The sequence below is a fragment of the Siphateles boraxobius genome, unplaced genomic scaffold (genome assembly GCF_051911475.1).
Source record: "Siphateles boraxobius isolate OS27281-9 unplaced genomic scaffold, OSU_SipBor_1 3, whole genome shotgun sequence".
NCBI classification, from domain to species: Eukaryota; Metazoa; Chordata; class Actinopteri; order Cypriniformes; family Leuciscidae; genus Siphateles; species Siphateles boraxobius.
In genome coordinates this window covers 3,912,432-3,984,520 of record NW_027508919.1, presented here as the reverse complement: position 1 = coordinate 3,984,520, position 72,089 = coordinate 3,912,432, and the positions used below count along the sequence as shown (strand labels likewise).

Genomic DNA, 72,089 nt, shown 5'->3' with positions numbered 1-72,089 from the left:
CCACAGAGCTCGCCCAATCTTCGCTGTCCGACGCCAGGATAGAACAAGCCTCGGCTGTTTCGTCGATCTCAATGGCGGAAGCGGTGGCAGACGGCGGCCGCTGTCCATCGGTGAGTGACTCGAGCGATGCCGGCGAAGCTAGCGGGCGAACCGGCGAGCTTAGACGGGCAGGAGAGGGCTCGGGAACGCGCTGAGCGCGGCGCTTTTTACGGCGCGGCGTCACAGCGGGTTGAAGTGCAGGCTCTGAGAAGGATGCCAGGCGAGTCCTCAGAGTCACCATAGGCATTAGCTCGCAATGAGGGCATCCGCCTTCGACGAGAGCGAGAGCCGCATGATCCTCACCCAGGCAGGAAGCGCAGATGACATGACGGTCCCCGTCGCTGAGTGTGGCTCGGCACGAGCCGCAGGATCTTTGCATCTTTAAAAAGACGCTTGCTCTTTTAGAACAGATAGAAAACAGAGATAGAGTGTGAGTCGCAGCGGCGAACACACACTCAGCAGTGAAAAGGATATGAACGCCGGAAAGCGTAGCAGGTACGGCGGCTGAAGGCGGCGAGGTGCAGGCCAGCGACTTCAGGCTCGAAGGCTCGTCCCGCAGAAGGCTTACAATCAGACGGCGCGGCTTCTCACTCCGGATCCAGCGATGCAGTAGTGCTTCGCTGAAGAGTTGAAAATCAGTTTGTATCAGCCTGTCGAGCGTATTTATAGGCCAAGGCCACGCCTATTCTGGCGGGACGCGACGAAATGGGCGCGAAGTACCCCCATTGGACGTCACGTCACGCAGGGCCTCTCTCGATAGGCTTGCTGCTGTGGCCGCAGGGCAGCCAATAGGCGCGCGAGCCGTCTTGCCTATGTCTGCACGCTGCCGCACAGCGTTTTACATTAATCAAAATTAAAGGATAATTTTTGGCTTCAATATCTCGTGGAAAAGAGGTTTTCCCCATAGCGTAAGATATTACGCAGTACGAGAGATACTCTCGTAAGAGAACGACACTTGCATTAACACTTGCTTGGTTAATTGACATCCTATTAGTAGGCCTATGGAAGCTTGTTTCCGCCACTGAATAAAAATAAATAATTGCAACTTTTATCGAGATATGAAGTCAGAATTGTGAGAAATAAAGTCACAATTGCGAGATATAGGAAGTCGCAATTGTGAGATAAAAAGTCGCAATTACCTTTTTATTTTTCATTCTGTGGCGGAAACAAGCTTCCATAGCCTAAATAGACTACTTAAAGCAAGGAAATGTTGCTCCTATTGAAGTAATGTAATAGTTGAATGACGGTGGATTATGAACTCGCCAAAACGGAAAAGAAAGCCCAACTGGACGCAGGATCAGTTACTGCTGGCCCAGTTGGTGCTAAAAAAAAAAAACATATTAAAAGGGGAATTCGACACTGGGATATCAAGCAAAACTACGCGTGAGACATGGGAGAGGATTTGTTTGCAGATCAATGCAGCAATCCCGCTTGTGTCGCGAACCCCGGACGACTGCGAGATTTTAAGATCCTTTGTGAATAGGTCTTAGTGAGTTAGGAGTCCTCTCGACTTCTTTTAAGCTGTCCCAGACTTAGGTGCTACTTTTAGGGCTAAAATGCTTCGTGAATTACTCTTAGTGAAAAAAATTAGGAGTCCTAAAGTTATGAGTGGCACGCCCATTATTTTTAGGAGTTGCTCCTAAATTCGCCAGTTAGGAGCTACTTTTAGCCTTAAAATTCTTTGTGAATACGGCTCCAGATATCTAAATCAGAGAATATCATATGTTTGGGCAGTTGGATTATTTATTTTTAACAGCGGATTCGGGGCACTCAAAGTGCACCAGATTAGTGAATTTATCTTTAAAATGTAACAAAAATTCTTTCAGGGGGGCATGCCCCCGGACCCCCCTAGAGGTACAGAGATCCACCTACAAAAATACTGTGGTAACACAGTAGACTATATGATGGTCTATGAAAAATACACATTTTATTATCTTATTAAAATACATGATCAGGATTTTACCACCTTCGCCTCATTTTAAGTCAGGAAAAACCCTGCATGTGCAATATAAAGTACTGGACAACTTTCTTTCTTTTTTTCAGCTTTATTGCTTTAAAATAAATAGCATATTAAGCCAATTAAGCAAAAATCTGTCAACAAAAGTCTGAAGAAAAATAAAACTGGTATTACACTTGACATTCCGTCCCCCTCACTTTTGAAATTATGGCTACGCCCCTGCTGTCATTCACAAAGCTGCATGGGAGCAAATGGCCACTGCTGAGCTCATTTGGCACTGTAACAATGACATCTCTGATTGGTTGGTCTACCTATAAGAATATAGGTATGTAGGATGTATTCTTATTTATGTGGGTTTTTTTTTTTTTTTTTTAAATGTATGATGTTCAAATTACACTGATGTGGCTTCTACAGAGATGTATTAATAACTTCGGAGCTCATGGTAGGTCTGTCTGGAAAGGTTTATGAGTTATCACAAAAATCAATTTCTCTTTGAAGATGAAATGGGATTTTTACTTCCGGTTCGCTGCTGCTGCTGTTTGCCCCTGTCTACACCAATCGCTCAATAACATTATCATTCCCTCATCATCTCCACAAAAACTATAACCTAAAGAGTGTGTGTGTGTGTGTGTATATGTGTTCGTGTATACAAGTGAGGATTTAACTGTTATTGCTGTGAGGGTTGTGACAATGTTTTTGTGTAAATTTTTGTGTTAGATAGTAAAAGTCAATGTGTGTGTGGTCCTCAGGGGGAATGTTGAGTCTCTTTTTATCACTCACCGAGCATCATTACTCCTCCTTTCTTGATGCTCTCCCTGAGGACAGACATCTTCATATCATATCTCTGTAGGACAAAATATTTAGACAGACCATATTCAGATTGAACTTGAACCAAAAGAGATGTGTGTGTGAAATGATGGGAGAGGGTATTTCATTACACTGGGGGAGAGATTGATACCACTCTTCGACTGGATGGAATGAGCGAGAGAGGGAAGGATGAAGCACTTTATTTATTCAACACATCAATCTGAAATAACAATTCTACTAAGAGCATCTCTCTATCAGCGCATCTCCTCCCTCAATGTGTTACGCATCTCTTCTCTCTCTTTCTCTCGTCAGCAGTGATCGTGTGTAAAGGTGTGTGTAACATGATGCTTTCATCCACCTATTACACACCTGTCTGAGCACAAAACACCTCCCTTCTGCACACACACACACGCACGCAAATAAAAACATCCTCCAACCTCTCACTCACACACACACACACACCTCCCTATCATAAAAAAAATACACAGGCAAACACACATTTGCTTGGATTCCTTTATTTTTATATAAACCCTACCTCAAGTGTCACATGATCCTTCAGAAATCATTGTAATATGTAGATTTGCTGCTGAAAAAACATTTCTAAATACTATCACTGTTATTGTCAATGTTGAATTTTTAAGGAAACTGTCATATTTTTTATGTTTTTTTGATGAATAGAAAGTTCGAAAGAACAGCATTTATTTGAAATAGAAATGTCTGTAACATTATAAATGGGGTCAATTGCCCTATTGTGGGACATTTTTTGCAACTTCAGACTTCTGTGACATATTGCGATGTGTAACCCAATACCTTTTTAAAAACCCCAGTATGTGTCCTAATCAAATCAAAAGAGAAAATTCAGATAACCCATTCATAAGAGAAATTATAGACATGTTAGTGCAGTTGTCTGAGAAAATCTGCAGCTTCCTAATGTGGGACAGTTGTGTTCCCAATATGGGAAACGGAAAAATCTATGATAAAAGACCAAAAATCACATTGATACATGTAGAATAGTATAATCTTATTTTATAAGATTCTTTTTTAAATCTTAGTGAGTAATTTTCTTGGTTATGAATGGATGAAACATGTAAAATAACAATATTTTTAGTTATATTATCCATTTCCAGTAAACCAGTATCACAATCCATAAACAAGACCATTATATCAGTTATAGTGATGAATTTCTAAAACATCTAACAACTAAACAGAGAAACTTTGGACCAAAATAATTTGGTATAATTACTACTAAAAAATAAATGTACAATTGTTTCTGTTTCCTCTTAAAAAAACAGCATAATGGAGAACCCCCTTCTTTAAACTTACTGATAAAATCATTACATGGATAATATCTATTTATTATTTTAAAGTGAGTTTCTTTGACTTATTTATAAGGAATTACATATTTATTCATAACTGACCACAGAATCTGAAAAAAGGTAATGAAAATCCTGTTTCCATTTCATCAATACCTTAGGTGAAACATTTTTTTCTTTAGTCAAGATTTGTCTAATATAAACATTATTAATATTTTTATTAAAAAAATATAAATAAATAAATAAACCATGCCCCACCACACATTTTTGACTCGTTGAAGTATTGTCCCACATTAGGCTGATCATGCTGTCCCGGATTTAGAAACCACATTTCCTAATGTGGGACACTAGGAAATTTGATAAAAATATAAAATATATAGTTTATACTCATAAAGTTACACTATTTTTTGATACATTTCATAAGCATATAGGCTAAAAAATACCAGGATTGCTTTGTTTAAAATCTATTTAACTCCTTAACATCAAATTTGTTAAAACTCTGTCATTAACCTTCATATGGTTTTCACACAAGGTGACTCCTGTTTGATGATTGCTCCACCCTCAGATATGATTGGACATTTGATAGGTCATGTGATTTTGATCAGGGGTAGGCAAGTTCAGTCCTAGAGCTAGAGAGCCGCTGTCCTGCAGAGTTTGACTCCAACACTGAAACAAACCTCACCTACCTATAGCCTTAGTAATCCTGAAGACATTGATTAGCTTGTTCAGGTGTGTTTGATTAGGGTTGGAACTAAATTCTGAAAGGACAGCGGCTCTCTAGGACCGAACTTGCCTACCCTTGCACTAGACCTTAGGTGTCCCACATTAGGCAGTGTCCCACATTAGGGCAATTCACTCTGCCTTTACTTTTACTTTTGATCAATTTAATGCTTCCTTTCTGAATAAAAGTGCTAATTTCTTTACAAAGAAAAAAATCTCATGTGCACCGACCCAAACATTTGAACGGTATAGGGCTACATAAATGTAACTTATAAAATGTATTTGCTTTATTTAATATTCAACAATATTATTGATCTGACAGCATTGTTGTATGAGAACTGAGCAAGACAAATGATTTGTTTTTTGCTTTATAGATGAAATGAACTAATTTAATAATTGAGGATCTTTATAACAGAACAGAATCAACACAGAACTGACTTCAACTGAACAACAGCTGAAATACATTATTTTCCTGTTATCACTGTAAAGCTGCTTTGAAACAATCTGTATTGTATAAAGCACTATATAAATAAAGGTAACTTGACTCTTATTAATTGTTTTTCAAAATTAGGATGTCCCCAAGACTTTTTAATAATTTTCACTAATCATTAATATTAATATCAATATCATGTTTTTTTTTTCAGTTTCGTTTTTACTTATTATTATTTTTATGGATCCTAATTTGAAAACCCCTGGTCTAAGAGACACATTTTCATTTACAGCTCAATATATGAGTAGCACATGAAATGTGCAGTTACTGTCTTTGTAGGGAGGTACAGCACAACACAAAGCACTTCTCAAACCTCCCTACCTCAAACACACACAAGCAAACACACTAAACTAACACACTCTACCTCACAAAAACAAAATAACGCACACATACAAACAATGCATTCACAAATAGAAAAAAACGTCCCTATCACGCACAAAAACATGAAATCACAGATATCTCATAGATATACACACACAATCACAAAACGCATCTACCCCACACACACATCTCCCAGTGGGAGTAACATGACCGAATGCTGACATCGCTGATGACATCACCAGAGGTACACAAATGCAAATGAAAGCTAGTGTGTTGGTGTAGATGCAACATTTTCACTGTTTCACCCTCTGAAATCCCTTCAATGGCTTCTCTGCTGTCATCCAGCAGAGAAGAGCTGTTGCATTCTGGGTACGTCTGGAGAATAAAAGACGGAGACTAAGAGAGAGAGAGAGCGAAAGAGAGAGAGAGAGAGATGCTGTGTGGTCGATGAGGATGAATAGAGATTAAAAAGAAAGTAGAGTTTGTGCATTTGTGTTTTGTTCTGCAAAGACATTTTGACCAACTGTGAAAGAGTTTGTGTGTGTGTGTGTGTGTGTGTGTGTGTGTGTGTGTGTGTGTGTGTGTGTGTGTGTGTGTGTGTGTGTGTGTGTGTGTGTGTGTGTGTGTGTGTGTTAGATAAGGTGTGGGGTCTCTAGAGGACTACTGAGGAGGACCTGAGGTCTCACAGGTCATAAAACAATAGCTGCTTTTGTTCCTACTGAGACCACACACACACACACACACACTGGTGGTACCTTGGTACAGTAAACCCATTTCAATATTCATGTACCATGATATTTATATGGTACTCCAAGATACAGTATATTACCGTTCAAACGTATAGGATTTTAAAAAAAAGATCTATTTCAGTCATGAAACTCTAGAGAGCGCAGGCTGATAGGTCCTGTAAAGGTAGTCTAAGCGATCAGGGGTGCGTTTCCCAAAAGCATTGTTAGACAACTATGGTTGCAAGTTAAGCCGTTATCAACATAGTTCAACGAGTCTATGTTTCCAGCGAAACCATATTTCCAGCGAATATTTGCTAACAGCATCACAGTGTTGTGTGGTTGGAACAACAGCTCTCCACCTGTGGTAAGAAGCAGAGTTTCTTGTTTGCATGACATGTGGACTCAATTAATCCTTATTTTGAGCCAAATAAGCAAGCTGACATTCAGTACAATCTATATATTTTATTTCGAATATATACAAATCTCATTTACGTCTTTTAGTTTGTCAAGAGATTTACAGTGCCGTTTTTTGAAGAGTGCACATGTGCGTATGTGCTCTAGTAGCCTACGTAAGAACGAGCATATAATTGAATCAGAAAATAAGGCAAAATAACAGAGAAGAATGAAAATCATTCCTCAGATGCCATGTCCGTAATTTATAGCAAACAATTTGGCAATTATTTGATCTCAGACAGATTCATTAAAATAAGTTATTACTCCACCACCTGATTTGGTGTTTAAGAAACATTTCTTATTATTATCAATGTTGAAAACAGATGTGCTGCTCAATATTTTTGTGGAAACTGTCATACATCTTTTTCAGGACTTTGTGATGAAAAGAAAGCTAAAAATAACAGCATTTATTTGAAATAGAAATCTTTTATAACATTATAAATGTCTTTACTGTCACTTTTGATCAATTTAATGCAACCTTGCTGAATAAGAGTATTAATCTCTTTCAGATAAAACGTACTAAGCCGGGTAACAATTGTACTATATCCAAAAAATATGCATTATTACTGGTATCAGAGGTATTACCATAGTACACTGAAATACACCATGGTATATTTTTAATACTTTTTCTACATACATCATGAAAATACCATAGAATAACGATGGAACATTTCTAAAAACCTGGTATTACTATGGCAACATATCCAAAAAAATAAACATGGTAATACTAGGTGCATGTCCAAAACAACAGCAAATTACAATGACACATGTTCAGAAAAAACATGGTATTACCATGGTACCATACCTAAAAAAAACTATAGCATTATGTTGATTCTGCAAATCATGGCATTGTCATGGTACTCTCTCTGAAAACCTGTAGTAATACTATGGTACTGATTAAACACAGACCCACATTGACACATTTATTTTCACACTCACACATTCTCACACCAACACACTAACTTGTCTCAAGACATACACACACAGTGTCATTCCCATCTGTTTGGCTTTTACTGTACAATTAATAACACCATTTTAATAAGTGTCATTGTATCATTTTATTGTCCAACAACAACAACAAAAGATCTGACAACAAGAGTATACGCAAATCCTCACTCAAAAATCTCTCAACACACTCACACACAGTTCCATTTTGGACTCCCCCGTTGGCTGCTCTCTGCTCCCTGATCAATATTTTAATAAGCAGAAAGGATGAGGGTTTAATCTTAATCAATAAGGGCCATATGCAGCACGGAGGGATGAGAAGAGAGCAAATCATCTTCCCTGACACTTCATACATTATCCGTCTGACGTTTTCAAATGCGCTCTTCACAATGCAGAACACTGCGTTAACAGCCATTACCTTAACACACATTACCAGACGCTACACCTCACAACATTTACCAAAGCGAGTCAGAAATTATTTTCAACCGACATTGCCATTAAGGATGGGATCTTGAGGAATTTAACGATTCTGACTCTGAATCCACTGAGCTATTACGGTTCCTTAATGATTCTATTAATGATTCTTTTAGTACTTGAAGGATAATTGGTCCTAACTATATATTTAAATACACTAAACAAGAGCAATACTTCTTTCCATTCAATTGATGCACTGATTATATATATATAAGGCTGTATGTAAGCACAGTATGATAAAAATTGATTTTATTGGCTTTTCTTACTAAACTACTTAACGTTAAGACAAAAAAAATTGTTTCTGCTATGATTTTAATTTAGAACGTACCATGTAGTACTTAGTACTTACCTTATCACATTGTATTGCAATGACACTTAAATGTCAGGGCAAATATACTGTGTAATTAAAACGTTTTTTTTTCTTAATAAGAATACCTTTCTCTGTAATTACTGTGCAAATAGTGTTGTTTTGTATTGTTACATAGTAAGTAGTGTTTGTTAGCCGTTTCAACTGTGTATTTACAGGGTAAGTGTAACTCCTGCGTGCTGTAAATTAAAGTGGCGCTTGTTACCCCCTTGTTCTGTGTAGTTACAGGGTAAGTGCAGTAAATATACAATAAAGGATCCCATTTAATTTCTGACTTTTATTTTACCAAAAAAATTGAAAACGCTTTTTCATCTTAATAAAACATTGTCTTTTCTACAGTATACTCAAACAACAAAGTAACACATTATACCCCCCCCCCCCCCCTTTTTATTTGCCTGTCTTGCTTTTCTTCTTCTTTCTTTTCTTGATCTTCTTTTAGGAATTTTTGCCTGGAATATATTAACAGAATATGTACCTGTTAGTTTTAAGATAATTACAATATAAATAATTTGCTTGTACATCTGGTTGTACCCCTTTATTACCCAAAACTTAACATATTGTTCCCTTATACCTACACGGAGGTACACTATAATTACAGAAACGTACACCGTAATTTCGGTTTACTTACGAAGTTCTTTGCAGGTTGTATATCTGCTAGTTACCCCTTTATTACCCAAAACTTAACATATTGTTCCCTTATACCTACACAGAAGTAAACTATAATTACAGAAACTTACACCCTAATTTCGGTTTACTTACGCAGTTGTTTGAGGGTCGTAATATAAAGTGTTACCCAGAAGTCTGTAAAGTGTGTTATAGTAAAAAATAATCCCAGTGAACCCAGTGGACTTTTGGGGACTGGGTTCAAATAATGACCTTATTATACATAATACTAATAATAGTATATATTTTTCTGTCATGACAGCTCTCAGAGTGATTGGCATGGTAATGGGTATGACACTGTTTTATGTTTGGTCTTGGTGGGATAGATTTGCTAAGCTGTTGCTGCAGCAGAGGAAGTACGGGACTTGCTACTGCCAATTCATACATGACACAGTTGAAGCAATGGGGAAGGTGGAGGGTTTCTGAAAGCGTGCTACACTGCTAAGGCAAATGCTACCTAAGTATTTGAAGGTTGAGCAGCAAGCTCATTCGCTACTGATACGGCAGGAACCAATCCGCTGTGCCCTATAGATAACGTTGTGATTATGAATAGGTGAGTAAAGGACCTATTAGGCTGCACCATCTAGAGTTTCATGCCAACACTTTGTATAAGATTTATGATTTAAAGATTTAAGATTTAAAAGATTTATGCCCATTAATGTCAAAAAGTTGTATGTATTTATTTTGTGTAGCGTGTGTTTAATGTCATTAACTAAACCCTTCAAACTAGATGACCATGGGTAGAAAGATTTTAGGGTTAGGGTCAGACTTATGGACTTTAGTAATATTCTTGCTTAAATAATCTCCTGTCCAGATTTTAGGGATAATGGTTAAGATGATCAAAAGATTTATGGTCATTTATGCCAAAATGTTTCGTGTATTTATTTTGGTATTTATTTTATTTATACACACACACACACACACACACACACACACACACACACACACACACACACACACACACACACACACACACACACACACACACACACACACACACACACACACACACACACACACACACACACACACACACATATATATATATATAAAAAATGTATGATCAAGCGCTTTATTGGTTTTATGCCAAAAGGTTATTATAAAGGTTATTTTTCCAAAATGTTTTATGTATTAATTTTGGCATGTTTAATGCGTTTGCATATATCCCTCATCACTCCTCATGTGAGATACAAGCACATGGGAAACAAGCCAAAATAAATACATAAAACTTTTTGACATAAATGGGCATAAATGTTTTGATCATCATAACCATTACGCCTAAAATCTGGACGGGAGATTATTTAAACAAGAATATTGCTAAAGTCCCTAAGTCTGACCCTAACCCTAAAATCTTTTTACCCATGGTCATCTAGTTTGAAGTGTTTAGTTAACTTTGTCGCTGATATTAACCCTAACCTGAGGTGTAGCAGCCTGCAGGTCAAATGCACACTGTTACTAATCAACGTCTTGCGGCATGACAATATTCCTGACATTCGCATGACAGATGGTACTAATATATTTTCCCGTTAATTAGGCCCTCGTTAGCTAATCGACAATTAAAACACTCCCAGCAACTGACGGCGTCAACATCCTCAAACTGCGCTATCGGTGTACAGATAATTAATGCTATTGTTTCTGTCATGTTTGTAACAGCGGACAACGGCAGTAATTGGTGATGCGGGCAGGCGTGTGTGTGCACACGCGATGCAGAACAACTGCGCACATTGAAAATTCCCTACCGGAATGCTGCATTGGCAAGATGGGCTGAAGCGGTGCCAAAGCCATAATGAGATCTGTCACAGCCATACAAATGAACAGGTGACAGAAAGAGACATGAATATGAGATATGGCAGTCGTATAAGGCTCGGGAATCTCTCTCTCTCTCTCTCTCTCTTTCTCTTTCTCTCTATGCACACACATTCACACACTCCCAATCTGTGAGTGCCCCCTTCGACAGATGTGACCACAGAATGCTGACATATGGCTGGCGCTGTACAGCGGACATTAACACACATAGGCAGCATATCATAGCTCTATCTCTGTTTGTATGCACCGTAAAACATTTTCTTAAAGGGCCCCTATGATGGATTTTTGAAAATGACCTTTCATGTAGCGCTAAGTGAATGAAAACATCCTGGAAAGTTTTAAATCTGAAAGTGCACCGTATATAAAGTTATTGTCTTTCAGATGTAAGAGTCGACTCTGAGTCAATTAAATTAATCGTTTTTCAAACGAGTCATAAGCAGTTTGAAACATTAACATATTGCCCGCCCAGATTAAGCATGGAGCAAGATTTGTGTTTTACCAACGATTATGTTACATTAGTCATTCACGCTAGAGCTTGGCTAATGTATATTCATGTGTTCGCAATATATTCGAAAAATACTCGGTAAATAATACTCGGACATACACTTGTTAATGTGAGGAATTACAGTTGCAACATCTTATAACGTGCCTCAAACTAAGTAGCGTATCACTGAGAAACGTCCTGCTCGAGTTACGATTGAGGTTTGGGTTGAATGACTAGTTCTTCCAATGTTTCATCAATGGACTCGCGCTTGGATTTATATGGTAAAATCGACGTCATTGTTCATTACTGTGTTTAGTTTACGCTGTAGGAAGCCTCGGGACAGCTGACGTTGTTATGGGAATGGGCGTTTTTGTTTTCGAAGCGCGCTGAACGCGGTAAACCAATCCCAACAGACTGAGCCATCTGGCCAATCAGAGGAGAGTAGCTCGCGGAAAGGAAGGATTTAGAGAGATTAATTTATCTGACGAGTCGTTTGAGAATCATTGAAAATGTGGTGATGTGCAAATGTATATTATGAGGAAATTAAATTTTTTTTTTTATTTTTTTTTTGACCTTTTATGCATGTAAACCTGTTATTGGAGACTCCAAAACAACATTAGGAAACTTTTAAATAGCACAATAGGGACATTTTAATCAGTATTTTGTCTGGTTAGTAAAACGTCAAAACACCCCTAAAACAAGACATATTTACTTGAGAAGCAAAACTGTGTCAGATAAGACATATTTGTGAAGTCTCATTTTTCTGTTTTCTTGTTCAATGGAAAAAAAAGCACACTGCTTTATCTGCTCCCATAAAACTAATATATTGCAATGTTTTGTAAGAACAAAGTCTTCATCAAGCAATAAGAACAACAAATATCAAGGGATTTTATAGTCAGAGTAAACACACCTGATAAAAGACATGGGCAATCAGCATACCAACCAATTAAAAATATAATACACAAATGGTTTCAGATCAAAATACAAATTAAGCCCTTTAGGAGACAGTACTCATGTCTCCAGACTCACCAGCCCATCTAGGTATCTTTAACTGTTCAATTCCTGAATAATGAAGACAACTTGTGTTTCAATCGATTGAAGTAAACAGCAATAGGGTTTTTCTGCAATGGTCATTTACCATATAATACTTCTGTGTTCTGCAATCTCTGTTTTTAAACTTCTTTTTTCTTGTTGTAAGCAGACATCTACAGAGAGTGTCAGGTTGCTGGTGTCACGAACACCTTAGTTGGGCCTTTAATTCGCGTTTGCATAGGATCTCGACGCGATTTTATTGTTTGAAATGTGTAGTGCAAATGTAAATGTAATGTAAATATCTCTTTTATATTGTTATAAAAGTAGCCTATATTACTAAAACTACAGATATTTTCTCGTTCTTTGTTTTTTTTTACCCACCTAGCCCACTAGCTTAGCATACAAATTATTGTAAATTTAATGGGAAAAGACTGTAAAAAGGCTATAATTAAAACCTTTTAATTGGTTTATGGTAAGTTCCCTTGCTGCTGTGCCAAACTGTAACAGAGCTAACAGGATATTTATTGTAATTTTACAGTAAAATAGTAAAACAGTTTTTGGAAGTGAAAATAAATTGCTTACAATTTATAGTGAAAAACCATAAAGTGACTTTCCCAGAATTGAATCTTCACATTTTGGATTTTTATTTTATTTACATAACTGTTTCTTCTTAGTTTTTTTCTTATTACAGTATGTAGGGTTTTATGTACATCTTCTGTTGGTAAATTAATGTATATTGCATTATTTTAGACAAATTACACACATTATGCCTTGTGTGCTACTATTATGGTTTTTGTTATTTGTGTGTATGACACAGTGCACTGTGCAACAGCTGTCAGTTTTTACTGTAAATTTTAAGGACTTTTTTATTTTACGGTGTATTTTTATTTGTCTTAGATACTTGACCATTTTAAGCACAACAAAAATCTCTAGGACTGCTTGTACGCGTTGAGGTTTGTCCACACATGAAAGTTTCAGTTTCTTTTCTGTAAATGTTACCTTAGGACACATTTTGTTAGATTGAAATAAGCTATTGGTAGGTGGGTTTCTCTGAAATCTATCTCTATCTTTCTCGACTTCTTTTACTGACTACTGAATGGTAATGTAAACTTTTAACTAGTGTAAATATTTTAACTAGAAAAGACAGAACTACTGATCCAGAATTTTGGCTGCAAGTGATCTGATATCTCCTGTATCTCATCCTCTAATTAGAGTCTTGTTGCACAAAAACCCACATCAAGCAGAACTGCTGTTCCCTGTTGTGCTTTTGATTGATAGCGGTGTCCTCTGGAGTCAACATCCATCATGCCGTGAGCTTTTACCACAGGGCCGTGAGATTGTCACCCGTCCTGATCTATACATTTACGACTCACGCATGCAGGACAGCCACACGGACCGTCACATGATGTATTAGCTCCGCTGAGTCCAGGGAGGTGACAGAACTCAGGCTGTACAGGACGCACAGGGAGTGGGAAGGGGGGCAGGGAGTCTAATTGGTTAATGTAGGTGTCAGTCAACTGTGGCCTGTCAAAGCTATGTGATCATATTGAGTTGATGGATAAAGCCATCTGTGCAGCTGTACCTGTTGTTTGCATGTGCATGAGAGAAAGACAAGAGCTAAAGTGCGCAAACAAACCCACTCACAAATGAGATCTCTTTCATATCTCAATTGTTTATCCTAGACCAAAATCAAATTAAGTGCAAAAGTAGACTTTTGCTTTGATTGTTCTCCTCTAGTTTCAGAAGAGATCACAAGACAGTCTCAAATGGAATTGCTGGATCTCAATATGAACTCAAACATTCCTCATCAAATTCTTCCGAGACCAAATAATTTGAGCTACACATCCCACATTCATTTTGTACATTGCAAAAAAAAAGATTCTTATGTTTCCTGTTGTCCAGTATAATATCTTAAAGGGGTCATATAATGCCATTTTTGTACAAGTTAATATGAATCTTTAGGGTCTAAATGAAAACTTTGTAATATACTTTTATTAAAAATTCTCATTAGTATTGTAAGAAAATCACTCATTCTACCTGGTCAAAAACAGCTCTGTTTTCAGCACGCCGTTTCAGTGCATATGCCTTTAAATGATAATGAGCTTTGCTCAGTCCGCCCCTCTGTTCTATGGGGCGCTTTGACACAACGCACGTGGAGTGTTGCCTTGACAACAGTAGAGGGTATATTTTGGAACAAGAATGTCAACAGGATCTCTGAGGACACATCTGTGCAACCATACCAAATTGAACCGGAGTCGGACCAGGAACAAGATGACGGCCCCGAAGAAGTTCCACAATTAAGGCTCGAACAGGACGTTTCTTAATGGTTGGTTAACGCGTTGTTCATTATAAATGTGGGATTATGAATTATACTGAGAACGTCGTAATGTTACATAGAAAACATGCCGTAATATACCCTGAGTGTAAACATTAGCCGCATTAATCGAGAAGCGTGCAAGCGATTTGCAAAGATTAAAATTTAAAGGTTAATAAAACGTTACTGTTGTATATGAAAAAGGATTCTGGACAAGAGGTTAATGCATACAACTCACTTTACTTTTAGAAAAACCCGGAACTCCATTTCAGACCAAAACAGCTGCATACTCGACATGCATCAAGGCGTTACCAAACGAACACAGATTAACTTGTCCTGAACGGACATAACATTTTCCCCTCTCTGGGGGGTTCAAATATGAAAGGTTGAAACATAGTCCTTCAGGCAATCAGGGCGTGCCCTCGTGCGCACTGGCCGTGGAGGACAAACAGCTGAAGGTGAGGCGAACAGTGGTGTGGAGGCTGAAGACAGGGGCAGTGGCGAAGGTGATGGGGTACTGTGTATGACAACGAGGGAGTATCTTCAGGCTGTGCGGCTGATTGAGGTAAGGAGTCCTCCTGCTCCACTCTGGGTGGCATTATGTCCCCACTGTTCTGAGTTGAGGTTGCAGGAGGTGCTGGCACCTTCTGAAGGCAGCTGGCGTGCCAGCGCGTGCCATCATCTAGGAGGTATGTGGCTGGTCCCAGTCGGCGGGACACTTGCTGTGGATTGGACCAATATGATGCCATCTTGTTCTCCCTGTGCGGTCGGTGAGCTCTCACCCAGTCTGCCACAGTGACATCTGGTATCCTAACCCTCTTTTTCCTGTCAAACCACTGTTTCATCCGCTTCTGACGGCGGGTGACTGAGGCTTTGACTGGTGTGAGTTTGTTCTGGACTGCAGTGGGGCGGAGCCTGTCAAGTGGTAGGTGTAACTCCCTACCCAGCATGAGTGAGGCTGGGGAAACCTCTGTGGTTGAATGCTGGGTAGCACGGTAGTGTAGCAGTGTTAGACGTATGGCTTGTTTAAAGGAACAGCCCTGAGCCTGATGTGCTCTGATGCCATTTTTTAGGGATTGATGGAAGCGCTCCACCCCGCCGTTTGCCTGTGGGTGATACAGGGCTGTGCGGATGTGTCGAATCCCCCTGTTCTCCAGGTATGAAGTTAACTCCAAAGATACAAACTGTGGACCATTTTCGGTGGTAATGGTCTGTGGTAGGCCCCAGCGGGGAAAAAGGGACTCCAGAAAGTCCACAATGACCTGGGAAGTGACAGAGCCGGTAGTGGTCAGCTCAGGCCATTTGGAGTGTAAGTCATAAACTACGACCAAGAACCGCTGATAGGGGGGGGCACCGTGGATCTCGCCGCATATGTCTAATTGCAGATGCTCCCATGGCTTTGAGGGCCAGGCCAGAGGTTGCAGGGGTGGTGGGGGTCGGCGGCCGGTTTTTCCACTCACGAGGCATGCTGGGCATTCTTTTACAAGGGCCTCAATGTCTTTGTCTATGCCTGGCCACCACACCAGGTCGCGGCATCTCTGTTTAAGCTTTACTATGCCCAGGTGGCCCTCGTGTGCCATGGCCAGCACGTGGGCGCGAAGAGCCCGTGGAATCACAGTGCAAAGCCCACGTGCCACACATGTCTCATTCCAACAAGAGAGCTCCTGCTTGACCCTAGAAAAGGGCCAACAGCTCCTCTGATAGTTCCCTTGGCCATCCCTGACGAATGTAGGTGCAGAGCTGGGAGATGACTGGATCCTGTTCTGAGGCTGCCTTCAGTTCCTCTAGAGTGACCGTGGACTCGAGCGGAGTGTGTAGCATGTAAATAATCTCACTTTCGATGTGGTTGACGCTGGTGGGCGGGGCCTGGGCAGGAACTGACCGAGAGAGAAGGTCTGCAACGACATTATCCCGGCCTGGGGTAAACTGAAGAGTGTAGTTGTATTGGCGGAGGCGGTCATACCAACGATGCAGTCTCAGCGGCTTGTGACCGGTGCCTGTAGAGGAGAGCAGAGCTGTCAATCTGCTGATCCCCAACTGAGTACCTTTGTTCGGTTTGGTTCAGAGCCCGGGAGGCGAATGCCACAGGCCTCTCCACGCCATTCTGTACTTGTGATAGTACGGCACCTATCGCCATGGCCGAGGCGTCACAGGTGACCAGGGTGTGACTAGATATGTCAAAATGCGCCAACACCGGAGGTGAGGTAAGTTGAGCTTTAAGAGTTTGCACTGCCTTGGTGCATTCTAGAGACCAGACCCACGGCTCATCTCTCCGAAGCAGCTGGCGCAGTGGGGCTGTTATGGCTGAATACTGGGGCATGAACTTCATGTAGTAGCCCGTCATGCCCAGAAATGAAGCGAGCTGGGCAGCCGAGGTCGGTTCGGGAACGGAGAGGATGGCCTCCACATTAGACTGAAGGGGAGAGATGCCCTCAGTGGAAAGTCGGAAGCCTACATATTCAATGGCCGGGACCGCAAAAACACATTTGCTGCCATTGAGAGTTAAATTGTGCTTGGCTAGGGCTTTGAACACACTTTGCAGACAACTGTCATGGATAGCAGTAGTAGCACCATGTACCACCACATCATCAAGGTAAATAACCACACGTGGTATACCTGCCAGCACTGAGGTCATGACCTTTTGAAAGCAGGAGGGGGCGGAGCTAAGGCCAAACGGCATCCTCGTATAGCGGAAAACACCGAGGTGTGTAACGAAGGCCGTGAGGTTTCTGCTTTCAGGTGGAGGGGCACCTGGAGATAGCCCTCTCTGAGATCCAGTTTTGAAAAGACAGTGGAGCCAATTGTGCCGTGAGCTCCTCAGACTTGGGCAACAGGTATCTGTCTGGGATGACTGCTTTGTTTACTGTGCGGAGGTCCACACAGATGCGCAGAGCACCTGTTTTCTTTCTGACCACAACCAAATTCGAAATCCATTGTGAAGCATCAACCGGCTCGATGATACCGGCATCCAGCAGCCGCTGCAGCTCAACGGACACTCCATCCCTCAGGGCCAGTGGAATACGGCGCAGTGGCTGGACGACTGGAGTCACAGAGGAGTCAATGAGGGGTTGATGAGCAAAGGCAAGCAGACAGCCCATCCCTTCAAACAGTGATGACCACTTCTGATGCGGTCCGGCAGCGACAGTCATGATGGCAGCCCCTCCTGTGTCAATGAGTGAAAATCCCAATGCCATGAACAGATCCAGCCCCATTAAATTCGCCCCTCGTCGGGCCACATTGAAAACAAAGGATGGTAAGGCCCTAGTGCCATAGCGAACAGTCACTGTGATGGACCCCAACAGGTCAATTTTTGAGTCACCATACCCATGTAGGACAGCAGTGGGCGTAGACAGTGGACAGAAATGGAAGAACTTATGGTATGTACTGGCATTTAGGAGGGAGACACTTGCGCCTGTGTCTAACAGCAGGGGAATACACACTGTGTTTATATTCACTGTACATGACTTGAACTGCATGGGCCCCGATGTTACATGGCGAATTATGGTTGGTGAACCACGGGGAGTGTGTCCATCCGACCTGGAGGGGGCAGAGCAGCACATTTTTGCAAAGTGATTTTTTTTTCCACAGTTACGACATGTTTGGTTATTAGCTGGACAGTTCTGGGCTCTAGTGGCATGTGTGTTTGATCCACAGTTACCACAGGAAAGCTGCCTTTGACGCTGACGCGGCCGTTGTTGTCTTGTGAGATGCATGACTGAGTCTGGGGCTGTGTCTGGTACATCCAACCCAGCGCTAGATGGCTGCTGCTGTTGCTGCTCATGTGACTGTGCACTTATACGAACTGCTTGGCTTAATGATAATTCTGTCCGTGTTAATTTAGCTGCACATTCAGCTGCACTTTCAATTTGGAATGCAATGGCAACAGCCCTAGCTAGTGTCAAATCATCTGATTCGAGTAGTAACGTCTCCCTGATTTTAGACTGTGTAGTGTGGTCAATAAGCTGATCTCGTACCATCTCGTCCGTCAACGCGCCAAATTTGCAAAGGCTGGCTAAACCTTTCAGGTTAGAGACGTACTGATGGACAGACTCACCCGGGAGTTGATGTCGTTGTCTAAACATAAACCGTCTCAATGAAGCACTCTGTGGAGCAGCAAACTGGTCGTTTAAAAGTTTAACTGTCTCTACATAGTTTGGATCTGTCCCGTTGCCGGTTAACATCTCCAGTACGCGTTGTCCCTCGACTCCTAAACAGTGCCTCAGCAAAGCTGTTTTCCGAACTGCACTCACGTCGGCTAGTCCCGTAGCTTGAAGGTACGTTTCAAAAGACTTATGCCAGCGATTCCACGGTATTGTGGGCTCACCGGGAAGTGCGAGGAAAGGAGGTGGAGGAGGAAGAGAAAATTCAGTCATCCTTGTCGCCAAATGTTGTATATGAAAAAGGACGCTGGACAAGAGTTTAATGCATACAACTTTTAGAAAAACCCGGAACTGTCATGATTCTGCCCTCATGTCCTTGATTTTCTCTATTCTTGAGGCAGGATCATGACAGAATCATGTTTTGTGTGCAAGCACATGGTCTTGTGTTTTGGCCATGTGCTTGTGTTGTCTCGTTCCCTTGCCCCGCCCCCCTTGTTATCCTCGTTCTGTCCTTATCACCTCATCTGTATCACCTGTTGATCATTAGTGTTCCCTTTATAATCTCCTTGTGTTTGCTGTCCTGTGCCGGTTCATTGCCTTACGTGCCATGTCAATACCCAGTGAGTACCTTGTCGAGTGTTTTGTCTAAAAGTTGCGATCTTGTAAAAGCCTGTCTTGTTCCTGTATAGTTTAATGTCAAAGTCTTAGTCTAGTGTGGTTAGTCGTTTACTTTATCTTGTACTGTTTTGCCCCCTCGTGGGTTTTGTTTTCCCCTGTTTTTTCTGTCATAATAAACGTTGTGTGTTTGCATACCGTCTGCGCTTGGGTTCATCTGCTATCCACATAACAGGAACTCCATTTCAGACCAAAACAGCTGCATACTCGACATGCATCAAGGCGTTACCAAACGAACACAGATTAACTTGTCCTGAACGGACATAACAGTTACACGAACTTCTTCTGGAGGTGCAGCAGGAACACGAATAGTTGGTACAGATTATTTTTTTTAGGACCATGCAGCTTCTTAGCAAAACCAGATTTACACTGACCCGTTTATAAAGTATAAAATTTGCGCAAACATAAAAGCATTTACGTAGATCATTGGGAATATTTCCTTCAAAAATAAAACTCAGCCACTGCGTCTTCAGCGGTTCGAATTTAGGAACATTAAAATGACTGCTGTGTTCCTTATTACAGCCAAGAACAAAACACCACAATCGCTTAGCCATTCTGCTCCAGTGTATCAACAATGGCGGACTACGATGACAGCTCGCTCAGGGCGGGTCTGTGTTGAAACACTGCTGTCAATTATCAATCGTGGGAGGGGCGTCCGACCTAGTGACGTCACAAGATCGAACGGCTCAATTTGAGGCAGGGAAAAACATATAAGGAGATTAAAAAAATAAACACTGGGTGGATTTTTATCATTATATGATGGTTGTTTCAGTACAATCAACTTCAGATTTCAGTACAGTCAACTTGTAAAAGTGCATGTACCCATATATGACCCCATTAAATTCTTTAAGTGCCCCTATTATGCCATTTCAAAAGGTTCCTAATTTTGTTTTGGAGTCGTTTACTTGCATTCAAGGTAAAAAAAAAAAAAAAAACTTAAATTTTCTCAAACATTGTAGCATCACCTCTTTTCTCACAGTGTCTGGAACGGCTTGATAAAGGATTTGGTCTCTAACCTCTCCTTTCTGAGAAGAACTTACATTCAGCTATGATTGATCAGATGGCCCAGTTTGATGTGATTGATCTACTCTGCTCTGATTGGTCAGATGACCCAGTTTGTTGTGATTAATACTCTGCACTGATTGGTCAAATGACCCAGTTTGCTGTGATTAATACTCTGCACTGATTGGTCAGATGGCCCAGTTTGTTGTGATTGATCTACCGCTTACAGCATATGTTGGAAATGAAACAGCCATTACCACATCTAAATTTACCATAGATGTATGCACAGTGATAAGAACAGTAACGATTTTGCAGAGCAGAAAAACGCCAGTTCTCGACATGTCGACAACATGAACCAAACTCTTCCAGGCCTCAGCTTCGATTACAGTGTTTAAAGGTCAAAGTAGACGTTGTTTGAGGGCAGCCAATGAAGACCATAGCCTGGCATTATTTGTAAAAAACCTACGTAGGTTTGAGCAGGAAGTAAGACTGGAATGACGGACAACTCATTTCAGGCAGTTCAGAATTGGTTCTTTGTTTTTGGAGACAAGAAAATCACTGCATTTATCATGCACTTTGACATGTTAAACTTTGGAGACCTTTTACATTCACAAACAGCTATATTACACACTACATGAAAGGTAATATCCTAAAAATCATAAAATGATCAAATTCAATATCTTAAAGCATTAGATTTTATATCTTAAATAATTTATCAAGTAATGTATCTTGTTTTAAGAATATTTAGATACTTTTTTGCAGTCTACTCACCCTGTAGTCAACTGTATAACACATTTTCTATAATTTTCCTAAGGATAAACATCTGAGACTAAGTTGATATTGCAATTAAACACAACTTGTGTCTCCTGAGTCATTAAAGAGCAACTTCTGAGCATCCAGTGGGCTCACAATAAGACAAACTTACAAGAAAGCATTTATGAAGGTACGTTTGTGGTGAGTAAGTTGTGAGTCAGCCGGCGAGTGGGAATGAGGCGTAGTAAATTACGTCTGCAGGCATCAGCAAATACACTCCTGCAGAGATGGAGGGATTCTATGACAGAATGATAGAGCACAGATGAAAACAGATCAAGTGTGTGTATGTGTGCGTGAGAGAGTGTATTAGCTGTGCCAAGACAGCATGTTTTCAATTGTTTATGCCATCATTTTTTTTCTTAAGTGCGCATGTAGTGGCATGTGAAAGGGTATCCCAAGTTAAAAGCCTTTACCGGTCAGTTCAGTAGATTGGGTTCAGTTTTTCCCCAGGGAAACTGTGGTTTGCAGTACAACAGAAATGGATGAGGCTGAAAAATCTTACAAAAATGGTTAAAGTCGGCATGAAACAGAAATTGCGAGCACCTTTTGTTCTCTATTGTGACGTAAACTACCAGCCAAAAGTTTGTTTTTGAAAGAAGTCTATTATGCTCACTAAGGTTTTATTTATTTGATCAAAAAGATTAAAATAAATTTTTAAAAAAATCTACCTATGTCACGGTGCATCAATCCGGGTGTTTGTTCTGAGTTTCTGTTGGTGTATTTTGTAGACGTGGGTTTGTGGGTGTGTTCACCTGTTTGTTGTTAGCTCCAGCTTATCAGCCTTCAGCTGCAGCTTATCATTAGACTTGTTAGCTGTCTTTATATCGCTGGAGTTGTCTGTGCTTAGTGTCGGTTCGTCACTCTTGTTTGTGTCTCTCACACAGTTCCTTGTCCTAGTCTCCGTGCGGAGTTTTTGGCGGTGTTGCCTACACATCAGCCGTTTGGGAGATCGCCTGTATCTATTCACCTGCCTTTGAGCTAGCCTTCTCTGGAGATTCCCCGTCGGACTCCTTCCAGGTCGCCCGCCTGTTAATCGTGGCGTTTTGAGTATCTCCTGTCGAGTGTGGACATCCTCGTCTGACGTCTTCCAGTCGGAGTGTTGTCTTCCAGGTCTCCCGCCTGCTAAACGTGGTGTTTTGAGTATCTCCTGTGCTGTGTCTACAATAAACTGTTTTACTTGCATTTGGATCTAAGACTCCTCATTGTGACTATCTATCTATCTATCAACATGCAGAAACATGAAAGTAGGCTTATGTGCTGCTAACACATGCTACTAACATGCTAAATCATGCTAGCAACATTTTAAAATGTGTTAACGTGCTAAATCATGTTAGCAACTTGCTAGAAACGTACTACATCATATGCGTTCATAAATGCTGGAAATATGCCAGCGATGTGTTAAATCATGCTAGCAACCTCCTAAAACATGCTAGTTGTGTTAAATCAAATGTTGCAACATGTTATAACATGTTAAGTAATGCGAGACACATGATAGCAAAGTGTTAAATCATTAGGAACATGTTAAATCATGCTAGCAATGTGCAGTGTAAAACAAGTTAAGAACTTGATAACATGTGTTAAAATATGCTAGCAATTTGCTAAAACATGTTAGCAATGTGTTAAAACATGTTAAAACAGATTTATTGACTGAGTAAATTCTGCAAACTTCAAGCTTTTTAAAGGTATTTCAAACTTTTGGACAAGGCTTTGTCAAGCCAACATCAAAGTTTGTCATCAAACTTTATTCATTTATTTTGTAATTTTATTCTTTCAATTTCTGTGTGAAATATGACGAACACATTTCTTTGTGAGATTCACCCATGGATTCACCTGAAAAGTCTGTAGAGGTAAACGCTGAGGAACTTTTCAAACTGTCTGGAGCTGCTCCCAGAATGAGAAAACGTGAATATGAGGTAAGAAAACGTGAAAATGAGGTCAGAAAACCTGAGAAGACTGTGAAAGAGAGGCAGACAGAGTGAGGCAGGCATGGGACATCCTCTTAAAACAGAGAAAACAGGAAGACAAGAGCAAACGAGGAAGAAATTGGGTGAAAGATTAGAGGAGAGGAGCATGAAATGAAAGTATTGAGTGGGGAAGATAGGAGTGGATAATCGAAGAAAGTAATAAAGTGGAAAAAATAGAGGGAGGGGAGAGAGGAGAGAATTAGAGAAGAGGAGGCAGGTGGAGAGGAGGATTACAAATTGAAGAGAGAGAGAGAGAGAGAGAGAGAGAGAGAGAGAGAGAGAGAGAGAGAGAGAGAGAGAGAGAGAGAGAGAGAGAGAGAGAGAGAAAATGAGCAGGAAGATCTCACGAAAACAAGTCCAGGTCACATTTAAGCACAAAAGCAAAAGAAACAAATATTGAAATACAACTTCTTGCATTAAAGAAATTAAGCCTATTTTAAGGACCATTTAGATTTTTGTATTCTGACATTATTTTCACAACAATTAAGCCTTTTCCCACTAAAAACAAAGCTTCAGGGAGCCCCTCCTCATTTCTAAGCCAATCAGAATAAAGCTCTCTCCCTTTTATTTTTCTGGTAGAGCTGCATAATTTGAGAGGAAAAAAACTAATTGCAATTTTTCAGACAGACATTGTGATTGCGATTAAAAAAGGTTTGCTGTGCTTGTTTATTGGGCTGCATGTTTTGGCCCAATTTTTTTATGCAAAAATGACTAAAATATAATAATCAATAATTAGCCTAATAATAATAATAATAATAATAAAAAAGGAAGCCAAATAAGAAATATTACTATTGTAATATTTCACTGTACAATCACTGTAGAATTTTGGTTAATATATAATAATAATTATTATTTTTATTAAATAAAAATAAAAACTAAATAAGAAATAAATATTACTATTGTAATATTTCACTATAAAATAAAAAAAATCAAGTATTTGGGAAAATACAATCATATATTTTTTCTTATTTTATGATGATTATTTATTTTTTTTAAAATTCAAAATAAGAAATATAACTACTGTAATATACACTGTAAAATAAAAAAAATGTATGTAAAATTAATATGCAATTTTTTGGGGGGCTGTTTTAATTCCTTCATTCTCAAGCGTTAAACCTATTCTTTTGTTAACAACCAATAGTTTCCAGAATAAGGTTTTATTTTGATTAAATCATGCAGCCCTAGTTTCTTTGGCTGGCTGGTGTTTTGGAGGCTGTATGGTTGCAATGTAGTGGCCAAGTCTAGCAGAAGTTAGCAAAGAAGCATTAATCGCTTTGGGTTTTGGGGTGAAATATGACTCAGGACAAATTTTTGACAGGTTTTGTGAGATTCTCTTAGATATTGCAGATGGAATAAAGGATAGATGAGCAGAGAAGGAGAAAATGAGGTGGTGAATGTATGAACAACCAAGAGAGAAAGATAATCAGGAAGAAAGAGTAAAAGATGAGCCAAAGGAGAGAAATGAAAGATGGAGGGTGAATAATGAAGGCCAGAGGACCAGGACAGGATGCTGAGCAAGAGAACCAGACATGAATGAGGGATGAGGAAGGATATAGGTGAAGGAAATAAGGAGAATGTTGCCAAACTGAACCATGCTGCAAATTAGGAATGAGGGGAACGCGAGGGAGAGAGACGGAGATGGAGAGAGAGGAGAAGAAAGCCCTCAGCGATGAGACCATTACATTGGGGATAATGAAGAGGTTCCACTCTGTCACACTGAGCATTAGGCCTCTGTCAAACTGACCCCAAAATGTCAACAAGTTAATAGCCTGGGTATCAGCTGTATTATGACATGCCACCATATACGCTGACACACTCATCACTTACACACGCCGACATCCACATGCAAGACTCATTCAAACACAAACAAACAGTGTCTGGCACACTCACCAGAACACGCTGGGAAAAGTAAACACCAACGAAGGAGGAAAGACAAGTGAACGCAGGTCTCGCAGTGAAAGAGTCCGTGCATGAGATGAAGAATATTAGCGTTAGATGCTCTGAAGGCGTACATTATTTAAAAGGTCTTGTTGCTCTTTTGCACATTGTTAGTGTATTGTCTTTGCGATCCGCAGATCGCGCCGGAGCTTTGTTGAATAAATAAACGCCGAATCTACTGGGGAATGCCAACTACAGAAAGGCTCATGGCATTGAGTGAACATTATTTAATTTTTTTAGGCTGGAACAAATAAAGCTTTAAAGAAAATGTCTTCTGAAAAGACTCACTCTCACTCTCTCTCACCTCGCTCTCTCTCTGTGTGCCTCTTCTTTACAGCACAGAGTTCATACTGCAGACTGGCTTCAGCTAATGCTCGAGTTCAGAGTCAACACTAGTGTTATTTACAGTGTTAGTGTACAGTAGAAGTCCAAAAAGTAGAATAATTTTGTATGCAATAAATTTAGGCCTTCTAAGATCACTGTAACCAAGTGCAAAGACAACATCACATGCATCTTTCACAGATAAGGCATTCCCAGAATGCAATGTGATGAGCTCAGTAAAAAAAAAAAAAAAAAGCTTATTTACTTACTGACTTATGTATTTATTTACTTATTCATTCATCCATATTTGTTGATTTTTTTGTTTATTTATCAATTTATTAATTATTATATAATTCATACATTTTCTGTGTTCCCCGTGAAACTTTGCGTTCGCTAGCAAAGAATATAAAAGTTTTGCAAGAAAGAAAAAAAATTATTGGGGGAACGCAAAGCATTGACATATAATATTTTTCACTTTAGGGGCTCCGTAGGTATCTTCACTGTATGATTATAGTATTTTCTAAAAAAGATACAACAATTGTTGCCTATTACCATTAAAAGTATGACAGTTTATTAGATCATTAAATAAATTATTTTCTGGAATTTCTAGTGTGTTATTCATTTGCCAACTGAACCTTTTTACCATGTCTGGGCTCCATATTTTTATAATATTGCTGTTTTTTAAAGTAATGTTTTGAGGTAAATGGTTTATCATAATGCTTCTGCTCGGCAACATACCAACACCAAACTCTACTGGAATCAATGATTCAAATCTTCTGTGTTGGAAAGGTTTCTTTACGGCCTATGGAGTTGCACACAACAAAATCAAGTCACTTATTCCATTTCAGTTAGAAAGCTGTCTTTGTAGGCAGCAGACAGCAAGGCAGCTCACTAGTTTATGAGTTCAGAGAACTCCCAGCACAATCATAATCACAATCAATTTCTCTTAAAAAGCTCCTTATTTGCACCAGGGGACCATAAGTGTACTGCGCGTCCAGTTGTCCCCGTCTAATATTTCTCTGGGCTTTTTTTTAGGCTTGGTTGTCTTGTGTAGCCCACTGCATTTAATGTACTGCATTGTTTTTCAGTTACTGGTCATTAAAAATTTAGAAACGACATATCAAAACTCTTAATCGAATCTAAAACCCCTCCCTCAGCGGCGACGGGCTCCTATCTGGACCAATTAGAGGCAGGCGAGGCTGACAGTAATGGGTGCTATCTGCAGGTCCCCCGGGGGTGGATGGAGGGAGATAGATAGCAGGAGGGCAGGTACCGTGTACAGTACCCCCCCGCAGCAGTACCTCCCTCCTTCCACCCCATCCCAGGAGAGCTAATGCTCCCTAATGCACAAGACGGATGGAGATAATACCTCACGATTACAAACGCATCCCTCTCTAATCCAATCAACTGTCAGCGCACACACAAACACACACATACACGCGTCCTTCTCCGCTGTCCCTTATACCTGACTCAGAATAGAGAAGGACTGAGAAAGAGAGAAACGGTGAGTGGCAGAAAAAGGAATAGCCGGGAAAAGAGAGGTACAGTGACAGGAATGAGGAAAAATCATTAACACCTGGGATGAATAGTAGCATTCTAAAAAAAATCGTCTTTTGTGACGATTATGACATCGTTTTGAGCGTTATGATGTCATTAAAGAATTATGAGGGAAAACAACTTAAGCGCTTCAATGGCTCAGTCTGGAAAACAGTTTCCACTCTTATTTCAGAACAAAACCCCATTCATTTCTGTCTGTTCCCTCCCTGCGCCACTTAGCCACAAAAACCCCTGCACTCTCGCTCCCTACAATGATCCAATCAGCAAAGAGATCAATGTGGCAGAGGGCACAGAGGTCAAAGGTAATGCCACTCACCCTGTGGCATTCTGAGGTCACATCTCAATGCCTCGTTTTATGCAGTGGGCCGGCCCAGAGAAATCGTCGCTGATGGAATTTGGAACGCTGACTATTCCCAGAGTTCCCCTTGAGGGTTTGTTTATTAAATATTTGGAATAATTTGATAATGCTTTCAGTTGCCAATAAGATTGTACTAGACTCCCTGCTCTGTTTAAAGAGATTCACTGTAACTCCACTATAGCTCTTAAATGCATATTCAAATTTGGTACATCATGATGAATTACAAGATCAATGACAAAACTAATTATGTGTGGCATCATGGATATGATAAATGCACCATATTTGAATATACACTACCGTTCAAAAGATCCAAAAAATTAATTAAATGTTTTAATAATTAATGTTTAAAAATAAATTCATGTTTTTATTCAGCAAGCATGCATTAAACCGATCAAAAGCGACAATAAAGACATTTATAATACAAAATACCTATATTTCAAATAAACTGTTCTTTTGAACTTTCTATTCATCAAAGAATCCTGAAAAGAAATGATCAGTTACCGTGAATATATTAAGAAGCACAACTGTTTTCAGCATTGATAAATATTTCTTGATCATCAAATCAGTATATTAGAATGATTTCTGAAGGATCATGTGACACTGAAGACTGGAGTAATGATGCTGAAAATTCAGCTTTGATCACAGGAATAAATGACATTTAATATAGATTAAAATCAGAAGAAAGTCATTTTAAATTCTAATAATATTTCAAAATACATTTATACATTTTTGAACGGTAGTGTATGCAAATGTGAATGATCTTTGAAAGCAGTGACAGAGGAATAACAAACTTAATTAATAACCTTTTGCCATTTTTAGAGATTAACAGCCCATGGTACTTTGATCTTGTTGTGATGTTTCTTTTCCTTGAGCACTTTGCCTATCCACTTACACCGTACAGAACCCTATATTTATCTCTGGGATTTTTTTTCAAATACAGCGCTCCTGCAGAGCAGTGCCATGGGTATTTTCAGGAAACCCTGGCTGTAGAAAAGAATTCGATCTGGCTCAGTTTAAAAAAAAAAAAGCTTTCAATTATGACATTCACAAGATTGCACACCTGTCCTTGGAAAGAGCTGATGGAATGTCTCTCTAGCTCTTTCTGTTTTTCCCCTCACCATCTTTCTACCTTCGGTCTCTTTCACAAAAAGGTGATGGACTGCCCAGTGACATCGCTCCTTTTTTCTAGCTCTACTCTCTCTCTCTCTGGTGTGATGGAGTGTGGAAGAGTAGTATGATTTATCACCAGCTGAAGGCTAAGGATGGCGTCACTCTAAGTGTGTGTGTTAGTGTGTGTGTGTGTGTGTGTGTGTGTGTGTGTGTGTGTGTGTGTGTGTGTGTGTGTGTGTGTGTGTGTGTGTGTGTGTGTGTGTGTGTGTGTGTGTGTGTGTGTGTATCACTCCGTCAGGTACAGATGGAACAGTGAGTTAGCATACGGACAGTTTCAGTGTGTGTTTGTGCGAGCGCACGTGTAAAACCAGGCGCGAAAAACAGCTTATCATCTGAGAACAATTCTCCGATGGCGCAGCCCCTGCTGACTGAGGTTAAATCCATTTTACCCCCCACACACATATGTGCTAACATTAGTCAGACTCACACACACAAGCTGCTAGTGCACCCATGTTCCATATATCAGAATTTTACACGCACTAGATAAAGCCAACACATCCAAACCCACACAACTCCCCCTTTTTTATGTCCACACACACACATTGGTGATTTGTAGCTGTTACGAGCACGTGTGGGCCCATTGCCTCAGCGAGATGTCACGCTGTGGTGTCACACCGCACTGATAATGGCGAGGTCAAAGGTCGAGTGTGAGCGAGAGGGTGTTGGGGGGAGGGGGGATACTCAGGCACTTTGGCAAATTGGCTAATGTCCCGAGGGAGAAGGGCGGGGCAGAGGAGGGTGACACGGAGACATGACATCATAGAATCCCCCTGAGAGGAGGCGAGAGGAGAAGGTGAGGAAAGAGACATGCCACCTGGAATGACCAGCGTACTGCTTACTGTGCACTATACACTACCTAGTATTTTTGTGATGTATGCTAAGGTGAGCATCACTATTGCTCATATGTAGGGTTAAAAAATGTAAGTTCAATCGGTTAGAAAAGAATAGTGTCCGTCCACCTTTTCAGCGTCCTTTTGGCTCTGGATTTATTTTTCACATAGTGATTTTTAAAAGTCTTTGTTTAAGAGTTATAAGCCATGAACCAAAACAACCAGCAGTGAGTTAAATCACAACATTACAATCTTTGATTTGAAGCATTAAAGCATTTGAAAATTGGAAAAAAAGACAAAGGTACAATAATGTGTATTTAACGGCTTTAATGAGGGAATGAACTAGGGTGACCACCCGTCCCGCTTTTCACCCCTTGTCCCGCACGTCGCATATTGAGAAAATGTCCCACATTTTCATCTGTCTGTTGGTTTTTAATTATCATATTAAGAAAATGTGCCTGCGTTCTTTTGCCTTTTTAAGAAAGCATTTTATTTATTCTTTTTGGGGCATAGTTTTTCACCTATATCTAACAGCGCTTCGTCAGAAGTACAAATACAACAGCCGTTTTTAAAATCCTATCCAATGGTTGAAAGCAAAGGAGTAAACACGGTCACTAGTGGGTTGTGATGGCTGTCAATCAAAATGTGGAGCGGTGATTCGTTCCATGTGTTTCTGTCAGAAAACAAATGGATTATTCTGTAAATTAAATTTTAAATTTAACAGAATTTATCAACTTGTTGCCTGCTGAGGTTGTTTTAATTGTTAATTGTAAACGTTTTTGGTATAATATATTATATTCATATTTAATATATTAAAATCATGTTGGTTTATATTCTATTTGTTCATTATTTAATTAGTTGGATTTTAGTTGGACTTGGTCAGAAATTTTTCAAAAATAGTGATCTGCATGATGCCTGCTGCCTTTTGGCTCAGTGATGTTGAATTTAAACGTAATGTAAAATAAAGACATGCTATGTTACATTGTGATGTAACAGTGTTTTCTGGAAGGGACTTAAGAACAAAGATTTTTTTATCAGCTGAAATGCAGAATACAAATGTTTTTATTAAGTTAGATAAACATATAACAGTTTCAGGTTATGTTTTAGTGTTGGTAACATGTCCCACATAAACTTATAATTGTCCCACATTTGGTTTGTTTGATTGTGGTCAGCCTAGAATTAACTGCAATTCCATGGAGCATTGCGACAAACAATTTGCTAGAACTGCCCGGTCCTGCAGATTTACCTTATAAAACATTAGGAGGACCCGGCCCTTCCTATCAGAGCATGCTACACAACTCCTTGTCCAAGCACTTGTTCTATCCAGACTGGACTATTGTAATGTTCTCCTGAATTCCAGCTTGCACTGTCAAACCTCTGCAACTGATCCAAAATGCTGCAGCAAGAGTGGTCTTTAACGAGAAGAAGAGAGCTCACGTTACTCCTCTCCTCACAAAATTGCACTGGTTGCCAGTTGCTGTTCGCATCAAATTCAAATCACTGACTTTTGCCTACAGAACAACCACTGGCTCTGCTCCCTATTACCTAAACTCATTACTTCAGACTTACGTGCCATCCAGAAACTTGCGCTCTGCAAGTGAACGCCGTCTTGTGGTGCCATCTCAGAGAGGAACAAAATCTCTTTCTCTGACCTTTTCCTGGTCTGTTCCCTGCTGGTGGAATGTCCTACCCAACTCAACCAGAACTGCTGAGTCTGTGACCATTTTCAAGAAACGGCAAAAGACGCATCTTTTTCGGCAACACTTGATCCATTAATTCTATCTTCTATTCTATATCTATTATCTTTATAAAAAATTTAAAAAAGTACATGTACCGTGTTAGATTTAAACGGGAAGGGTCATAGCACTTGCATATTGTTGTCCTATTGTTAGTTTAACTGCTTCAATTGTTCTCATTTGTAAGTCGCTTTGGATAAAAGCATCTGCTAAATTAATAATTGTAAACAATTTAAAAAACAATAGAGAAATACTGAACTTTGGGTTTAAAGACGCTGATTATTTTATCTTATCTAATATGTGACCCTGGATCACAAAACCAGTCACAGTAGCACGGGTATATTTGTGGCAATAGCCAACAATACATTGTATGGGTCAAAATTGTCGATTTTTCTTTTATGCCAAAAATCATTAAGATATTAAGTAAAGATAATGTTCCATGAAGATATTTGCTAAACTTCTTATGGTAAATATATAAAACGTTTATTTTTGTGAGTGAATGCTGCACAATCGTGAGCATAAATGTACAAATTTAAAGGCAATTTTCTCAATGTTTCGATTTTTTATATTTATTTCGATTTCTAATATTTAAGTAGTAGGGAAACAAATTTGCAGTGCTTCATGTGAGTGGATGAGCGCTAAAGTGTTCTTTTGGTGCAGTTTTGGTTGGTTTGCAGTTTAATTCTCTGATTGGTAGACATTTCTCTGCATAATCATGGGACATGTAGTTTTTTACCACGAACTCTGCTGTTGAACATGATTATTTAACAAACAAGTTTAAATAATGCAAGCTGATGGCTTCAACAAAAGCATATACCACCGATTAGCAACCTCGTAGCTCATAGTAAGCCTGTCTTTAAAGGTTTATAAGTTAACGTTCAAATCAATTCTCCTATGGAGAAAATTAATGGGATAATTCTGTAACGGGGCTGTTGCATTCTATAAAACGACTCTGCTCAACAATCCACATGATTTGAGGTAAAGTTCAAGTCTGCAGCACAAACTGCAGTGGTAGGGGTCGTATCGAACTCCATGTATAGTAGTAATAGTTATAAGTGCCTTAGCAAGTGCCACCAATAAATAAATCTTGCTTTAGATAACTCTGTTTGTGTGAGTAATTCTGGGGCTCAGGTGGGTTCTGCCCTAATGAGCCAATTGAGGCCATCATGATGCATGCCCTGATTTCAGCCAAGAATACCAACACAATTTGGCCCAGAGGACAGATGAAGGAAGAACACACACACACACACACACACACACACACACACACACACACACACACACACACACACACACACACACACACACACACACACACACACACACACACACACACACACACACACACGTGAGGTTTTTTAACCTCAGCTAACACAAAAAGGGGTCGAGTTTATGAAAGCGAAGACAGAAAATGTAGAAAGAAAGAGGAGGACAGATAAAAAGAGAAAGAGGTTGATGGAGTGGAGAGGGCCAGAGGCTGAGAGAGAAACTATCATCAGCCTGTGCACCGTTTCAGCTTTCTGTGCTTAATGGACTCAGTGGGCAGAAAAGACAGTGGAGATGAACAGAGCGAGAGAGTTAAAGAAAGTATGACCGACGCATTAATGGCTCATAATAATAACACAGTAGGACCAAACAAAATCATTTTGGCTCATCTCTAACTAACCACTCTCTTACCACAGTGACCAGGCGTTCTTGTTTCCTGGGGCAGTCCTTGTTTTAAGTCCCCGTCTGAAGCTGTCCTGTGTGTCTACAGCCTGAAAAGTGAAATTAGACTTAATGAGATAGATATTGCAAACACATTAGGCCTATAATAACATTGCATGCATACAACATGTCATTTCAGCTTTTCTTACAATTATAAAAAAAGAAAACAAAACTCACTGAGAACAGAAGACAACTAAAAACAAAATATTCTGTATACTATATAGCTATATTGTAAATAAAGGCCCCATAGTTATAACTTACCCTTTTCATTTTCATTAGTTCACGTGTCGATGTTCATGCTTTGTTTTGGATTTAATCATCTAACTTTTTTTTGTATTTAAATCAGCACCAACTGCTATTTTCATGGCAAGATCAAGATTTAAAAGACAAGATACAAACAAGAGACAGAAGCATTACAGAATAATCTATATATTTTTTTGATGCGTGTTGACATCAACGACAGTCTACAAGCAAACGAATAAGTTGCACAAGTATCTTGAACAACTTGAAGAGTTCACGATTAGCGATAGACAAAGGCTGCATACTTCCCAACTATATAGTAGGCAAAAAAACAGTATGTGACAAAAGAAGTATTTCTGAATTCACAGTACTCATAAAAGAGTAGGCAAAAAGTACCCGGATTTCCTACTTCTTCCTGGGAGATTCTGAAGTGTGCAAATGATGGACACTTTACTATCCCATGAGGCCACAGGAGAGGATTTGTGAATGGCAGTGAAGAGACGTAACTGATGCTTGTGTGTCACAGGATAATGCCAACATGGAGAATGTAGTACGTCCAGATTACATTTATACTACACGCATTGATTTATGTAGAACATACTTTTTAGCGGTTGTGAAGTAATGACTTATTCAAAATAAGTACCTACTCAAGAGAGTATGTGATTTCAGATAGAGCCAATTTGTAAAATAATTGTTTATTTAATCCTTTTAATGACAGATTCAAGTGTACAGATATTTTACTGAAAATTAAGTTGTATTCATAGCCTGAGAGTAGATTGGAATGAACCGAGATGTATAAAATTAGTGCTGTCAAATCGATTAATCGCAATTAATCACATCTAACATAAACATTGTTTACATAATATTTGTATATATTATACACAGAGATACAAGCACACACAAACACTTATATAATATATATATAAATATAATATTAAATACACATAATTATTTAAACAAAAACTCTTGTTAGATGCGATTAAACGTGATAAATCGATTTGACAGCACTAAATAATACACTAAACAGCCTATATAATGTCTTGTCATGATGTAAACGTTTTTTGAACCGGTTCTTTGAAACTAACTGTTTGAAATATCCGATTTACATTTCCCATCATTGGCTTTGATGTCTTTGCAATAGTATATCAGAGTATGATTTACCATAAATCCTTACAGTACTCCATTTACCATGGTCAAAAAACACAAAACCAGGATTGTTCCCCTTCAAATTATTTAATTCATATATCATTAAATAGATCGCTGAACTAGAAATGTCCCTGGTTTTCATTTCAGAAATCTAGTCACCTTAGAGTGTGAGAGAGTTTTAAAGTCCAATTCAATTGTAGCCTATTGCAATGAAAGGGAAAAATGGGCCAATATCCAACCGTATAGTTTCATTAGCTACTGAAAACAGGTCTTGTGTTTACGCCTCTGAGCTCATGGTCTCCAACATCCCATTTCTTAATCTGTCACTCCTCTCTTTTGGTCTCGATATGACCTCCCTTTCTCTCACTCTCTCTCTCTAGCAACAGCTGTTGTTGTGTAGCTCTTTCTCAAACCCCCTGCGGGCAAGAGAAGTGAATGCAACAAACTCAACCCACACCACAAGGCTGGGCGCCCAGGTCCGCTGTGGTCCTGTCTGACCGACACATCAATGTGATTACAGGCAGCATACATTACATCAGTGAGGTTCTCCTCAACGAAACCCAGCCACTTACCCACACACATTCACCTCACATTCTTCTTTCGCCCCGGGCGTTCCTCAGCCCTTCACTGAATAAGATGAGCTCATCAATTAAATGCAACAGAGATATTGATTCAAGTGAATGGTGTTATAACCGTAGAGACGCCCGAGGACATCATATTATGCCGATGCGTTCATTAATATTTGCTGTAGAACACAGACAGAGCCGGTTCTCCAGTGTAGTGTTCAGAAATTCAGCATGCATCTGTTGGTCTGATACTGCTGACGAATAAACTTACAGCTCAGTAGCGCAAACTGTGAAAATGCTGCTATTAAGTGATTCATATTAATTAGTCATCATTTGGCTAGATCTGAAATTCAGGATTGCTTTGAACAATTACTCTCTGATTGGCGTATTTGGCAGGTGCCATGAATAAAAGAACCATGCAGGATGTTAACCATGACTCTGTGCGCATGCGCAATGGGTTTACAGGCTTGAACTCTTATGACAACTCGTAACTAATTTACGTTTTAGCAAATTTGTGACTAAATTGATAGGTTAAGGGGTGGACCTGCTTATGTTTTTTTATAAAAATTCTAAGTTTCCAAACACATCATATGAATTGTTAACATTTTCTCATGAGATCTAAACCACAATAATAGGCAGAAATCGTTAGAAAAACAATGTTGTTCATTGAAAATATGATTCTCATTTCATAAACAGTTGTTGCCACATTAAAATACAATTGCCACTGCAACGATTGCTCTGAGCACTTGCCAGCTAGGCCTAGTATATAAGGTTATTCAGAAGGTTATAATTTCTGCCTGAAAAGGGCACATTTACTACGGTAGGCTACATCCTGATATTCTGCTGACATTGTAATGTTAACTGTAGCTCATCCTGACAAATAAGCACATTTTCTCAGACAAGTATGCCTGCTTAAACTATTGGTGGATCATCCTGTGGCTTGATCATTTCAGAATGATCGCTTTTTGATAGCGTTGCAGATTTAGATGTAAATATTGCTAATGTTCACATCACTTAAGAAGACTAATAGCTCTGACAGCCTCCCCATATTGCTGGTAATAATGATTTCTCCTTTGGGATCCTAAATATAAAAAAGGTTCCATAACAGGTGGGAGACGTGCTATATTCCAATAGGTAAAACAAGTGGTGACTGTGAAAATGCTTATACAAGTATAATTTAATAAAACATCTATAAGGTGCATATGAGTATCTCCTAAATGGGGATTTTTGAGGCAGGCATCTTCAGGGCCCTAGATAAATGTGAATTATAAATGATCTGCGTATTGTAGTGTGCTGTTGTCACCTGGCGGCTGAAAAGGAAACTACAGTATTCTTTTGAGCGCTATATGACATTTCATACGTATTTTATGGTATTTAGCTAATTGCACCCACGTCAAATAACTAGGCTAATCACAAATATGAATGTAATAGGAGTTGTGGAAAAGTAATGGAAATGAGGAAAACGTTATGTTTAAAATAAAGGCACTTTATTAAGCGGTTCACTTTTGGACAATTTTGGCCCTGTGGAGTTTCAGAAAATAAACTTATAAAACACATTTTCCACTCTCAAAATTCGTCAAAATTGTATGCATGTAATTCCTCAAGTCAAGAACATTTCCGCAACTATCTCACATTATGCATTATGTGTGCCTCATGCCTTCTATATATTAAACATTTAAAACATTTGTGGAATAAAATGACCGGCTCGTTTGTCCATCAGACTAATTTTATAGGTAGGCTAGTGTTCTGTGTATGCTAATCCTAAATACACACGATTAAATACTTTTTGCATATTTTTAACAAACCCAGTTGACTGTAAACGAAACAATAAAAATATATAGTTCATGAGGTTTTATTTTTACCTTGATTTTCATTTGTTTTCTTCCACCACCATCGCCTACGAAGCCCTACGAGGTAGTGCGTTTTTTGTTTCAATCTTGTTCAAGATCTCGACTTAAAAGTTTGTTTGTTTTTTGTCTTTTCTTTCTTTTCGACGATGCAGAGGTAACAAAATTAATTTATATATAATACGTGAATTCATTTGTTATGTTTATAAAAGAATGAATACATGCATCGGTTCTTATTCAGAACTGAGAATCGGTTCTTTAAAAAATCGCATAATAAATAAACAAATACAGGAATCGAATGACGTTCGATTCAGTTAACGATTCAAACCGCTACTGAATCAACATCTTAATTATTTGGATTTTAGCCTACCTTTTAGCCTAAAACAACACTTTTAAATGAATTGTCTGTAAACGTTGGCGGGCTGGATATTTTCCTAGTGAGTCATTATAATGTTGCAAAGATCCCTATTAAACTTTCTAATTTTCATAACCAAAAGCTATTGGCCTGATCTCTAGCTAATATAGCCCACAAACACAACTTTTCTCCACACAGATATTACATATGGAACAAGGATCCACCTCTACATAAATAAATCACATTTATTTTAGGCTACAACTTGTTCAAAAACAATCTTGTTTTAGTTAGACAGCTTTTCTCACAGGGAAGATTTTATTTAGATTCTTTTTTTACTGAAATATAAAATTCATATCACCGCTAATACATATGCTGTTGTCTTCAATGCCATTACCTCTGGAGAGTCTCCATTGCTGCATGGTTCTACATTTCCATGGCCACGTAGGCTACCTTCTCTTTGAACTTAACTGAGTGACACAATGATTGGAAGCTTTTCTGTAGAGCGACAACAAAAAATAACTGTAAAATCAGAGCTCTCTGCCAGAGAGAGGAAATAACAATCCCTTGCATAATACCATGTTGGAATTATATTGTAGAGAGTATACCTTGGGGGAAAGTATAAGGTCATTCATAAATATCTCTATATTCCTCGCGATTCCACTCTCCATAAATATCTAATGAATTTAGCAACTGTTGTGTTACTTAGTAGTTACAATAATCGCAAATGACGCATTTGTATTAAATACACCTTTTTTAAATGAAATAAATAATTGGAGGATGCGGGCATCGATCCCGCTACCTCTCGCATGCTAAGCGAGCGCTCTACCATCTGAGCTAATCCCCCTATAAATAAACTTAGTGACGGAATGATATCTGTGCGACACCTGAAAGGGTTCATATGGGTGTTACAATAAAATAGTACCGGCGGAAGTGAGTTGAACGAGCGCGCGGCCTGTTTCGCATAGGCGAAAATGTCGAGCGGGGTGGGAAGTAAGTGTAATTTATTTCATAAATAGATTAACATTACAGTCTGAAACCAAAAGCACTTTGCAAATTGAATTCTGAAATATTTTATCATGTGTGAGAAGAGCATCTAAAGCTCTTAATAACGCCGGTTTGAGCAATATAGTGATTGCGCTAGTTGGCTTCATGATAACAAAGACATACATTTCAACTCACATTTCTCTCTATTTTTAAACAAAATGTACTATTTTACGTTCTCTGTATGTAATAATAAATAGTTCGTGTCGTTTTAAATAAGTTAACTTACTAAGGTCACACACTACATGAGTGATTAGCATTTTTTTTATTGTAAACAAATTAACAATTATCCCCTACAGTTTTGTTATAAATTGAAGTACAGCTAAATAAAACTCATGATTTGAACCCCTAACTGTCCCTGTAGAACACAAGATGCTGTCGCTGGGTCCGACTGAACCATGGTCTATTCGGGAGAAACTCTGTCTCGCCTCCTCAGTGATGAGAAGCGGAGATCAGAACTGGTAAGAATAAATAATGAACACATGACCATAGAACTGTAAAATTAAAGCATGTTAAATAATTCCGAGCTTTATCCTGTAGCTGTGTTTGTATTGCGGCTGATCACCCTTAATCAAACGTGGGGCGTTTACTTTTAGAAATGATTGTGACAGTAATGTTAATTGTAATGATTAAAGTATAAAACCGAAATTTGGAGGATGCGGGCATCGATCCCGCTACCTCTCGCATGCTAAGCGAGCGCTCTACCATCTGAGCTAATCCCCCTGTGAGTATCGTAGTGGTGACAGCCACACTGAGCCCGGGATCTGGGGAGGCACCCAAAATAATCTCATTTGGGTTATTTGTATTAAGTTACACATTTACATATTTCAGAAATAGAATCACTTTAAAATAAATTACTAATATTTTTCCTAATTTCAAATAATAAATTGTATATAATCATTTATAACGTAATTGATAATGTTTTAACCCTCATCCTTCCCTCACACTTTGTGACACATCTTTCCCTAACGGGTCAAAATTACCCAAAGCCCTACAATTATACTTTTTTTTTTCCAGAAAGCTGATTTTATTTTATTTTGATGATAATTTTCCTATTTTTTAATTCAATATTTTTTTTGGAGATGTTATGTCATTTTTTATTTTATGTACCTTTAAATGACTAGATTTGATCAATTAATAATACATAAATCGTAATTAAAGCACATTCCTCACATTCTTTCAACTTAAACTCAAAATAACTCTCAATTTCTTGCATAACCCTTTTAATTCAGCTCAAAATATCTTACACTGGGTGTCTTTGCGGACCTCTTGTGAGAAAGCATCAAATAAAGTGATGCTTGATATGTGATGTCATGATATTTCATGACTTTAGCCACTAGATGGCCTTATAGCTTTATATGGAGTAAATGAGCTGTTCCGCTGGGTACTAAAGTAATTTCTCTTCCGTGTGCATTCAGATACACATGTAAACATTATAAAATACTTTTTTGGTAAAGGTTTAGCATTTTTAGTTTGAATTTTAAGCATTTTTAGGTTTTTCTATGTGTTCTGGCGCATTCCTTCATCCACATCAAATTTAAAGGATTTGTTACTTTTTAAAAACTCCTCGAATCCATTCAAATTTGTGTATTAGTGGTTCAAGTGCGACAAAAGTCCTAGGGTCTTGGACCACTCTGACGAACACTAAAAAAAAAAAATCTGGCTCAAAATGACCCGAGGGAAGGATGAGGACGATATATTACTGTTGAATGTGTCTGATACACTGTTATATTTTTGTCAGGGTGTCTGTAAGCAGAGCCATCAAGCCCTTCTCAGAGTCTGGACGACCCCCTGACTGGTTCTCCCAGAAGGTAATTCATATTGATTATATCAGTATTAGTGATCTGCTGAATGAATTATGTTTTAACATGTCAATATGACCTCTGCAGCATTGTGCCTCCCAATATTCTGAGCTGCTGGAAACCACAGAGGCCCCGAAGTAAGTGATTCTCTCTCTCTTTCTCAAAACATCTGCGCTGAGCATCTTGATTAAATCTTGCCATTGTTTTTGCAAAACCCAAGAGTTAAAGTCCTCAAATCATCTGGTCTGTGTATACAATGAAAAATAATAATCAGCAAACAAGATGTACTTTTATATTTGGGCATGGAAAGCAGTAAATACGTGAAACATGATTTTATGACTTTTCACAGACTTTTTGTAATAATTAGACTTAGATAGTTTTGTCTATCTAATTCACATCATTCACAAGTTCATTGGCAAGTTTGGCATGTGCTCTCTTTGCAGACGTAAGCGGGGTGAGAAAGGGGAGGTGGTTGAGACCATTGAGGACGTGATCGTCCGTAGATTGACAGCAGAAAGAATCGAGGAACTCAAGAGGCTGATCAAAGACACACAGGAGAAGTACAGGTACGTCTCCACCTCCTTCTCCCTCTCACGGTCTATATCTGCCACTCACATGAGAGAAATGTATTCTGTTCCTTCAGGAAACTGAAGAAAGAGGTGGATTTAATCCAGGCTGGTCATATGGACACTAAACTGGAGGAGCTGTGGGCAGAGATAGAGCTGTAAGACACTTCTGTACTGTTTCCACATTTGTGCTGTCGTTTCATCCTCTTTATGCTAAGAATTAGCCTTTCATTTTCTGAAATGTCTTCCAGTATGATCTAGTTTCAACCACTCTTGTTGAAATGTAATTTAATAAACATTGTCATATTATGTTAGCGATATCAGAGATGTTCAGAAATTATCCCCATGATTGTGTAAAGATTATGTTTATGAAATTAATGCACTATATTTCATTTCAACAATATTTTTTCAATGCTATTTTGAGAGTTTTTCATGGAATTAAACAATGTTCACCTCTAAATTATCCACCATTTATGTCTATATATTAAGATAACATTTTTTATTAAGTTTTATATATTATATATTTGTACATTATTATGTTATTTATTATACATACATATTTATTTATTTATTTATTTGGACATTGTCAATGACTACTTTTTGTCAAAGTTTAGATTTTGTTTTGTCTGAAATGTTGATTTGAAGTTATGTTGGTTTAATGCTGTCAAATCGATTAATCGCATCTAATATAAACGTTTTTGTTTATAGAATATATGTGTGTATAAATATTAAAATATACACATGCACGTTTACTCGCACACATATACTTTAGAACGTTAGATATTAATCGATTTGACAGCACATAGAGAAAGCATTTTGTTACCCATAATCTTATTCAAACATCAAAATTTAATACATATGTGCATTGTGTGTGAGATCATGGGATTGTGTGTGTTCTCATGCTTGTCAGAAAAAAGAAGCAGGAAGAGGAGGAGGCGGAGCAGAAGAAAAGGGCAACTGAGGCGGCCTATCAGGGTGAGATTTACATTCACTCAGCACTTTTAAAAGTTAATTCCTTCACACAAAAAAGTTATTTTTAATTATATTAGTTTAGCAGTTCAACATATTGCTAATGTATTTTCAAATGATATTAGTTCAACATGGAGCTTATTGCAGATATATTACATTTTTAATGCTTAGAAAGTTCAGTTTTTATTACTTTGGCTTATTGCTGCCAGTGAAATATTGTTTATTTTGCATAATTATTTTTATTTCTCTTTCTCTCCAGTTCGTCAGGCAGCTAAAAACACACCAAAGAGAGTCCCCAGCGTGACGGTACGTTCCCCACCCGGTGCAAGCTCTCCCAGCATGGAAGTCTCTCAGCCAGACACATCGCAGCCAATGGCGGAGGAATCCTGTGCCGGTCCCATGGTGAGTTCCTGCTTCTTTTTTATTAACCTTTCAACTTGAATCTGACTTTAAGTGGTCAAAATTATGATTTTTTTGTCTAGACTCAAGGAGTGACCGTCTTCATGCCTGTGTCAGAGGTCACGGGTTCAGGGCCTAAAGAGTCAGGTTTGGGCATTCTGGTGGACGACTCCCCACAGAAGAAACACCTCGCTCCGAAAGCCACACCACCTCCCTCCCCGCTGCTGTCTGAACTGCTGAAGAAGGGCAGCCTCATCGCTGCCAGCTCTAGACTGGTGAGAGAGGGGTACTGTAAAGCACTCAAAGTTTAAGCCTTTGGATTTAAGATTTAAGAGGCATGTCACAGCAAACAGGCTTGCTTCTTTCATGTCCCAGGCCCATTTTCTATTTCTCAACCCTACTTTTATGTCTATTCATATTGTCTTATAAATTAAGTCAAGAAAGATTCCATGGTAATCAACATACTCTAACCTTCACAAAGGAAAGTTTCCTCTTCAGTCCAACCAGCCCATTTATACTAACTAAACTGCAAACATTAACATTTAACAGCTTTACGTTGAGTATTTGGCATATTGACAAGGGCATTGTTTTAGTACTCATTTCACATGCAATAATGTTCGCTTTGGGGCCGTTCACACAGAGCATGCATTTTCATTCTGCTGTGCTGTGCTGTGCTGCTTTTCTATTGTTTTTCTATGTAAACTATACATATATTTAAAATATATACACATCTATAACATGCACTAGACTGACTTCTTTGACCATTAAATCTTGCATCTTTTGCTGCATCTCACACATGAGCAGCATGTTTTTTTGAATGCTGTGTAGTCAAAAGTAGTACAACTTTTAAAAACACATCTTGTGGCATTTTTCTACTGCATAGACCAACAGGTTGTATTGAAAGGCCATCTTGCCGATGGTCAATTACCCTTTTAATACAGTGGAAACTGTCACTTGCCATCAGTGTTATTTTAGTATTATTTATATACTATTGTAGTTATTATTATTTTGATGAGCTATTTTTGTTAATTTCAGTTTTAATTTTAGTAGTTGTTATTTTTAGTAATGCTGTTGTGTGCTTTCATAAATTATATTGTATTTCTGTAAAAATAATTACTATTTTTTTATTATTTTTTTATTTTTTATTTCCAGTTAGTTATTTTTGTGCTTCAACATAAGCTTATTTCAGTTATTTGCCAAGACAGCATTTCTAGTTTTTCATCTAATATTTGTATTTTATTTCAGCTTTATTTCAAATAACAAAAATGTTTTTTATAGTTTGTTAACGTTTTTAATATTTTCATATTAACTCTGCGTACAACTAATCTATGAAACCTTGACTCTCATTAAAAGTGGAGAATGTGCCTGTAGATTTTGTGAATGGTTTGTCATATTGTTCTGTGGGTTTGTCGGGCAGGTGGTTGAGGGCGATGTGGCCACAGGTTTGAGTAATGGATCTCATGTCGAGCTTCACACCTCTGCAACCGCTCTGACTATTAATCAAGACATCACAGCAGGTAAACCTGAAAACACACTTCCATCTGCTTGCTTTAAATGTACGTTTTAAATGTCCCCCTTCAACGTTTAACATTTTCTGTGTCAGTGAACAAACTGAATTTTAAGTTATTTTGACTGCGTCCTGTATGCAACTTTAGATTTCACGCCCGTTGTATTGCATTATTACTGTGTAGTTTGAGTATTGTGAAAGTAGCTTTGGCTTTAGTGTGCGTGTTTGTAGCGCTATATGTGTGTGTCTCTGTGTCAGATGCTCCTACATTATCTCGTCTGCTGGAGAGCTCCACCCCAGCGCAGAAACCTGTCAGTGCTGATCCCCCTAAGTCCCCTACAGTGGTCCCGCCAGCCCCGGGCCACCTCTCTGTGCCTAAAACAGGTCTCTGATCTCTCTGATTTGACAGTCAAGTCTGTTTTTGCTCAGGCAATCTGTTTCCTGTTCATGTCATGTGATGTGTAGTTCATCCTATCATCCTCATCCAATCACAATTCACTCAGACAGTGCTGGACTTTTCTGATTATATTCTAGAATAACAGGAAATACTGCAGATTTGTTCTAGAACTGCAGGTCTAAGAGATGAACCATAGTAACAGTGAGTGTGTTTGTTGGCACGTGTAGGAGCCGCAGCTGTCGCTGAAGGTTCTGGAGCAGAGGCGGTAATGGCAGGTTCGTCCACGCCAGTGGAGGTGGAGGGGAAAGAGACAGAGCTGGTGGAGGAGGACACAGTGGTGTCAGTGTCATACATGGCACACGAACTGGACCTGGAGACTGTTGGAGACATCATTGCAATCATAGAGGAGAAGGTATGCACACACAAAAACATATACAACCACCTGTGTGCGGTTGTGATGATGTAATTGGTTGCTACTTCATCTGGTTTTAATGCAAATCCCCTGTCCTTATTAACTACTATAAATGGTTGTAATAAACAAGCTGACAATTTCTAAAAAAAATAAAAAATAAAAAAAAGTTAAAGGGGCATTCGGCAATTTATCGTCGCATGTTTTGTCAACGAGCTCCCCCTACAGCTGTGAGGTGTATATTTCACAACAATGTCGTAAAAAAACTCACTTGCGGCACCCTCCTCCCCCTTTCTGCCGCTGCTCATGTACATTTGTTATAATCGGAGCCGGCCAACTTTATCGTGTGGAGCTATGTCTACCGAGGTGGGTAATAATACATCATACACATCGAGGGCGGCGTGTGTGTTTATGTCGAATTGCCGTAAATCAGTTTGTGTTTCTCGCTCGTTCTCGCTTCTCACAAAACTTCCTATTTCCAGCTTACCGGGACGTTAGTCCCCATGTTGCAAGGTTGGTTTTCCGCCTAGGAATGTTGGGGGGAGCGGGGAAAGTCACCATTCTCACCAGAACAGGTTATTAAACCATCCAAATGATTTCTACACGGTTTTATTAAGTTGAAATAGTTGCCAAATGCCCCTTTAATAGTAATAAAGTTGAGACCATTCCAGTATTTTTTTTTTTAAACTGATTAAAGGGATAGTTCACCCAAAAAGGAAAGTTATGTCATTAATTACTCACCCACATGCCATTCCAAACCCGTAAGACATTCGTTCATCTTCATAACACAAATAAAGATCTTTTTAATGAAATCTGAGATCTTTCTGTCCCTCCATTCACAGTCTAAACAACCACTTTCAAGCCCCAGAAAGCGAGTAAAGACATCTTAAAGTAATCCATGTGACTCCAGTGGGTTAATCTCAATTTTATGAAGCGACGCAAGTGCTTTGTTTCAGCAAAAAAACATAATTTACCACCTTTATTTACAAAATATTAAACTCCATCAAGGTCAAGGTTTCTGTGGTTTTCCCAGAGAAAACAAACCATCTCCTTTATGGTTAACTGCAAATGCAGAACGTGTTGAAACAAAATGTGACTACTAATTCTTATAATGTTTAATTAAAAACAGTAAATGAGTGTAAAAGTGTAAGTGTAATGAATGAGTAACACAACAGAAACAATGCAAAAGTGACATATGAAGGTTAGGAATGTTACGTTTAGTATTTAAAATTACAAATGTAACAAATTACAAGAGCTCTCCAACCCACCAAGTGCTTTTATGGTTTCCTTCAAAACATTTTTAAAAAACTCTTCAAAACAGAGAATATCTATTGCCAAATCTGAAACAAAGTAATCAAATCGCTCTGTCTCAGGTGGACGACCCTGTGGAGGCTCTGGACGCAGCCGCAGTGGAGGCGGCTCTCTCCCTCTGTGAGGATCCAGCGGTCGGGGGACACCCCCTCACCAGCCCCTGGGAGTCACAGTCTTTTAAGGCAGATGAACCAGAGCCCATCGTCCAGCAGAGCGCCGCCCCAACGGTCACACAGAGTGGCCCTGACCCTGCCGATGTGCAGGGAGAAATGGAGGTTCTGGTAGAGGAGGCTACAGAAACCGAAGCGGTCGACGGAGTGACAGGGGATGCTGTGACGCCCATCGCCCCTGACGCAGGGCAGAGACAGGACTGTGAAGTGAAGATCGAGCGGGAAGGAGAGGAAGAAGGAGGGATGGAGGAAATGCAGCAGGAGATCAGATCCCCAAGTCCAGCTGTGAAGTGTGAGGTGGAGGACTGGGTTCAGCCAGAGACAGTGACGCCCTGTCTGGACTCAGAGGACAGCTCCGCCTCGGTGAAAGACACAAAGGTATCAGCAAAGCAGCAGCAAAATGAAAATGTTGTTTTCTTATACAGTTCCGTTTCAAAAGTTTGAGATCAGTAAGATTATATTATATATATATATATATATATATATATATATATATAAAATACTTTTATTCAGGAATCATGCTTAAATTGATTGTTTATTTTTTTTGTTGAAGGGAAAATAGTTCATGCTCATCAAGTCTTAAATTCAGTTTTATCAAATGTAAGGCCATTACAAGTCTTAAATGGTAAAAGAAAAGTCTTAATTATCATTTCAAGAGGTCTTAAATTTGGGGTGATTAATGTGACACTGTTGACCTCAGAAATTACAAAACACACCACAAAAGTGGTCTGTACAAAACATGCATCATATTTCAAGTCTTATGAAGTCATTTGATAGTTTTATGTGAGTAAAAGACCAATAATTCACTGATAATTGTACCTTTTGTTGCGACTCTCAAATATTTTACGCAATTGAATTTGTGCCCTATTCAAATATGGTATCGAAAGTCAAACCTGGTCGAAAACGGTTCAGCAATGAGTTAAATAGGCCATTTTGCAAAAAAATCTCCTGTTATCCGTGAAAGAAAGCGAGTTAAAGAATTAGGGTGAGGAAATAATTAAAGATTTTTAGTGAACTACTTTAAAACAGCAAATCCCAAACTTCTTTGTCACTCGTACCCTTTTTGTTGTAATTTAACAACACCTTCGCATGTTCACGGTTCTCTCATGTCAGTTAATGGTAATATAACATGCTGATAAAGAAATAATCTGTTTCATCTTTTTTTAGTAATTGTTTAATTTAGATTTAATAATTATTTACTTATATTTACAAACTCAACTCTTTACCTCTTGAAACTGCTTTGAAAGAAAACAGTAAAACACTAATTTATTATGTCTACGGTTTATTTTTCTCTTTCACATGATGTAGGAGATTAAAGAAGAGGATGGAGGTAGTGAGGTGGATGTGGATGAAGGGATGGAGATGAAAGAGTGTGGCGATGTGGACGGAGAGGGTGCGTATCTCTCGGAGGTTGATCCTCCTGCCAGTGAGAGTGAGGATGGATACGGCAGTCACTCCCAGCGCTACACTACTGCAGACTCCACCGCCAGCAGCCCTGCCTCATCACAGTTGTGAGTGCATGTTTGTGTGTTAGCATACACTACTTTCTTTTTTATCCTTCATCTGCCTTTAATAATTCTCTCTCTCTCTCTCTCTCTCTCTCTCTCTCTCTCTCTCTCTCTCTCTCTCTCTCGATCAGCTCAATGTGTAGTGAAGATCAAGAGGCCTTGCAGGCTCAGAAGATCTGGAAGAAAGCCATCATGCTGGTGTGGCGGGCAGCAGCCAATCACAGGTGAGCTTGGAATTCTTACTTAAAACATTTGCTGTTTTATAACTAACAACCTTTAGATAGAAATGTGTTTGTGTAGTCTGGTGTATCATTTATCGTTTTGTGTTTCAGGTATGCAAGTGTGTTTCTGCAGCCTGTGTCTGATGACATCGCCCCTGGTTATCACAGCATTGTACACAGGTACCAAACTTAGACTGCTTTAAATATAAGAATCTCTCATTCTTTTGAGTATGTAGGGCCTATGAAAACTTGAAAGGAATTCCGAAATCCAGTCATAAAAATGTAATTTATAACATAACACCGAATGTCACAGAATGTGGCACAATTTGGATGAATTTAGCAAAAGCATGTCTATACAATTAATTAAACTGTGATATGGATGAATTTCTGAAAAAAATTCAAACATTTCAAAACATTTTCAACTTTCATAATCAATTATTCAATTGTTAAAATTTTATGAATTGAATTGATTAGACATGCTTTTGATTATTTAAATTTAATTAAACCTTTAAAAAAAATCCAGAAAAATTATAATGGAAAACTTGGAAACTGGGAAAAATAAAAATGAATTTTTGGGAGATTTCATAATGGAATCCCCCCACAATTCCAAACATGTTTTATAGAATACAGAATTATTTAAAATAAATAATACTAAATTATTAAATTGTATGAATTCAATTGATTAGACATGCTTTCTGATTATTTAAATTTAATAAAACCATTAAAACAAAATTCAGAAAAAATCGAATGGAAAACATAAAAACATTAAGGAAAAATTTAATAAAATGGATTTCATAATAGTATCCACCAAAAATTAAAATGGAAAAAAGTTGAATCCAGAAAAAATAAAACAAATAGTTTGAGATTTTTTGGTGCAATTTTGAAAAAAAAAAAGTGCTTTTCATAGGGCCCTAATTAAGGAGTTTTTCTATTGGCTAATAAGGTTTCGGTCTTTCCTGATTTCTCCGCCTCCTCAGACCAATGGACCTATCAGCCATCAAGAAGAACATTGAGTCTGGGCAGATCCGTACAACTGCGGAGTTCCAGCGTGACATCATGCTGATGTTCCAGAACGCAGTGATGTATAACAGCTCGGATCATGACGTCTACCACATGGCCCTGGAGATGCAGAGGGATGTTCTGGAACAGATACAGCAGTTCTTGGCTACTCAGCTGATCATGCAAACATCAGAATCAGGCATCAGCACCAAGAGCCTGCGTGGAAGGGAAGCCAACCGCAAACAAGACCCCAATGAGAAGGTTAGAGACACACATGGATAGGCACAGACACACACACACACACACAAACATGAGTGGAAACAAGACGCTGTGGAGAAGGTTGGAGGATTAACAACACAAACACACAGTGAGCATTATAATGAGACCCATCAATCACACTATGCTTTCAGCGCTAATTATTTGGCCAGTGACATTTAATAGTTGTTCAATGGCTTAACTAACTTATATTGATATATTTCCTATTTAGTTTGTTGTTGGTGCATTAGAACATAAAAGGAACAGGTCCGTGTCAGTATAGCTGGTCATTGAATGATCTGCTCCAATTTTTTATATCATGAAGAGAGACAAAAGACAGCTCAAAGAAGCAGGAAGACCATTAGAAGGTCTTTAAGACTGTTATTTTAGTATTATTTATATACTATATAGTTATTAATCTTTTACATTTGCTTTTATTTTGAAATTTTCAGTTTTTATTTAATAAATATTTAATCTTTAATTTTTGAAAGTTATTTTTAATAATTTTAGTTTTAGTTAACAATAACACTAGACTGTTGAGAGAAAAGCATTTGCAGTTATGAAGAAAAATTGCATCTCTAGAACAAATCAAGATCGAAGACTGGGATTTTTTTTAGAGAGCAAGGCTAGGAGCTTCAAACGCCTCAAGGACAGGACATCAAAGTACATCAAAGAGTCTGTGGACATCTGAAGTGAAGTGTTGTGGACAGTGAAACGGTTTAGGAAGAGCGAGAGTCAGAGAAAGGAAAGTGAAAATCAGCTTCCTGTGTACCACAGCATGGAGCTTTATCTGTGAGGATGATGCTGTGGGGTTGGCTCTTATTTCTGTATCTTGTGAAGCAGCATGAATTCATGAAGTGTGTCCTGAAAACATCATTTTTACTTTGAAAAAAACTTTTGCCTCCAACTATTGGTTGACAATGCCACCAAACAGACAGTTCCTGCAACTTGACCAAGCATCATCAGGAAATATAACTCATGATGTCTTTAGGCTGCTGCAGACTTAATGGCCATCAGTACACTCAAAACGGATTTGTGGCCAAGAACTGCATATGACGTTGTTGTAATACTCACAGGTAATCTGCACAAATTGATTTTCTGGCTCTTAATGGGATGGCTGCACTCAAATTGTCGTTTCAGCACTTTTTCCCTGAGCTAAGTTTTATTTAAAATCCAAAAATGCTGAAATGCAGGAAAAAGTGTCACTGTCCAAATACTTTCTGTATAAACTTGAAACCTTGGATGGTGATTCTCACAAAACCTGTCAAACACTTGTTCGGGTTATATTTTACCCCAAAACGAGAAGAATGAAATTAGAACCAGATTTTTAATTGTCATGAAAATGTCACAGACTTTTTTTTAGTCCCTTTGTCAAATATAATATACAGTGTATTCAGAAATCTAGACACCTTCAATTTATTTAGTTAAATGCTTTACATTACCACATAATGACAATATAAGAACCAGATCTGTGATAAGACAAAAACTGAAATGTGGAAAAAAAGGAGTCTGAATACTCTCTGAATGCACTGTACCGTTGATTTTGGGCTAAAATTTGGCTGGATACGTTTTCGTGAGATTGATTCAGAAGCAATTTGGTTTCCACACACTCCACATATATGAAACGCCTTCTTATAAGACCCAAACATGAGATTTTTTTTGTCCCTTACCACACACACACACACACACACACACACACACACACACACACACACACACACACACACACACACACACACACACACACACACACACAAGTGAACTGCTGAAGTCCCTGACAGTAAGGTTAGCGTTACTTGCACTAACACACAGTCTCGTATGTAGACCCTGAGTCCTGCACACAAAGACCCTCATTTAGAGCCAGAACAACCTGCCAGAAGGAAAAGGAACAACTCCAAACAAGACACTAATGAGAAGGTCAGTGATGTACACACAAACACACACTCACAGGTGAGAATCAAGGGCAACGACTACTGCACTACTAACCCATAATGAGACTACTGCACAAATACTCTGAGTCGATGCCACATGCATCCGAGGTTCCCTTCCAGGTTTCCACACGGCACTGGATTTGTGGCATTTGTTGTTCTGTAAAAGACTGAATCTATGGTTTCATATGTCTGTCTGTATATACACTACCGGTCAAAAGTTTGGAATAATTAACATTTTTAAAAAGTGTTTTTGAAAGAACGAGGCTGCATTTTTTTTCACCAAAAATACATTAAAACTGTAATATTATTACTATTTTAAATAACTGTTTTCTATTGTAATATATTTTAAAATGTAATTTATTCCTGCGATGCAAAGCCGAATTTTCAGCATCATTACTCCAGTCTTCAGTGTAACACGATCCTTCAGAAATCATTCTAATATGATGATTTGCTGCTCGACAAACATTTCTTATTATTACCAAAGCTGAAAACTGTTGTGCCGCTTAATATTTTAGTTTTGTAGATTGTTTGGATTCTTTGATGAATATAAAGTTCATTTATTTGAGATAGAAATCTTTTGTAACATTGTTATAAATGTCTTTACTTTTGCTGAATACGTGTTAATTTGTTTTGAAAAATCTCACTGACCCCAAACTTTGGAACGATAGTGTACATCATCTTGTGTGATTATTGTGAGAACTTGTATTGTAAATACAACTTGATTATTGTAAACAATTTATTTGTATATGTGGTGTAAGGGTTGGGTTAAAAAGCCTTTTGGTGTCATCTGCCATTTTTATTTTTTAACACACCAGACCAAAGTTAAGTGAAAGTTTTTTGTTTGTTTTTGTTTTTTTGCATGGTTTGTTCAGTGATGCTTTCACACTGAGCTGTTTGATCAAGATCATTCAAATGACTGGACACTCATTTCATCACCATCTTTTTGAGTTTATGTTGGAGTGCTGCGGTCGTCATGGAAACAGTTACAACACACTCTCACTTGCATGAACACCTCATGTCTTCATCCGGTAATACACATGGACATGACTCTGTTACTCATCAACCCCACAGATCCTCCCTTTAGTATCTCCAGTTTTGGATTCTCCTTTTTCCATCTTTATTTCATTTAATCCTCCTTTTCTTTCTCATCTGTGTGTGCCTGTATGTAAAGAAGCTTTCCAGGGTGACCAGATGACCATGATAGAAAACTGCTCAATTTTTCAAGGTGTTTTATATGCGAGAGACTTAAGTTCAAAACCAGTGTGGAAGTCTGCGTTTTTGTTTGAATTCACAACCCTCTAAAAACAAAATCCAACAGAAAACTAGATTCGTGGATTTGGTTTTGTTTACCTGAATTCATCATAAGATGTTTTTAAGATGACGGCTTTACACAATACAGATTGTTTCAAAGCAGCTTCACAGTAATCAACAGAAAAAAAGATCAATGATGCAAACTTCATCAAAAATGAGACTCATTTAAATTCTGCTGTAAAGCAGAAATTATTCAGCCTAATTCAGTTCAATGTTGATTCAATTCAGTTCAGTATGTGGCATCGATGTTGCAAAATTTATAAATTATGAACCAAAGTCGAATCGGCTATAAAGCAGAAAACTGCATAAAAATGAATAATATCATGAGAAGGTTTGTTGTTATAAGCGATTATATCAAAAATGTTAAACAATCAACGTAGCTCTCCAGCTCTCAGATATCATCAAAAATATCTTAATTCGTGTTCCGAAGATGAATGAAGGTCTTACGGGGTTGGAACAACATGAGGGTGAATAAATACTGACAGAATTTTCATTTTTGGGTGAACTATCCCTTTAAGGCTAGATTGAGTCACTGTAGTATCAGCATAAGCATGTTTATCACAATCAAACTAAGATTAAAAAAGTCAAGTCACGTTTATTTATATAGTGCTTTATATAATACAGATAAGTTTCAAACGAAAAAAACAGTGTGATTATATATAATTTTGTGAATGGTATGTTTTGTCAGGGCACGAAGAAATATGAAGCCGAGTATCATCAGCGTATCAGTGAAAATGAATGCCATGCTTCCTAATGATATCTCCCAAGGGAAGCATGTATAGGATGACAAACAACGGTCCTAGTACTGAGCCTTGCGGTTCTCCATACTGAACTTGTGATCAAAATGACACCTCTTTCTTTACTGCTAAAACTAATTGTTTGGTCAAATGATATCCTGAATAGAATTCCTTCCAGATACGGGACTCATAAAACGTCTGGTCATTCTGGTCCCTTTGCATGTCTCTGATGTTTTCTGTCTCATGATCAGGGTTTTAGATTAGTATACCTGCTGTATGCTCCCACAACACCTGCTTTTGCTCTGTTGTACATGTCTATCTGTCTCTCTGTCTGTTCCTATGGTTTTAAATAGTGAACTCTCTTTTTCTCACTGTGCTGTTTGTCCTTCTACAGGACAGCCTCTCCATGGCCTCTCCTGCTTTCCTTCTCTCTCTCTTTGTAAGTATCCAGGCCGAAGATCACAGGATATTCCCCGTCCCCTCTAACCAAACACACACACACACACACATTTTCATACTCTGACACTGTTCTCTGATTGGTTAGATCTGATCGCTCGCTTCATGGTTGTTGAGCAGCATTTGCTCCCTGTTATAAACTGTCCAGGTTTGTATACTGAAAAGGGTTGTGAGCTCCATGATATATTCAACCGTGACATCACAGGAATGAATTACATTTATAAATGTATTACAATTGAAAACAGCTATTTTAACGTGTAATAATATTTTTGAAACATTTCTGTTTTTACTGTATCTTTGATCAAATAATTGCAGCCTTGGTAAGCATTAAAAAAGATGGTAGACAGAACGGATGTGTGTGCGTGCCCGTGTGTGTTTGTGTGTGCCGATTTGGAGTGACAGGATGAATAAATAATGCACTTTTTTGGGGGGTGAACTTTTCCTTCAAATGTTTTGATTGCTTTTTCTTTTTTTTTTATTTCTCTTCAAGAAACTTTTAAAGACACTTCAACTCTTCAGTGAGCAACTCACTTTTACTAATAACACATTCACTCTTTCTTTACTATGAACCACTTTTTTTATGCAGTTTTACTGTTGTTTAGCTGTTCTGTTTCAGCTTGTAGTCTGCAATTTCCTAACTATGTGTTGCAGCATTTCCGAAGTCACTGTCTCTTAAAGATGAATCTCTCATGTTCTAGTAACACACACACACACACTTCCTGTTCTCAGGTAATAGCTAGTTAGTTTGGCTCTGATGGTCTGGTGTGTTAGGGCAGTGGATGACAGGCATTGGCTCACATCTTTCCTGCTTCTCTACTCTTGCAGGACGGAGGCACTAGAGGACGCCGCAGTGCCATTGAGGCCGACATGAAGATGAAAAAGTGAACTGAGAGGTTTCACTGCAGCTGTCACGGAAGTTCAATAGGCTTTATTTCCCTGTTTCTTTAAGAAGTTCTGGCTAAGTTTAGTTACTCAATGCCTGGGTGGTTTGATTCAGCAGTTCAACACAGTCTAATTACAACTGAACATAAAGGACACGAAAAGAAGAGACTTTTTAAGGGCTCGACCCCCTTTCACCTTCAGTCCTAGACCTGAAAAACTGGTCCATCCACTGATGGTAGACTCACGGGACATGTTTATTTGAAGTTAGAGGAGTTGGTTAAAAGTTTTTGACTTGATGTCACAAAAAGTTAGCCGTCATCACTGGTCTCTTAAAAAAGTTGAATGTACCACCATCATGACCACTAGATGGTTAGAAAGCAGAATGTCACTTTCTAGAGACAAGTATGAAACTACAAGCCATTGTTCAAGACAAAGATTACTATCGCCTTATCACTTTGGGATGATGAAAACGGTGATCGACTGAGGAAAGAGCAATAAAAATAAGCTTTTTTCTTCTATAGGAATGAATAAGGATCCTCGGTTTCTTTAAACTTGATTTTTCCCTAGTCAAGATCATTGATGCTTTGGTTTACAGTTTAAAGGCCTACTGTACTAGTTTCGTGTCAAATTAAGTGAGACTTAATTTGACATCTGTATGTTTAGAAAGAACATATAGTTTTGTACAGCCTATGTGTACAGTGTTTTTGTATAGTGTTGTGAAATGTTTTAATAAAACATGAGTCTGCAAATAAACAAGATGGTCATGGGGTTATTTTAAGAATAATTTATTCCACTTGTGCTTTCAAACAAAAATACTGTTACAAACGCTTCACTGGGAGACAATACCAGCTTGTCCCGTTCGTTTCAAAGTCACACAAAAACAAAATACACATCGATAACTATTAATGGAGTCAACATATATCAGCGGACAATCTGAGCCTTCCTATTTCCCTGAACATCAGTAAACAGTAGTGAAGAATCTGCAGTCACAGTCATACAAACAAACATGCCACTGTGATTATATCTCACATGCGGTGTCACCTGACAAAAACAACTAGTAACTGAGTAGTGTTTTTTTTATTCTTTGATGAGCTTTTACGACATTATATAATCCCTGATTATACATGATTGTTCAAAAGTTTGGGGTCAGTAAGATTTTTATACATTCAAGACTTCTTTCAAAACATTTTTAAAAATCTTACCGACCACAAACTTTTGAACGTTAGTGTATATGCATAGGGTTCCATGTTTTTATTAGTATGTATTTTAATGATCTTTTAAGGATCATATAATGCAATATTATAACAACATAGCTGCTAGAAATGTCAGTTGCACAATATCAACAACTTTAAATTTTAAACATTCTGTAAACTCTGGAACATACTGATGTAACGGGGAGAAATAATGTGCAAAATGAACAGTTCCTAAAGTTGTACTCGTCCTCTTTGAGACCTCAGGCATTGCCCTCTCCTTATTTTACTTTTAATACCACAATTTTAATAAAACTGAAGTACAGTAGGAGTGGCGGACGAGTAGAGCTTCCGTTTGATCAGCCGGTATTCCCGACGGAGGCTCAAGATCTTCCCGGTCCCGAACAGGATCTTCAGCGGAGGCCATCCGCCCAGGTCAGGCTGCAGGACCACTGACACCTCGAAGGTCGGCGTGAGACTCTGATCGGGAATGATGGTGCCCAGCTTCAGTAGTGTGCCCTTGCTTTCCATGAACATGTGGATCAGTGCGCCCCGTATCCCACACGGCTCATCCGTGGATGAGCGCAGGATGTCTCCGGCCACACGTGTGGTCATGTGCCTGGGCAGACGCAGCTCCTGACAGCGCAGACTCACTCCTTTAGCGTCATAGAGGCACTTCTCTATGCGTTTGGACAGGTCGAGGTGAAGACACAAGTCTTCTCTTTCCTCCTCTTCCAAACTGCACTCAGATCCCAGACCTGTGAATGAGTAAATGGGAAGAACGTGTCAGGCTCAGCTGATCAGACAGAACAATAAAAAACTGGAACAATGTACATCCCTGCTCATGATGTCATCAATAAAAGAATCACATGTTCTTTAAAATTTACCTCAATGAGAAATCTTAGGGTAGACAATTCTTAAAGTCTTGATACAGGAAAGCTTTTGAACATTTAGATACATTTTGTTGGTACACTATCGGATATAGAAGTTGTCAATATGAATATTCTGTCCAATGTATATAATAAAAAATAAAATAAAAAAACAAAATGGACAGGCTAACAAAAATGTCAACTGATAATGAAAGTCAGGTTGGGGCAGGTTGTCACGACATGTCTATTATGTGGCTGATGTGAATTATGATTTAAATGAATTCAAAATAAAACGTTTTTTGTACACAAAGAAAATCACAATGATAACAATCTACTTTTCTGTATATTTATACAATAAAATTTACGTTTTAATATAATCAATATAGAGTGAAGTAATATATGACAATAATTTGTGGCCAATACAATTTTAAAATTATAAAAATAAATCAATTAAATATAAACATATATAAAAAACGAGACAACTTGCCTCAACCGTTTTTAATTCAAAAAAGATCCTACTTAGACAGAGCTAGAGCGTCTGTGACAACCTGCCCCGCTCTCCCCCACAATAGGCCTATATCGTTTTACATTCAATCATTTAGCAGACGCTTTTATCTAAAGCGACTTCCAAATGAGGAGTGCAATAGAAGGATAAGATTCTTACTTGATAAGCTGCGTGCTTTCATGAGTCTGCCGCCGTGTTTGAGCTTGTGTCTGTCGGATCTGAAGCACTGTAGGAACCTCAGGTCCTCCGCTAGGCTTTCCTGCTCGTTTCTGACGGTCATCCCGTTACCGAGCACGAGAGCTTGTGTATAGACCATTTTAACGTGATTTCCTCCGAGTGTTTCCCCGAGAGCTCGCCCAACTCTTCAAATGATTGTTTCTTTGTTCCTTCCATGAATGCGAGAGGTTGAAGTGTGTGGCTCTGTCACGTAGCCTGTATTTATACTGACTGAGCTCTGTTGTTGTTGCATCAGCTGAGGTTTGTGGGATGGGCGACCTGACGAAACCCCGTGAGAGGTTAAATCAGACCAGAATGCTTTAGTACATGCAACCTAACCGGCTTCTTGCGTTTATACGTTTAGATTGGGTTTTATATTGTATTAAATTATATTTAGGCTATGTATTTTATATAAAGGTTCCAAGAGTTTTTGTTTGTTTGTTTGTTGTTGTTTTTTTGCAATGATGTCATGAAACAATTTTGGTTCCCGGACCCTAAAGAACATTTCAGTGATCAGTTCTTAAAAGAACCATTTTTTTCTTAGTGTGAAGAACATTTTAATAATATTAAGAACCCTTTAAGGTTAATGAAACAATAGATTGCAATAAAGAACCTTTATTTTTAAGAGTGTATTATATTATTATTATTATATTATATAATACATAAAAATAATTGTAGATTAAATGTTATGTATTTATATGATGTAATGTTTATATTTCTAGATGCTGTGACTGATCACTATTTCTTATTACAATATATATATATATATATATATATATATATAATTAATTTTATTTATTTTTTACATGTAGTTTCTCAAATGACATAAGGTCATAAACATGTCTAAACTACTTTCATTTTAGCAGATAATTCTGGGAATATTATAGCAATGTTTGAGACACTTTGGCGTTTAGAGTTACACACTGAAACAAAACAAAAATTATTATGCTAATGATAGTAATGAGACAAAGACATTTAGAGTAAAGCTTAGCGACTTGTAGGCTAATACACAGAAATGACTTTAGATCTTTGAATTATTTTTGAGTCAGATGACTCAAATTGTTCTGACATCACACATGCAAAATGCTGGTCGACAAAAGAAGGATGTACTGTAAAATAGAAAGTGATTCAGACAGTGTGAGATAAAATGAGATTATTCACAGGTGAGACTCACATGACCAGAAAGACAAACAATGCGGTCAGTAAAATCCAGTTCTGTAGCCTGTCAAAGAGGCACTCTTAAAGGGATAGTTCACTTACATTTTTTAAAATTCTATCATAATTTACAAGTTGTTCCAACCCTGTATGAATTTCTTTCATTTGCTGAACACAAAAGAAGATATTTAGAAGGCGAGTAAATGATGACAGAATTTTGCTTTTTTTGAGTGAACTATCCCTTTAAGAGCGAAATGCTCCTCATGACCCAAAAAAACATTTCTACACTCTTTAAAATCAAAATATTTATAAGACTTAAAATTGTATTTACTAAATGCAAAATACAATCTATTTAACCGCTTTTTAAAAACGATATCTGCTAATTGTAAAACTTTAAACTTAGTTTATGTTTAATGGCAATCAGTTTTTACTGGCAATCAGTTTGATTTCATTCATTCCAAATGAAAATATATGTGTGACTAAAATCTGTCTGATTTGCTGATCTAGGAAGAGCTTTTCTGAAATCATCAGCTTCTGTCTGTGTGCCGTCTGTCTGCGTCTGAGTCACGAGGGACTTTTCCTCATGACCTCATCTTTGTTCTCTGTCATTAACCAACCGGTAGTTTCTGACGTCACAGCACCACTGAAGAAATTAACAATCTGACGGTATTATAATGAGGAAGTAGATGAGACTTCTTTTGAACCACCTTCGAGAAGTTACATGTAAATGAGGAAAGAATAAGTGAACCACAGATCTGGTATGTATTCCTGCATGAGTGGGCCAACAAGGAAGGAAGAATAAACTAATGAAAACCTTTGACCGGAGGGTTTTCATATTGTGATTGGATGTGCAAAATGTGATTGTGTGTCTTCACTGAATCAGCTGTTAGTAAAATACATTCATGTGACCTCAAATTAAGTCAACAATATATTTAGCTGATTCCTTCTTTCCATTTCGCGTCAGATCAGTCTTTGTTGATTTTGATTTAAACTCGTGATAGTTCATCCATCAGTGTCAAAGCAAAACCTAATGGACGTGTCGTCTCAATCTGCTTCTTAGATGGAGAGTATTGATTCATGGGAAAACCCTCAGTCTACATACTGAGAATAGACTACATTTTGTAGTATAGGCTAAATATCACAATAATAAATAATTACACCTTAATAAAATCTCTGAATATCATTTAAGTGATTGTTTGAGGTGGAGATATCACAATAATTGCCTAAAAATCCACAGGTTAATCTGTTATATGTAAATTGTTTTCATGAAAAGAAAGTTGACCATGTAGAAGAGATGTTGTATCTCGATGAGACCTTCCTGGTTAAATAAATAAATACTTTTAAGCTACATTTACTACATATTTTTGTTACAGTTCAACCAAAATATTTGAGAATGTAGAAATTATAACTGATCAGTTTCAAGAACTACAATATACTCATTCCATAACAAAAACGTAAGAAATTGAAAAAGTTATATAAGTTATAATAAGATATAAGACATAATTATCAATTGCGAGCAAAGTGAGGAAAGTCTCAAGGAAAGAGAGTAGATATTTAAAATGAAGTATTATTTTGAGGGATTTTGCATAAAATTTATAGGAGGAAATCTGTTAGTGTTATGTTTGAATTTATGGGCTTCAATAAATAAATATATTAAAACATATAATATAATAAATATAATAAAATTATATATAAACCTATTTAACCTATTTTAATAATAATATTTGTTTATTTATTTAATATATCATTTTAAATACATTTTCACACACAATTAATTGGAAATCGATAGCAATCTGAGTGTAATAAAAATGAATCAGTTTGTCAATCCATCAATGAAATTACATCAGCTCAGCTGTCGAAACCTGATGGACTAGTTTGCTTAGCTGAGTTGCTCAGCTTCATTCACTTTAGTGTAAGGGCTTTATAGAGTGTCATTTCAAAATGTTAGAATTAGTTATCAACTGATCTGTGGATAAAAGTTAGATTAAAATATATTAGTCATAGACAAGCAGTGTAGTGATTTAGTTTGAATCTTCCCAGTGTTACGAATCACCTCCGTCACCGTCACCACGACTTGTTCAAACGTGTTTCTCTCAATCAGTGTAATTGTTCTGCCACAGGACATGGAAAATAATACAGCCAATCAGAAGAGAGTTGTTCACTGGAAGAAGCAAGGAGATTTCCAACAACATTTATTGAGAATAGTAATTTTCCTCAGTAAAAAGGAAACATATTTCATTGGAAATCGTACCATTTCTGTATAGAATATTTTATTTTAATTTCTTGTCAAATCTTTTCAGAGCTAATTTTAACATTTTGAAATGACACTATAAATATGGAGGACCAAACACTAAAGTGAATGAAGCTGAGCAACTCAGCTAAGCAAACAGCTGATCTGATGTAATTCATTGGTGGATTGACAAACTGATTCATTTTTATTACTCTCAGACTGCTATCAATTTCCAATGAATTGTGTGTGAAAATGTATTTAAAATGTTATATTAAATAAATAAACAAATATTATTATTATTAAAATAGGTTAAATAGGTTTATATATATATATATATATATATATATATATATATATATATATATATATATATATAATATTTATTATGTTTTAATTTATTTATTTATTGAAGCCCCTAAATTCAAACATAACACTAACAGATTTCCTCCGATATTAATTTTATACAAAACCACACATTTATTTTAATATTTACACTCTTTGCTTGAGACTTTCCTCACTTTGCTCGCATGTTAATTATGTCTAATGTATTCAATTTCTTAAGTTTTGAGTACTAAGTACTTGAAAGTGATCAGAATAATTTGTGTGTGTGTGTGTGTGTGTGTGTGTGTTCACAAAACCAAGTACCAAAACCTTTACCAAGTTTTGTAACATTCCGATTAAAAACACGAAACGTCAATTTTTTTCACACAATAATTATCGCACAGCATCAGAGGCACTAAACTAAAACCAAACCCATAAAAAACATTTCCATTACTTGAAATGAATTAAACGTTAATATAAATAAAATATAAACTAGTTGCCAATGTAGCATTTCTCATTTTTATTGTAGTTTCACTTGAAGCGCTAAAAAAAACCCTCAAATTAAATAAAGTAAATCTAAGAATAAAAATTAATAAAACTATATATATATATTTTAAAAAAGCCCTAAAACTCACTTAACTTGCTAAAACTTCTGTGAGAACAGAAAATCTAAAAAATAAAATCTAATTCAGAAAATATTGACAAAAACTATATCAATGATCCTAAAATAACACTGGTGTGAGAGCAATTTATTAGCAATACTTGACCTGTAAAAGTGGCATGAGCATCAGGTGTGTGTTCTGTGTTGGCAGATATTTCTCACTCGCAAGAAAGGAAAGAGAGAACATTATAAATAACAGCTGATTTAATAAATTCTTTATTATTATTACATTAAAGTTTATTAAATGCTTACTGAACACAAGCAACCAAGAAATCACGCAGAGCACGCATCTCCTGTTAATAACTAATAATCCGTCGTCTCCACTGGTTCCGATCTTAATGATTGAGGTAGGCTGAACATGAGGCTGGGTACACTGCTCATTTGGTCGGCAGACAGAAATGTCCCAATCTGACCCTCTTCCGGAACCGGATAGACTTCATTTGGTGGCTCTGGGATGGGGTCCATGTGAATCTCTCCGTCCTGCTGTTTCAGGTGCTGGATGATCACTCTGGAGAGCTGATGAGGGTCACCTGTGTGCTCATCTGAAAAACAGATGTATCAGATCAGAATTACGGACACTGAGCTGAACTATAGGAGAATACTGCAAGAATAACATCCAAATAAGCTTTTAAAATGCTAAAAGATTGTATTTTGAACATTTCCAGGACGAGACTATTAGGCCTGGTTTCACAGACAGGGTTTAGATTAGACTTTAGTTAAATTAGGGCATTTAAACGTGCCTTAGAAAAATCATTACTGGTGTGGATCTTGAGACAAAACAATGGCAGTGACCCATTTTAAAATATGTCGGTGCCAGTTGCTTTGTTAAAACAGCTCAAACATCATTTTTTGTCTGTGAAACCGGGCATTAAAAGCCTTGCTCATTTTATTGGTCTGAATGGAATTTCTCACCGTTGAGCAGGATGAGCCGGTAACGGTTCCGGCACTCTAGAGAATTTTCCAGAATTTGTTTGAGGGTTCTGTAGAACAGCAAGACCTGCTGTTTTCGTTCTCTTTCTCCAAAGCCTGCGCTGCTCTCCTGGGACATCTGATACAGCGTCCGCAGTGGTGTGGCATATTCCAGAACACAGCTAAAAGTCTAGGAATAGAAACAGAGAAGGTAGGACCTTGCATTTATGTTCAGAGCCAGTACAGCTTTTAACCACAAGGAGATGCTGTTTTGGCAGCTAAATGTTGTGTTGCCCAATGCATCCCAATTTGCATATTATCCATCATACTATCTGCTATTTAAGTGCAGTTCACTGAAAACGTGTGACAGTAATTCCTGAATGGTATATTATTTATGGTAGATTTTCTAACTATCTTAATGTGTGCGTGCATACTACTATTAGAAGAGAAGGTTCTATATAGAACCCTAAAGGGTTCTGCAGGCATTTCATACCTTTTAGAGGTTCCCATCATCATTTTGTGGATTTAGTTTTATTTTGTTTTTAATTTTAATTAAATGTTATGAATTAAGCAGCTTGTAAACATAATTTATCTCTAGACAAATTTGGAACAACCCGTTACATTTACATTACATTTATTCATTTAGCTGACGCTTTTATCCAAAGCGACTTACAATTGCTATATGTCAGAAGTCGCACGCAAAATAATGGTTCGTGAAAAAATAAAGCGAAGGTAATGAACAAACAACAAGGAAGAACAAAAAAGACAAACAATTACAGACAAACAATTACACTCAAAACTGTCCAGTTACTATAGCTAACATTACAACAACACCATATCTTGGTTGTGTGAAACATAGCAAAACCAACATTGCAACCTCAAAATCAATGCAACCTCGTCGTCTGTTTTCAGGCAGTCACACTTAAGCACGGGAGAGCTTTTCTAATGTTAACGTGGGATTAAAGCTCTGGCCTGATCATAACCCTTATTTCCAACCACCCCTTATTTGACATTCCTCTGACCTTTTCTCTTTTGTAATGTCTCTCAGCCATCTCTCTTTATTCAGTCTTTCTTCAGTTCAAATCTCCCTCTTGCTCACTCTCCCTCCTCCCCCATCATGATTGGACACGCCCCCTACTGCTGATTGGCTACAAGTGTGTTGTGCTGCTTGGTCGGATCCACTTTTGTTTCTCAAAAATTGCTTATTGCACCTTTAATACTGCCATACCACATACTTAAAAGTATTTAATTAACAACAACAGAGAATTACAGACAAGAAGCATATGCATTGGCATGCAACATAGCTCTTGTCTCAATTAAGTAAAACATCATCTTAAATGCTAGCTCTTCATATCATCATATTTTTGCTTTTTCTGAAAAAGTACATGACTAATTCCTGTATCAAAGAACTAAAGTGATCATTAATTAGCATTATCCCACCTCATTGTTCTGGGTAATCTTGTAGACGCTGTTTTTGTAGCTACGTTTCCGCACACCAGCCATGTCCAACTCCAGTTCTGGAAGGTTCTCGTGGAAAACCACATTAGTGTCCTCCTCTTCAGGTTCGCTTGGGACCACGGCGTTGAGGGGCAGAAGGATATGTAGACGTGGAGAGCTCAGTCTCGCCCCCGTGGAGGAATATTGGCTGATTTTGTTTTGTAAAACTGCAAGTGAAAGAACATAAAAGGGAAATGAAAAGGCAGAATCTCTTAAATGATCAAGTGGTTTTACAGGTTGGAGCTCAGCGTCGTCATTTATGCATTCTTAAGTCATTACAAGCCTGTATGACCATATTTCTGCCATGCAATACACAACAAAAAAAATTATAAACAATATTCACACTTTACATTTCCAAATGAAAGCATTAAGAGATCAGGGGCCGCCATGCTCCACAACCAAAAACACCACAATTCACACATATTCACTAATATCATGATGTATGCACACACTAAACTTGTCTTGTTATGACCAAACGCAACACACAATGTTTGAATATGTGGACATGTGAATAATATTTGAGAGATATGGCAAATTAAAATATTTTCAAAGTAAAATGAGGTCTGTTAGTCAAAACTATGGCTCGTATGGCTTCAGTAGACTTGGAATATTGTTCAAGAGTCATATGAGAAATGTTATTGTAGTTTTGTCCTGTTCTGAGCTTCCCAGCTGACTGGAACTTTGGATAACGTTCTGGGAAGGTTCTCTCAAAGTTGTGAACAAACGTTCTTCCAAATAGAATATATTTTCATGCACAAATCGTGGTGCGTCATTACTGCCCTCTAGAGGCGTCAACAAGCAGTGGCTCACATGTGGACTGCAAATAAAAGTACCTGGAAGGATCAATTTGAGGTAGCCGATATAGAAAGACCAGGCCAAACCATGAGCCACATTCATCTTCTTCACTTCACAGATTTCTGAGATCTGCACCGGAGTAAGGCCCTGCAAACACAGAAATATAAGAGAACTGACATTCAAACAGAGAGATCTGTTATTATTTCTTTAAATTATTTGTTATTGTTATTTTATTTGACTTATTAAATTAATAAATTAAATTATCATTGAAATTGAGTGAGATGCTTGTGTATAGAGACAGAACCTTTAGAATTACTAAAATTAATTTATACAACACTTTGATGTAAGTATGCATCCTGTTGGGTAAGTAAAGGTTATAAATAGACTTTATGACTGTCTTCACGCCCACTTGAACACTTTGGCCAAATACAGAGAAATATGTAAGTGTCAAGTGCAAAGACCTAGAGTATGGATATTGAGTCAGGCCCATATACTTGAAATCATGACAGAAATGGCAGTGTGTGCACTGTAAAAACAAACAAGTTCATTCAACTTAAAATAATTTGAAACCTGGCTGCCTTAAAATGTTAAGTAAGCTTAGAAACTTCAGTTGTTTGTACAAATAATGTTTGTACATAGTTGGAGTTCATTAAACCTAGAATTGATCGTTGGGGTAACAAAGATGAAGCTGACAAAATAGTCAGTTTAATGAATTCGTTTTTTGGTTACTCCAACAAGACATTAAAAGTTGTGTAAACCTAAATCCCAGTTGAGACAACATAAAATTTGTGACACCAACAAACATTTTTGCAATTTTAAGTTGTTTACACTAAGCATCTTGTTGAGCCACTACAGCCACTACAAATGGCTGTCCCCACAAATAATGCCCTATTTGAGGGTATAGGGGTCGATTTCAGATTCAACCCCTGAATCACCATTGTAGTCTTGAGTTTTCTTCCAGGAACGAACACGTCACAATATTTCTCATAAAAAAATTCCCACCAAAGGCATTCGCAAAAAAAAGGGGGGGCGAGGCCTGGTTGAGTTGCATTAGTAGTGTGTTGAAACCATACGGTTGAAAGCACTTGACGTGTGATGGCGTGCTGACATGTATGTGCATGAATGAATCACTGTCACACGCTCAGAGCAATATTGTAAGTTATTGCATAATACATTTTTAACTAGCATAATAATACAGCATCACGACACATAGACACAGAGTCTCACTTTTAGTTATATCTTAAACTATTGTAGTATTTCGAAGGGCAAAAACGTGAACTTTAACTACTGGCTTAAATTCGTCAACAAGTCAGCTGTCACTTTACTGTGAGGCCAGTAGCACAGAGCATTAGCTCCTTAGTCGGAGATAACTCGATCACTTCGAGCTAGGTGGCTTTAGCAACCAGCATAATACTTTCATAAGTATTATGAAAACATTAGCTATTTTTGAATGTTCTCTGAATCGTCTGAAAAAAGTAGTAGGCTAAGTAACATCTAAAGAACATTAGATGAATGTCCAACTAGGTTTTAGAAAAACATTCCATGAATGATGTATAAATAAAAAAAATTGTGCTAATGTTTGATAACTTTGAATGGATACAGTGCATGGAATTTTTATAAACTAACATTTATTTTCTTGCAGAGTTTCTCCCGACCGTGATAATAGCATATTCAAAGGCATTGTCTGGGGTCTGTCTGGTTACGCTGTGCAGTAAATATTATCAATAAATATTACTGAACGGCGATCAGATGTTTAGAGGAGTCGATTAGGAGACGACCCAGCACCAGGTAAACTAAGTCAGGTGCGTAGGGGAAAAATCTACCACAATTCTCAGAAATATTTTTGATTTGGACATGGATATTGTTCTCCTGGCATGGGATAAATCTTACCAGCACCCCCAGGCTGTTGAGCAGTAGGTAAACGGCACACCTGATGGCCATGGTGCTCAACTGTTCATGAGAGAAGGAAACGCCACCTAACATTAGCATCAGGAATATTGCACACATTCCCAGAATAACATGTCCTTTAAAGCAGGCCTGGAAGATCTCACTTATTCTGCCATGATACCTGGAAAAGAGCACATTTTACTGAAACAATACAAAAAACACTTTCATACCAGACTAAATCTTATTCCATTGGTTTCAAACCTTTGCCTTGAATGGAAGAACCACTCCTCTGCAAACAAACACATACTGTGAATAAACGCTGCCACTGTGAGGCAAAAAGCTATCATTCCTGCTCTCTCCATGAACCTGTCAGCATCCAGCAGCCACACAAACACCAGTGTAAAAAGCCCCAGTCCAGCATTACACACCACCGGCAGCCTGCTGCGTGCTCTGGGGACGAGATCCTCTCCAATCACACCAAACATCTGAACACATCACATTCACAGTTTAGACATATGTATGGCTTTCCCACTGTTGTGACATAATGTCCATAACACCCAGTAATTTTGCCCCAAATGTTAGTGCACTTGTTTGCCAAGGAGACAACAGTGTCATCACAGAGCTTGAGATAAATATGAGACAATTATGAATTTTTATAGTTTGTTATTTTCAACGAGCTGAAAAGTTTTTTTTATCTATTTTTTATATTTAGAACTTCACTTATAATTAAATAGAGTAAAAGCTATGCATACAGTATTTGCAGTGCTGTCCTAGTAGAGGGCTATGAGCTCGGAATTTGGCCCAAACCCAGAGTATTCCCTGCATCCCAAGTTGGGATATTAATATTTAGAAGTAAAGAGATGGGGTGGTTGAGGAATGCTGTAAAAACTGTCATGGAACAGAGGTAAGTCTGCTGTATATACATCTTATCTCGTTAATTTAGTTGATTAACTGAATGTGCTCCTCCAGTGTTAATTAGGTTAGTTATCTGAACGTGCTCCTCCTGAACTTTGTTAATAAAACATCTAAAATTAAAATAGCCTTAGCAGGACAAAGGAGTACGCCATTTGTGGCGAGGGGGCGTGGTTTAGCGGAGTCTGTAGCGGAGAGCGAGAGCGAAGCCGAGCGGTGAGTGAGTCAAGTGCAAAATGACGAACACCTGTTTCTGATTGCAGTGATTGGCGTAGGGAGACCGCATAAAAGCCGGCTGGTGTGAGATAGCGGGGAGAGAGAGAAGTACTGCGAACTCGTACACCACATGCGACTGGAGAATTAATGGACGGAGTTTATTGATTTATAAGTGGAAAGAGTGTTTCTGAACGTTGCTATAGAGTTTTCTATGGTGAAGCCGCACCTCGCGCACACCGTCGTTCTGTATTCACTCAGTGTTAATAAAGTGTACAAGTTCCAGTCATGCGACCCTTGTCGTATTCCATCACACCCACAGGGAACCCACACTACTATGGGATTAGATTTCGGTCACAATTCTGCGCGCGCAAGATCACATTTTGAGCGCGTAAAGGGGCATTTTCGCACGCGCGTGAACTGAGTTTTGTGGAGAAATGTTCATCTCGCAGATAAGAAAATATTTTGCATTTAAAATAAGTATTTGGATGTGCGCAGAGGTTCTCTTTCGCATGTGCAAAGTTTCACTTTCTTGCTCCTTTCATACCAGCCGTATGCGCTCTCTAAGCGCAGACAGCTCGCTTGCTCAACACAACCCAGCTGCTAAATTCTGATTGGCTAGTTTGTCAACCAATCACAAGACTCTCTGCATCACCGACTGTGGAAGAGGAAAAAACATGGTTGATGATATTTATGTTTAGTTTGTTTAATGGCTTGATTTAAGTTCAAATGTCTACCACTCGACGACCACAGTTTATTTTTTAGCTTATTTTTAAGCTAATTTTTTAGCTTATTTTTGATCAAAATCAAATCGTACTATTACTGTACATAATGGCATGATGTCCCAGTGTTTGCTACCCCTCAAGTGGTAGTTCTAACTTCTTTCTGAACTGCAAGTTATGTAACTAACATTAGTGAAATATGAATGTGACCGAGCTGGGGTCTCAAATTTTACACATTTTCAGAAAAGAAGACGGACAGACTTTTCCCCTTCTAATGAAATAAGTGTGTAAAAACGGTACATCACTCACATTAGAATAAAAAAGCCATCAAATAAACGTAGAAATGCAATGTAATAAAGTTAAAATAATAATCAATCTACTTGATATCCTTGGAATTATTTAAACAAAAGCATTCACAGCAGAGATGTTCTGTAAAACAACTATCATACTAAAAAAAATATACTGTATTTTCTTATATACTATTTTAGGATAGATAGTGTGCACATTGGGATGCAGGCTTGTTCCCCTCTCTGCAAAAAAATAAAAATCTAATTATGAGAGTAATTATATAGAAGCCTTGTGAGTCACACACACAAGATTTTCACTTACAGTATATTTGCATATGTTTGCATTGTTACCCACATGTCTTTCTTTTTTTTTTTTGCAGTGAGAGGAACAAGCCTGCATCCCAATGTGAACACTATCCATCCTAAAATAGTATTACAAGAAAATACAGTATATTTTTTTTGGTATGATAGTTGTTTTTACAGAACTTCTCTGCTGTGAATGTTTTTGTTTACTTAAACTTAAATTGAAGTTTTCAATCCATTAAACAAATTAAACATAAACATCTTCCACCATGTATTTTCCTCTTCCACAGTCGGTGATGCAGGGAGTCTTGTGATTGGTTTTCAAGCCAGCCAATCAGAATTTAGCAGCCTCATCTCTGATTGGCTGGAATTATGGCATATTGTAAAGCTGGGTTGTGTTGAGCAAGCGAGCTGTCTGCGCTTAGAGAGCGCGTACGGCTGGTACGAAAGAAACAAGAAAGTGAAACTTTGCACATGCAAAAGAGAAAGTCTGCGCACAACCAAATACTTATTTTAAATGAAAAACTAATTTTCGTTCGCTCGAAATATTTTCTAAACTGCGAGATGAACATTTCTCCTCAAAACTCAGCATGCGAAATGCCCTTTTGCGCGCTCAAAATCTGATCTTGCGCACTCAGAATTGTTACCGAATTCTAACCCCATACACTACACCATTTTTTCCCTAACTTTGTTCAAAATTTCATTTCATCAATCAGATTTGAGGGACAAGTTTACTGTTTATGGGCCCGATTTTAACGATTTAAGCGCATGGTCTAAAGCACACGGCACAAGTGCACTTAGGGCGTGTCCGAATCCACTTTTGCTAGTTTAACAAGGGGGAAAATGGTCGGCGCACACGGCGCGTGGTCTAAAAGGGTTGCCCATATTCTCTTAATGAGTAATGGGTGTGTTTTGGGCATAACGTGCAATAAACAAATCAGAATATCATCTCCCATTCTCTTTAAAAGCCAGTTGCGCTCACGCCATGGCGGATTCGCTATTTACATGGTGGAATTTGCAAGCCGGAAAAACATAAACGCTTCTCTAGTGAGGAAACGGATCTGCTCGTGCGCGAGGTTAAAGCGCGCGAGTAGCCATCTACAGGACAAAGTGTAAGCGCGTTGTGGACCCCCCTATAGGCGGAAATTACTAACACACTCTTTAAATAACAAAAAAAATATATATATTGCGCCATTGACTAGACCAGGTTTTTGTTGGTCAATGGTGCAGTCTATATCAGTTGCCTCAAAATAGCAACGTGCAAACAATGCGCTTGAACACACCTCGGTTTCAGACCAGCTCACCCATGGGCGCACAAGCTATTTAAACAACGTGGCACAGGACGTGAAAATGATAACTGTGTCGGGCTGAAACTAGCAAAAAACACTCGCGCCTGGTGCTGCATTGCGCAGGGTGTATGATAGGGCCCAATGTCAAGTTCAGGTTTACAAACGGGGTTCTACATCAGTCTTATTCACAAATCATTTCCCTCTGATTTTAGGGATCATTTATGGGTAGGTTAGGGTTAGGGGTAAGGATAGGGTTAGGATTAAATTTTCAGACAGAAATGTTGTTCCAGGTACAACTAAATATGTTGACCCAGGAACAAGTCTAACTCTGCAAAATCGGACGTGCATTCACCACAGAATGCTTTTTAAAATGAATACATCATTTCCACCAGATATGGTGGAAATGTTCATTATTTTCATAAAAATGATATGTGCATAAAAGAATTCCCCTGTTATATGTTCAGGGCTTTCCCTAACAGGGCGAAAGGTGGTGACGATTCTAGGGGCCTTCGGGTGGCCCCACGATTTAGACCAAGGTGGACCAGGAATGCAATTTCATCCGAGCGAAAGGAACAGGATTTTTTAATAAGCGGTCGACAGCAACAACCTGCACTGGAGCCTCGGACACGGCCATGGATATACTGTATGTATGCACTGTTTGACATTATAGAAAGATTCCAATTGAAAACTCCAGTTGATGACTCCAGTCATCTATATCTATTGTGCTCTTACACTCCTAAATATAATAATGTGAATATGAATATGAATATGAAATCACTTATTTTCAGTTCTGCATTGGTTCCTGTTTTGGACTATTTTTTCTCATGCGTTTTGTACAGCTGTGCATGAGAATACATCGTATTGATTCAGTGGATTTCCAGGAATCGCAGGTTTTACGATAATGAATGCCACTCCTTATTCCACCACTAATGTTTCTAAAGCTTCATTTGGATATAGGTACTAGTTAGGAGCTCTTTGCATTTCGCCCATAATGAGCAACAGAAAGATTTACCCACACAAAGAAGACAAAACCACAAGCGGGTGAGATTCTCAGCACATGCTCAATTTTCTTTTTCCTATTCCCAAATGTAACCACAGAAATTACTGTGACACATAAAGAATCATACATATGAAATATTACAGCAACACGACAGCTTTATCACTGTTTATAATACCAATCATTAATGGGTTATTGCGTGTTTGCATGCATCCATAAATATTTCTGAAGAAATGCAAGTGAAACCCAAACAGCATAGCAGCATGTAATACTTGGAATACAACTAAGCATTCAGTTATTTTTTCCCTTTTTAAAATGTTTTGTTGTCATACCACTAGAGAGGTCAGTTAGCATATAAATGGAGACATTTGAATACAATATTAAAAGTAAAACTGTATTGGGGAATTTAAACATATACAATGGTCCCGAAACATATTTAGACTCTTCAGCCAATGTATGAATGTCATTGGATCAGATAAAATATGTTATGTTAAGTATGCTTATGCCATCTTTTACCTATTATGCTGCATGCTTTGATATTTTCCCCTTCAATACAATAGTCGTACATTCAAAATTAGACATTATAATACTTGTTCAAGCTTACCTTGAATTAGCTTTGATGGTGACCGTAGTTTCTTCTGTTTTCGTCTCTCTCTCTCTCTCTCTCTCTCTCTCTCTTTGTTGGTTGTCTTTACGTCACTACCACACCTAATTTCTTTTTCTGACAACATTCAGTTTCACTTTCAGTAAATGAATAATGCCCTTCTCCAATCAAGCTTGGAGTTTTCTATAGGTTTCATATTCAAATCCCTACAAATCTATGTTCCTCTCTGAATAAAAATTGAGGAGTATAATATACAATATAGATAGAACATACCTATATGTGCTCTATAAGTACATACATGTATATAGTGGAGTCCACATTGAAAATCTGGGACAAATCTTCAAACCTTCAAATGTGTTAGGATTTAATGTATGATGTAAAAAACATTATCCTGGCATATAGGTCATTCTTAGGAAAG

General features: G+C 38.1%; 3 protein-coding genes and 2 non-coding genes across 13 annotated transcripts; 1 reads left to right on the top strand and 4 right to left on the bottom strand.

The window, feature by feature from the left end:
- Nucleotides 1–38,009: 38,009 nt before the first annotated feature.
- trnaa-agc (transfer RNA alanine (anticodon AGC)) lies at nucleotides 38,010–38,082 on the bottom strand. Its single transcript has one exon. It is a non-coding gene; the product is annotated as a tRNA-Ala (tRNA).
- A 38-nt stretch (nucleotides 38,083–38,120) lies between these two features.
- brd8b (bromodomain containing 8b) lies at nucleotides 38,121–54,862 on the top strand. Of its 9 annotated transcripts, none has more exons than XR_013210322.1 (20): nucleotides 38,121–38,228; nucleotides 38,644–38,740; nucleotides 40,021–40,090; nucleotides 40,169–40,218; nucleotides 40,525–40,647; nucleotides 40,725–40,805; nucleotides 41,558–41,622; nucleotides 41,876–42,018; nucleotides 42,099–42,290; nucleotides 43,433–43,532; nucleotides 43,781–43,906; nucleotides 44,147–44,331; nucleotides 45,702–46,187; nucleotides 47,118–47,320; nucleotides 47,449–47,541; nucleotides 47,650–47,718; nucleotides 48,516–48,798; nucleotides 49,410–49,868; nucleotides 50,617–50,709; nucleotides 54,053–54,862. XR_013210322.1 is itself a non-coding variant. In XM_077247440.1 (20 exons), the coding sequence occupies exons 1-20, from the start codon at nucleotides 38,210–38,212 to the stop codon at nucleotides 54,110–54,112; spliced, it is 2,583 nt and encodes an 860-aa protein (XP_077103555.1). In that variant the 5' UTR covers nucleotides 38,121–38,209; the 3' UTR covers nucleotides 54,113–54,862. The 9 variants fall into 9 exon arrangements, 8 of the variants coding, with proteins under 8 accessions (XP_077103555.1, XP_077103558.1, XP_077103559.1 ...); XM_077247440.1 differs by lacking the exon at nucleotides 49,410–49,868 and adding an exon at nucleotides 53,166–53,210; XM_077247443.1 differs by lacking the exon at nucleotides 49,410–49,868 and adding an exon at nucleotides 53,166–53,210 and having other exon boundaries at nucleotides 53,316–54,862.
- trnaa-agc (transfer RNA alanine (anticodon AGC)) lies at nucleotides 38,930–39,002 on the bottom strand. The gene has a single exon. It is a non-coding gene; the product is annotated as a tRNA-Ala (tRNA).
- Nucleotides 54,863–54,878: 16 nt separating the features above from the next.
- On the bottom strand, nucleotides 54,879–57,122 carry LOC143756761 (DNA damage-inducible transcript 4-like protein). Its single transcript, XM_077247460.1, has 2 exons — nucleotides 56,833–57,122; nucleotides 54,879–56,057 (listed from the first exon to the last, which is right to left on the bottom strand). The coding sequence occupies exons 1-2, from the start codon at nucleotides 56,987–56,989 to the stop codon at nucleotides 55,606–55,608; spliced, it is 609 nt and encodes a 202-aa protein (XP_077103575.1). The 5' UTR covers nucleotides 56,990–57,122; the 3' UTR covers nucleotides 54,879–55,605.
- Nucleotides 57,123–61,456: 4,334 nt separating this feature from the next.
- sting1 (stimulator of interferon response cGAMP interactor 1) lies at nucleotides 61,457–71,745 on the bottom strand. Its single transcript, XM_077247439.1, has 7 exons — nucleotides 71,672–71,745; nucleotides 66,606–66,829; nucleotides 66,348–66,525; nucleotides 64,496–64,604; nucleotides 63,606–63,829; nucleotides 62,169–62,355; nucleotides 61,457–61,798 (listed from the first exon to the last, which is right to left on the bottom strand). The coding sequence occupies exons 2-7, from the start codon at nucleotides 66,827–66,829 to the stop codon at nucleotides 61,560–61,562; spliced, it is 1,161 nt and encodes a 386-aa protein (XP_077103554.1). The 5' UTR covers nucleotides 71,672–71,745; the 3' UTR covers nucleotides 61,457–61,559.
- Between the last annotated feature and the right edge of the window lie 344 nt (nucleotides 71,746–72,089).

What these genes read in the sequence shown, in the direction of transcription:
- brd8b (XM_077247440.1), top strand. An exon ending in CTGACTGGTTCTCCCAGAAG is followed by an intron (nt 40,091 to 40,168) that starts GTAATTCATATT and finishes TGACCTCTGCAG; the next exon opens with CATTGTGCCTCCCAATATTC. An exon ending in CGGGCAGCAGCCAATCACAG is followed by an intron (nt 47,542 to 47,649) that starts GTGAGCTTGGAA and finishes TTTGTGTTTCAG; the next exon opens with GTATGCAAGTGTGTTTCTGC.
- LOC143756761 (XM_077247460.1), bottom strand. Translation starts at nt 56,989, where the DNA reads ATGGTCTATACACAAGCTCTCGTGCTCGGTAACGGGATGACCGTCAGA. An exon ending in GAAAGCACGCAGCTTATCAA is followed by an intron (nt 56,058 to 56,832) that starts GTAAGAATCTTA and finishes ACTCATTCACAG; the next exon opens with GTCTGGGATCTGAGTGCAGT.
- sting1 (XM_077247439.1), bottom strand. Translation starts at nt 66,829, where the DNA reads ATGTTTGGTGTGATTGGAGAGGATCTCGTCCCCAGAGCACGCAGCAGG. An exon ending in AGATTACCCAGAACAATGAG is followed by an intron (nt 62,356 to 63,605) that starts GTGGGATAATGC and finishes TTCTATTCCTAG; the next exon opens with ACTTTTAGCTGTGTTCTGGA. An exon ending in CCGGCTCATCCTGCTCAACG is followed by an intron (nt 61,799 to 62,168) that starts GTGAGAAATTCC and finishes TCTGTTTTTCAG; the next exon opens with ATGAGCACACAGGTGACCCT.